This window comes from Gorilla gorilla, chromosome 7 (assembly GCF_029281585.2).
Source record: "Gorilla gorilla gorilla isolate KB3781 chromosome 7, NHGRI_mGorGor1-v2.1_pri, whole genome shotgun sequence".
Lineage (NCBI taxonomy): Eukaryota > Metazoa > Chordata > Mammalia > Primates > Hominidae > Gorilla > Gorilla gorilla.
Window position 1 is genome coordinate 101825634 of NC_073231.2, and position 72089 is coordinate 101897722.

Genomic DNA, 72089 nt, shown 5'->3' on the forward strand with positions numbered 1-72089 from the left:
GGAGGGAACAGACTTTGGGTTAAAGCATTTTCTGAAGAAAAGCAAGTTCTTCTCTCATTGAGAGATAAGATAAATGAGGACCCTCACTCTTGGCCTTTTTCCCCCTACTTATAGTTTCTCCAGATGCTTGGAGTCATATGATCTACTCTAAGCAAATTCTGACTGAGGTACAACAGGAGGGATCCAGATTCTGTGAGGCCTGAAAACAATACGGTTATTGTAAGGATTAAGAGAGACAATATATGTAATCTTTGGCTTGATGCTTTGCACAATGTAAGGACTCAATAAACAACAGTCACCTAAGGGATAGGTCATGAAGCAAGGAGTACAGTGAGGATATTCCCTCAACAGTGTGGGCCAGAGATGAGAAAGCTTACACTGGCACTGTTGTTTGGCAGCAAAGATGGAGATGGAGAAGGTGGAACAGTGCTGGAAGAAATTAAGAGGACAGGAATAGTAGGGTGTGCTTGATGATTGGATTTAGAGGATGATTTGAGAAGTGGGAAGAGAGAAGTGCCAGCCAAAAAACTGAGGAAGAACAAACAGAGCACCAAGCATCAAGTAGTGATCACTGAATGACTCAATACTGCCCAGCATGGACACACCTAGGAAATGTTAGCCAAAGAAATGTTATACTTGTCTAAGTGTATAAATGTCAAATGAAGGGGGCAATGTATAAATTTTATTTAAAAAATAAATATTTTTATTCATAGTTACAGTCTCATATGAATTAAAGTACTGAAAAATGACTTAAGTTACCCAAAAGTGTCATCATCGTGTAATAAAAATAAACTAGAAAAGAATGTTATGATGGCTAGTAAATTATTAGAGATATAGACAAAAGACAGAATTAAATCACCACTTCATATTTTTTTCAGGAAAAAAACATTTTTTCAAGTAGAGAATCTCATATGCTTACCTGTTAATAAACAACAATCCAGTTGGGAAAGGATATTTGATTGGAAGTCAGTGTACTAGTCTCAGTTCCTTAACTTACCCTATGACCGCTAGGGAATTACTTACTCAGTTTCATGCTATGTTGAAATTCTAACACTAGTTACGCTGATGCATATAGCAGAGGCAACAAGGAGTTAAGCAGATAGGTCATCAGGAAAAGAGAAGACACCTGGTATGAAATATACTCATCATTAGCACAGAATAAATCAAGATAGGCAAGTAGGCTCTGATTTCCCATGTTATGCTAATAGACACATTAATAAATCACAGCATCCTTTCCCACTGAACCCAAACATACACTTCACAGTTCAATGCTCTAAGTAGCCATTGGCAATCAAGAGTTGACATCACAGAAAAAATCTATCCATCATCTTAGTTTTTCAGTCAGTACAGGGTAGGTGATGCTTCAGTAATAAATAACTCCAAATTCTCAGTAGCTGAAAACAACAGAGATTCATCTCTTGTTTAGATTACACATCCTTTAACAGCTGGCTAGGGGCTTTGCTCCACATCATGATCATGCTCACTTCAAGGCCCTAGCTAATGGAGTACACTTATCTGGAACATTGCCAGTCAGAGAGGCAAAGGAGATGTGTGGAAACACAAACTAGCTCTGAAGGCCCCACACTTCTGCTCACCTCCCAACGATCAAAGGAAATCATACAGCACAGCCATACCTAACATCTAGTGGACAGGGAGATACAATCCCATCATTGGCCTGGAAGGAAACAGTCCGAACACTAGACCAGCCCTGATGACTGTCACACTGGGATAGACCCAGAGGAATCTGGCCCAGCTGCAAAGCCCAGCTCCAATGGTACAGTCAGATCAGTAAGCCCCACGCTTATTGGTAGTCTAGTCTATAGTTTGTTCTTAGGAGCTTAAAGTCTATTTTAGAGGAGCTTTAGAGGGAGAATAATATTCAAGAAAACAAGCAATTATAATACAGAAGAACGAAGAGCTACCATGGGGTCATCGGATGCAGTACGAGAACATACAAAGGGCACTGAACCCACACCAGAGCGATCAGAAAGGGACAACATCTAAGCAAAGACCTAGAGAATTGGTAGTAGTATGCTGAATATAATGAGGGGAAGGAAGGAGAAAGAGCAGCTCATCTGCAGGCAACAGTGTGTGCATGACCCAGGAGCAAGAGAGAACACAGCCAGCTGCAGGAATGGCCTGAGGCAGGTATGACCAAGACTGCCAGTGAGAGGGAATGGAGGGGAGGGGGACTCAATCACAAAGGGCCTTGGTAGCCATGCAGCGGACTGTGGGGAATCAGGAGGCAGGACCAGGGTTATGCAGAAGAACCCTATAACCAGACTTACATTTTAGACTTACCCAGGGTCACAAAGCAAGAAGCTAGCAGAAATTCTGCTTAAAACTAAGTCTGCACAGAGTTATTTTGTTGAGAACATTTTGTGGCAAAACTTACGGAAGAGACTGCATATGTGGTCACTTGAAAATGAAGGAAACAATGTCTTTTTCAGTTAGATGTATTTAAAAGTAACTTCCAAATATGTCTTGTTTTTCCTTGGCCTTATTTAGGAAAATATCTTTAAAAGCAGAACAACATGCCCAGTGCAAAGCATTGACTCCCTCATCAAGAACTAATGAGAGGGTCAAATTAGATCAAGACCCAAGTTGGCCATAGACACAAGCCTGTAAGATGCTTCTGGCCTTCACACACAGCAGGGGCATCTGCTGGTGGGACTTGAGAGACAGGCTCCAGTTCTCTAAAGGGCTTTCCAGAACTGGAGAATGAGGAATTCCATGTGTGCTCACATATGCATTCTGCATCTTCATCTGCCGCATGAACTGAATCCTGAAAGGAACATCTGCCTAGCAGGGAGTACAGATGGCCAGATTTCACTGAGTCAGCAAACAGAGCCCTTGCAAGGGTCGGTCCTCAGGTACAGATGGCCTCCAGGGGAGCCTCCCACCTCGGAGGAAAGCTGCTAGCATCCTGGAGTTCCTAAGCATGAGAGAGCCAGGTAGTCCAAAATATCTACATGAAGAGGATTCCACCTGTGCCATCTCAGAAGCCAGGTCTTCTTGGAAGATCTATGCTGTTTCAAAGGCTTTCCCACAACCCAGAACATCACTAAAGAAAATGAAATTCATTTCAGACTTCTGTTTCCTGAAGTTAATCATACGGTTCCATATAGTGGCTCCCTATCGGTTCTAAGCAATATGCCCTTTGAGGGTCTTTTCAATTCACTTGTGACCTGCTTTCGATCCATTTTGCGTAGGCCTCCAATTGCTAGGCATTTTCATATGAAACTCAGTATAAGACAGAGTTTCAGTCCTTTCCTTGTCTCTGTCAGAAGCAAAATGGCAAGGAGAAATGTATACTGGGTTTCTGTTCTTAAATGGTTTTCATTTTCACACTTCACAGCAGTGGGATTCTTTGTGGCAAGGATTACCCAAAAAACATGAACCCTTTTTCCTGAGGTTTGCCCAATTCCACAAACTTCAAATTTGAGAACTCTGAATTCTTACTGCATCATTATGTGCACAGAATCATGCATTTTTATAGGCTTAGATATATGCATTAGGATTTTTTTTCATCTAAGGATTTTGATTTCAAAAGTAAGCTCTGTTACAAAACTGTAGTCTTTTCTTTGAGAAAAAGATTCATATTATAGTCCATGTACAAAAAAACACTCAACAAAAATTATGCTATAATGTAGCATAAAACATATTTTCAAAATACAGACATTTACATATTTCTTTCAAAATGAAACTACTCTACACCAACTGGAAGAGATGATCTCATGAGAAATGGCAACATCAATTGTTCATACTAGCTGCAAATTTTACAAATTTGTCCTGGGTTTATAGCTACTTCCAAGGCAGTATCACTCTACAGCATCAAGAGGGCAAACTTAAATTAGAAGAAAAAATACATTCTTCATACAAATCCACTGGGATCCCGGCCAAAACACTTGCAGGTTAACATAAGAATGGGTTCGGGCAAAGAAAGAAAGAAATGTGGTTTCACTTTAAGTTAATTCAATATCAGTCTAGTTGGGCTGAATTTCTGATTAGTTTAAGGTAAATGATCTTTATTTTCTTATTTTGGGAGGACAAGCAGCTGCTTCCCTTCCTTTCTTACATTGAATTATTCATTCTTTCCCTCTTGTGCCCCTACAAAGCATGACAATCCATGCATTTTCTAACTGGCTTAGTAAAAGGTTACTTTCTGCTCAACTCTTTTACTGTTGGTCAAAGAAGTAGCTGTCACTCACGAGATAGAGGGCATTATGTTGAGCAACTCATTAAAATGGCCAAAGCCACCCAAGTCTGCAACTGGCTGACAAGGAAGCTCAATATTAAAATTTCTAAAACAACAGGCAATTCAGAACATGAGCTTTAGAGAGCTAAAAATGCAGTGATACTGTTACTGTCTTGATTGTCTGAACAACCTATTTGAGGCTGCACAGCATCCTCTACTTGGGAGAAAGGCAGAAAGTGTTGACTACTAGACTCAGCTGTCTCTTTTGGAGCCAAGGCATGAAGCAGTCTTGATTTACCACCAGATCACAAATATCCACCTCAACATATTTTTAAATGTGGGTTTTATTACTATTCAGGTGTGAAAAGGCCAACAGTTCAAGAGACAGTGGCCATTGAAAAGATAGCACATTCTTTTCAAAAGGAACTATTACGGTACATTGTGTCTTACAATTTTTTAAGTCAATCATGTATTGTGAATACTTCCCCATGGTATTAAATAATATTTTACCACATATTTTTAATAGTTTCAAAGTATTTAACAAATAAATGTGGGGTATTTATGATTCAATTTCCTATTGTTGGGCCAAGTTTGGTACTAGCATGATGCTACAATGAACATTCCCATAGCAATACCTTTGCCTGCTTTTATAATCTCCTAGAATTAGAATTGCTGGATTAAGAGTATTCATGTGCTTAACACTTTTCGTACTCATTTGTCTTAGTCCACTGAGGTTGCTATAACAAAATACCATAGACTAAGTGACTTATAAAGAATAAAAATTTGTCCCTCTCAGTTCTGGAGTCTGGAAAATCCAAAATAAAGGTGCTGGCAGATTCGGTGTATCATGAAGGCCCATTTCTTTGTTCATAGACCATGTCTTCTCGCTGTGTCCTCACATGATGAAAAGTTAGAATGCTGGTCTCTTCGGACTGTTTTAAGAGCACTAATCCCATTCATGGGTGCTCCGCCCTCACCACCTAATCATCTCCCACAGGCCTTACCCAAAACCATCACAGTGGGAATCAGGTTTCAACATATGAATTTTGGAGCATGGTGACACATGCCTGTAATCCCAGCTACTCCACAAACTGAGGTGTGAGAAATGCTTGGGCCCAGGAGTTTGAGTCCAGCCTGGACAATACAGCAAGGGCCCATCTCTAAAAAAGCAAAGTAATAATAATGTAAATAAATAAGATAAAACATATGAAATTTGGGGGGCACACAAATATTCAGTCCATAACATCATTCATTTGCTCAACAAATATTTATTGAGATAAATGGTATCCTGGGCATTCTGAACTACTCAGACCAGGCTTTGGTCCACATGCAGCTTACACTTGTGGATGAGGCAGACAATTCACAATGAAAAAGTAAATTCATGATGTGATTGCAGAGAGTTATGAGTGCTTCAGACAAAAGTAAAGTGACGGGGTCTCGATATTTTGCAGAGCATGGTTAGAGAGTCTGTCTGAGAGCATGACTTGTGAGCAGAGACCACCTCTGTGGGTGTTCCAGGCAGAGAGAAAAAAACAGGAAAAACTCAAGCTTGGCCCAATTGAGGACTTGTCAGGCCAAGGTGGCTGGAGTGGAATGGGCCAGAGGAGGAATATGGGGAAGGTCAGCAGGAGCTAGACCACAAGGTTCTAACCACAGTGGGAAGCTCTTTGCACAGGGGAGTGATATGATTGGCATTCCACACTAAGAACACCATTCTGGTTGCTGGGTGGAGAATGGATGATGGAAGCTGAGGTTCAGTTACGTGTGTGTTGCAATAGTTCAGACAAGGATAAAAGTGTTTGCCCTGGGGCAAGGAGATAGCTGGGACATTTCGGAATGTGTATTTCAAGGCAAAGACCACAGACTTGCAGATGGACCAGGTGCGAAGCATGAGGGAAAGATGGTCAATTGAAGATGCCCTCTAGAAAAGCCGTGGCGCTCAGCACCATAGACCCTCCTTCCCCACAATCTCACCAGCACTATTGTTTTCCTCTTTGCCAAATTGATAAGGAAAATATTTTTAATTGTTTTCAGTTTCTTGATTATTATTGAGGTTAGGCATGTTTTGGGTTTATGTGTTTATGTGTTTCTTTGATTGTAAAAATAATATTCTTAGCTAAAATTGGTTGTTGTTGTTGTTGTTGTTGTTTGAGATGGAGTTTCACTCTTGTCACCCAGGCTGGAGTTGCAATGGCATGCAACCTCTGCCTCCCAGGTTCAAGCGATTCTCCAGCCGCAGCCTCCCAAGTAGCTAGGATTTCAGATGCCTGCTACCATGCCCAGCTAATTTTTGTATTTTTAGTAGAGATGGGGTTTCACCATGTTGACCAGGCTGGTCTCGAACTCCTGACCTCAGGTGATCCACCTGCCTCCGCCTCCCAAAGTGCTGGGATTACAGGCATGAGCCACTGCGCCTGGCTCCACTAAAATTATTTATCTGAGAAACAGTAAAGATTGAGGTATGTCCTCCTCAATAGGATGTGAGTTTCACAAAAGCAAAGGACAAAATAACCTTGTTTGTTTTAGTCACTGCTCTATGTCTGGCACCTAAAACAGTGCCTACCACACAGCGATGATAAAAAATGCTAACACTTAGAAACCTTAATATGTGCCAGGCACTCTTCTAAGTGCTTCTCATGCAATGACTCCTATATTACAACCCATTACAGATGAAGAAACTGAGCCACAGAAAGGTTAAGTAATTTGCCTAAAGACACACAGCTGGTAGGTGGTGGCGCTGGGGTCTGACTTTAGAGTTCAACTCTTAACCACTGTGTTCTACTGCCTTTCAATAGTAAGTACCAAGAACCATTTGAGCATAAATTAATTTTCCAATCGTGAAAGGTGAATAGTAGTATCTATTTAATCTTAAGTGTTTGGAAGAGAAGCATGAGAGTACTTCAATAACTAAACAAAACTAAATAACCCAACACACTACAGAAATCCAGGATATAGTTATTAGAAAAGAGAAATTATTTAAAACACATATGGGAATAAGAAAAGGCTTAGTACATTTGAACTCTAGGATTATGCTTCAAATTCTCATCAATGAACTCTGTCTGTGGTTAAAGACCTGGAGGTGTTAAATGAGACTCTAGAATAAACATTAGTCTTCCGCTCCTTCCCTACACTTGAAAAAGCTCAAATCCGTCCCATACTCTCTGCTAATTAGTCCTCCCAAAACACTGCTGAACACACGTCCTCATCGTCTTCTCAACAGCCTCTCCCCATTATGGAACACTTTGTTTGTTGAAAGAAGCGTGGCATACAAGGAAAACAGCTCGCATTAGCTCCAGGGAGTGCTGAGTTTGAATCTCAGCTTTCCTAGTGACTAGCAGAGTGACCACGAAAGGACCATTTAGTTGACCATCCTCCATGTCTCAGCTGTAAAATAGCAATCATAGGCAATCATCAGGATTGAGTAAGATGAGGTGTGTACAGTGGTTAATTTTGTGTCTGGGCCACAAGGTACCCAGACATTTGGCTAAACATTATTCTAGGCAAGTCCATGTGGGTGTTTTTGGCTAATATTAATATCAGAATTGGTCAAAAAGTAAAGCAGATTGTACCCCGGTTTTGTGGGTGGGCCTCATCCAGTCTAAGGCCTGAATAGAACAGAAAGGCGGACCCTCTGAGTGAAAGAGAATTCTTCCTGCCCGATAACCTTCTAACTGGGACACTGCCTTTTTTTTATGACTTCAGACTCAAACTGAAACATCAACTTCAGTTCCCAACAATTCCTGGGCCTTCAAGACCCATCAGTTCCTGGGTCTTGAGCTTAACAGCCTTTGGACAGGAACTGCACCACCAGCTCTCCTGGTCTTCAAGCCTTCAGACCCAGACTGGAGACAGACCATTGGCTCTCCTCGGTCTCTAGTTTGCTGATTCAACCTCCAGATCTGAAACTTGCCAGCCTCCATGATTGTGTGAGCCAATTCCATATATATATATATATATACACACACACACACACACACGTATATATACACATACATACGTATATATGTATATATACACATACGTATATATATATATATACACATATATACATATGTGTGTGTGTGTATATATATATATAGAGAGAGAGAGAGAGAGAAAGGATAGAGATGATATAGATATTGATTCTGTTGACACTGTTTCTCGGGAGAACCCACACTTGAAACAGGATGCTATCTCTCCCCCAGTACATGCAGTAGCTACTCAGCAGATGTGCATCACAGCCAGACATTTCTGGATTTCATTTCTGCTCTGCCATTGTTAGGTGTATAATCAGGGCAAGGCAAGTTAAAGTCATCTGTGCATGCTATAATTTCCTTACCTTTAAAACAGAGGCAATACATTGTTTTTAAACCTGTTAAGATGATTAAATAAATAAGTTACGTAAATAATCCATAACATGATAAGCTCTCAGGAAGAAGCCTGGGAATGTTTTGTTCCTCTAATACATCACTTAGTCCATTCACATTCAGAGATAAAGGCTGTTGAAATATTGGCCTTTTTCTATTCAATAACTTTCATCCCACATATTTTTCCTATACATGTCAGTCATAAGTCTTAGTGTGCTTTGCTTTAGAACGGCACCTTAAATTATATTCTTTGACATAGACACATTAAATAGGCAGTGTTGTATCTCTACCTAGTAATCACTACTTCATTTCCTCCCAGCTTCACCTGTACCTGGGGCCCTCGACCATTTGTTTCACCCCAGCCGCCTCCTCAGTGGTCATCTCTACATGGAGTCCACTTCATTGCCACCACAGCAGCAAGTATTACAAAAGCACAAACCCTCTTACCAGTACATTTCTTATTGCCTTAGTGAACTGAATGTTTTCTGGGCCCTGCCAGGAACATAATCAGGTAGAGTTCGCAGGTCTTAAGTGGTCAATGCATTTCTTTTCCTTTTCATTTCTCTTTCTTTCTTTTTTTTTTTTTTTTTTTTGATGGATTTCACTCTGTCACCCAGGCTGGAGTGCAGTGGTGCCATGATGGCTCACTGCAGCCTTGACCTCCCGGACTCAAGCAATCCTCCCACCTCAGCCTCCCAAGTAGCTGGGACTACAGTCATGTGCCACCATGACTGGCTATTTTTTTTTTTTTTTTTTTTTTGTAGAGACGGAGTCTCACTATGTTGCCCAGATTGGTCTCAAACTCCTGGCTCAAGTGATCCTCCTACCTTGGCCTCTCAAAGTCCTGAAATTACAGGTGTGAGCCACCACTCCTTGCTGCTGCATTTTTTAACAGCTTTACTGAGATATAATTCACAAACCAGCAGATGTTTAATAGATATTTGTTTTAGCACATGTTATTGAATATGTTCAATATGTCATTGCTAATTGAATTAGCAAATGTTATTGAAATTATCTAAAAGAATCAATCTGCATGGCTATAATGTCTTCAAAAGAAAATAAAGCATATAATTTTTTTGCCATAATAATACAGTTGTTTAGTTCCAAAGTGGATAACACCCAGCTTAATTTTTTCAGTTAACCTAGTATTTCTATCTTGCAGGTGCCAGTCTGTAAAATAGTGGTTCTCAATCAGAATCACCAGGGATATTTGTTAAGGCACAGATGGTTAGACTCCACCCTGAGAGTTTGTCATTCAGTAGGTTTGAGGCAGGGCTCAGGAATCTACATTTATAATAGAACAGATGGACACATAAAGGAGAACAACACACACTGAGGCCTTTCAGAGGGTGGAGGGTGGGAGGAGCGGGGAGGACGAAATAATCTGTACAACAAACCCCCATGACACAAGTTTACCTACGTAACAAACCTGTACTTGTACCCCTGAACTTAAAATAAAAGTTAAGAAAAATTAACCAACAACAAAAGAGAATCTGCACGTCTAACAATTTCTCAGATGAGGCTGATGCAGCAAGTCTAGCTAGCACAGCTGAAAAAATCCCCTTGAAGAATCTCTCTATATAATGATAGGGCTTTGGCCCTCCCAAAGGGCTCTTGCTGAAATTTGTTACCTGAGAGGACTTCAGCCTTCTGCAGTGCCTCATCATGTGTCAAGAGGAAGCCTGAACGAATGCAAGTTAGGCAATTCTGGGCTTTGAGTCTTGCCTCCCTGGAGACCTCTTAAGAAGCAGCCCATTTCACTGTCTAGCTCTGAGAATTGAGGCTCTCAGCTGGCATGCCAAGCCTGACCCCTTCCTGGAGCTTTCCAGCAACGGTGGTCAGAGTTCACGGAGTTCAGCCTGCTGCTAGGAAGAGGACTGGCTTGCACTGGCTGTCCTGCATGTCTTGATTGTTGTCAGATAGGAAGCACACACCTGTTTCCGTTTAGAATGTTTACTATAGGTACCCTTCTAAATAAACCATGATCTGCCAATAGTCACACTTTTTTTCTCTAAATTCTTTGATTAGTATCAGTAAATTGCAAATCCAGGATCTTTATGGTAGCTGAAGGGATGGGGAGTGTACGGAGTCTAATTGTGAAGGTGGCATGTTGCACCTGTTATATTCCTGGTAGGAGGAACCCAGACTTTGACACGAATGCTGAGAAAGTATAACTTGGAAAGATTGCTGAAAGAGAACAACACTGGAATCAAAATATCACTTTCCCACAAGTCACTTACAGTTCGTATGTGCTTAAATTTTCTGCATCCTCAGAAACAAACAAATAAAAGAAGGAGGGAAGAGTATTAAAAGTATTTTTAAAATAAAATTTTCTAACTCAAAAGTAAAAGAACAAAGCTTTAAAAAGAAGCAAGGTCAACGTCTGCTCTGATATAAATCCCAAGGAGTTACACTTAAAGATTTGTAAATACGTATACATTCTTGGGGGCTCAATGCATATAATTATTATTAAGACCAAAAGAATACCAGAAAACAGAAAGATACGGAAGATGAAGAACAGAAATCCAAAATGCAAACTATAAAAGTACCTGAAGGGGGCTGGGCGCGGTTGCTCACGCTTGTAATCCCAGCACTTTGGGAGGCCTAGGCGGGCGGATCACGAGGTCAGGAGATAGAGACCACGGTGAAAGTCCGTCTCTACTAAAAATACAAAAAATTAGCCGGGCGTGGTGGCGGGCGCCTGTAGCCCCAGCTACTCGGAGAGGCTGAGGCAAGAAAATGGCGTGAACCCGGAAGGCGGAGCTTGCAGTGAGCGGAGATTGCGCCACCGCACTCCAGCCTGGTCGACAGAGAGACTCCGCCTCAAAAAAAAAACAAAAAACAAAAAACAAAAAAAAGTACCTGAAGGGCAAAATTAAAATTAATAATCAAGATATAATTTTTTAAGATCCAGAATTTTAAAAAAATTATTAAAAGAACTATAAATTAATTTAAAAAAATCACTGCCTCATGTTCAATAAATAAACAGAAACTAACTCTGGAAAGTAACTATTAAAATGCTTCAACTTTGAGAATAAAGATTTCACCATTTTTAGCCAAAATTAGAATGTCTTCAGGTTGCTTTACTGCTATCCCAAGATAATAGAATTAGAGCTTCAGAATTTTTAAGGAAAAAAGTCAGATCTAAGAACGATATACACAGCCAAGCTATGAGTTGTAGGAAAGACAAAAATTTTCAAATGGTCTATCTTTTAGAAAACCTCCAGAACATCTTCTCTGCAGAGATCACATGGAGTGTTAACCAGCTCACCAAACCCTGGGACGGGAGCATAAGAAGGAGTCTTTGGAGGGGAAAGCTGATGTAGAAACGCAGCCTGGTATCCAGTAAAGTCAAGTTTCCTTTATTTCTTTTAAAAATAAGCAAATGTTAGTAGAAAAAGATAGTGAGTTGATATTAACGGAATAAGGGCAAATCGAAGAAAAAAGGAGATTGATATTGCTGAAACATTTAACTAATGGGAGTAATAATTTAAATAAAAGTAGGACAAAATAAATAAAAAATAATGAAGGCCTAAGTGCCTCATATTAAGAAAATAATGAATAGAAGAAAGGGGGAGCCACAAAGCACAAAAATGTCTTATCCTCCATAGACAAGATATCACAGTAATTGTGTTTAAATGTATAGACGTAAAGTAATATTAGACTAGAAAATATGTGCCAAAAGTGATTGTGGCTAATTGTTTTTTGGGTTTTTTTTGAGACGGAGTCTTGCTCTGTCGCCAGGCTGGAGTGCAGTGGCGTGATCTCACCTCACTGAAACCTCCGCCTCCCGGGTTCAAGTGATTCCCCTGCCTCAGCCTCCGGAGTAGCTGGGACTACAGGCGAGCGCCACCACGCCCAGCTAATTTTTGTATTTTAGTAGAGATGGGGTTTCGCTATGTTGGCCAGGATGGTCTCGATCAATTGTGGCTTATTTTATAGTAATAAATTAATGACTACTCCAATTAAGGATGCTTATGGACTGTTTAAAATTAGTATAAGTAATGGCAAGTGTAGGACATTAAACTTTCAAACTATTCTAATGTGAAAAAGAAAACAGTACAGTCCATTAACATTCATAATATAAATGAAAAAACATAGTTCAACTTTAAAAAACATAAAATAGGAAGATAGAGAATTAACAAAATAAAGAACATAAAATTATGTGGAAAACTCATCAAGATATCTTATTTATTTAAATCCTTGCATGAACTTAGAGATGCACATAAAGCACAAAGAGAGTCAATAGTCTAAAGTGTAATGTGGGCAAATATTATTAATGAGCTTTTGCATGTAAGAGAAGGAGATCATTATGTTGTGATGGCAGATATAAGTTATTTATAAAAACATAACACTTTTTGGAAAAAATGATTTGAATGCACCTTAAAATCAATAATAAAAAAATACAGACAGCAAAAAAATGTTAAAAACGGAAGAATAAACAAAAAGTCATATTGTATTTGGATATTTTTATTTTTATAAATACACAAAAATCTCTAACTTTTAATTAATATTTAAACTGAAATATAATCAGCATTCAAAAGAACATCATAACCAACTACTTATTATTTCAGAAATAGAATTATGATTTAATATTTTAAGATCTAATAAAAATACCCACATCAAAAATCTGTACAATCAAATTTATTTGTTCAGCAGATGCTGTAATTAATTGATTTTATTCTCAATGGTGTACTAATTAAACTCAAAAGCAAAACAAAGAAGCCTAAGCTATCCTTTTTATTTTAAAATGTATTAGAGATTTTTTTTTTTTTTTTTTTTTTTTGAGACGGAGTTTCACCCTTGTTGCCCAGGCTGGAGTGCAGTGGCGTGACCTCGGCTCACTGCAACCTCTGCCTCCCAGGTTCAAGCGATTCTCCTGCCTTAGCCTCCCAAGTAGCTGGGACTACAGGCGCCTGCCACCAGGCCTGGCTAATTTTATGTATTTTTAGTAGAGAGGGGTTTCACGAGGTTTCATTATGCTGGCCAGGCTGCTGGTCTCGAACTCCTGACCTCTTGATCCGCCCGCCTCGGCCTCCCAAAGTGCTGGGATTACAGGCATGAGCCACCGCACCCAGCTAGAGATTTTTAATAATGCAAAATTTTAGGACAAATAAGAAAAATATGTATTAGAAAGAGACAAATTAATAACTGAAGATGACGTGATTTTGTATACCTGAAAAAAAAATCCGAAAGAATCATGTGAAAACCACCTAAAGTCATAAAATAATTTATGTAGAATAGTTGAAGTTCAAGATAAATTCTGAAAAATCAGTACCACTTCTTTGTGCTGGCAATAACTATTTAAATTATATATCATTTCTCAAAAAGATAGATCCAGATTTCATTTACAATAGGAAGGAAACAATACAACAAGTAAATTTAATGAAAGAAATTTAGAAAGTGTATTTTGAAAGTCTAAATATTACTGTATTTTTAAAATTTTAAATATATAAGGAGATTTATCATCTAGGTTTACAGTATTCTTAAAAATTAGAAAACTTAATTTTTCCACCCATATTATTTTTCAGTTGAACACAGTATCAATATAGTTATGGAATTTAGAAAACACTGATAGTTCACAAGGAAAAATCTACATGTGAGGATGACAAAATAACTGAAAAAATGAACAGTAAGGATATTTCCTTCTATTAGTTACTAAAACTTATCATAAAGAAATAATAATTCAAACAGAGAGGTGTTAAAGGAAAACAAAAACTATTCAATGAAACAAGAGTCCAGAAATAGACCCTGTTATCTATAAAAACTCAATAGTTGATAAAGTAAGCTTTCTAAAATAATCATAAAATAATTTTTAATAAATGATTTAAAATTCAGATACATATATATATATACATTTTAGAGGAAAATATATTAGCAATATGTCTTACAGCATATACCAGAATAAATTGCAAATAGAATTAAAGAGTTAAGTAGAAAATGATGAACTGAGTCCACACAAAAGTGTTAATAGAGCTCACTGCCACCACCACCACCACCACCACAACCAGGATAACGAGACTTAAAAGTTATAGACAAGATAAATGTTTATATAACAAAATGTGCTAGATTGTAAAAATGGCCACAGTTTTTTGCAGTTCTTCTCATCAACAAGTGGAGTCTATTTCTCCACTACTTGAATCTGGACTTACTTTGAAACTTTCTTTGATCAGTAGAATGCCATGGAAGTCATATTGTGCAAGTTCTAAGCTTGGGCCTCATGATGCCTTAAATGCATGCTTCTACTTTTTCTCTTGAAACCTCTGTTACTGTTGCCATGTGAGCAAGTACAGACTTGGCCTGCTGGATGGTAGGACATCACGTAGGGCAGAGACAAGCCATCCCAGCTGAACCATCTCAGACCAGACAACCCCCAGCTAACCAGGCAGCTGCCAGCAAATGTTTGAGTGAGTTTAGTCAGCCATAATTGGCCCAGCCACCCAGCTAAGCCAGCCCAAACTGCTGACCCATGAACTAAGTAAGTGTTAAGGCTCTAAGCTACTAAGTGTTGAGCTGGTCTGTTACACAACAATAAATAACATATTCTGAGTACTCAAACATAAGAGAGAAAACTATCAGTGCAGTATCCTTGAGAAACAGATGGGATTTATTATACAGAGAAAAGATCGCTCAGAATATGTGCAAGAATTCTCAGAAGAGGATTATATTAAATGATGAGAAGAACATGATAGCTCACATCCGAGGAGAAAGCTGAGATTAGGAAGAAGCATGGGGCAAATGAGTATTGAATTCATTGGGATACAGACATGACTATAGGAAGGCTAAATGACCTCTGCATATTTTCCCCCAATCCCAGAAGCTAGTTAGTATAAAAAGAATGAATGTCTCCTGTGATAGTAGTCATGTTTAGGGCAGAGGGATTGAGCAATACCTCACATGGCTAGTTTTGCCTGAAAGTAACAGAGGGTATCCAAGACCAAAAGAGATGCAAAGTATGCTCTCTGACTACAATGGAATTAAATGAGAAATCAATAACAGAAAGATAGCTGGAAGACACCAAAATAACTGAAGATTAAACAACATACTTCTATATAACACAGGGGCCAAAGAGCAAGTCCTAAGAGGAATTTGAGAATATTTGGAACTAAATAAAAATAAAAGTGCTAATCATAAAAATTTGGTGGATGCAAAAAAAAGCAATGTTTAAAGTGAAATTTGTAGCACTGAATGCATATATTATAAAAGATAAAGATCTAAAATCAATAATCTAAATGTCCACCTTATGAAACTAGAACAGGAAAAGCAAACCAAATCCAAAGTAAACAGATGAAAAGAAATAAAAATTACAGCAGAAAGCAATGGAATTTAAAATAGGAGATCAATAGAGGAAATCAATGAAACCAAAAGCTGATTCTTTGAAAGGATCAATAAAATTGATAAATCTCTAGCCAGTCTAACTAAGGAAGAAAAGAGAAAAAATTAATTAATAATATAAGAAATAAAAAAGATCCTCATTACTGATCGTACGGACGTTGAAAGGACAGTAAAGGAATATTATGAATAACTCTATGCCCCCAAATTTGATAACTTAGTTGAAATTGGTCAATTCCTTATAATACACAATCTACCAAAACTCAGACAAGGACAAATAGATAACCTGGATAGATAAACTAGATATCTACATATCTATATCTATATACATATACATATAGGAAGAGGTTAAAAAAAAAGTTTACAACCATTGACCCAGTAATTCTTCTTTGGAAAATTAATATTTTAGGAAGAAATTCAATATAATACAATATAATATAATATAAACTTATGTGGTTACTTCTATGTCCAGACAAGATGCAGCAACAAAGGATAGATTTCTTCTATCTTAAGTGAGCATACAACTGGACAAAATATATGAAAAACAATTTTCAGACATAGGACCACAGCCAGTGCAGTAATTCTGAAAAAAAACAAAACAAAAAAACAGTATGCCTTACAATTATACCATCTTACAGCCCAGAGACAGTCTCCAGGACACAGTACCAAAATGGGTACTCTGAACAGAGCTTAATGTTTTTTCTAAGCTGGGAAGAGAAAGATTGGACTTTTGGGAGGGCAAGGACAAGTTAGAATTTGTAGGACAGAATGCTGGAGAAAAGAGAGATTTTTCAAAAAGAGAGCATTCCAAAGATATAAAAGCAGGTCCACTTGAGTCTTTGACTCACCTGGTCTGTCTTTGTGTGACAGAAAACTAAATGAGGCAGGAAAATATAACCTGTAACCAGGAAAAAAACTCAATCATAGAAACATACAAAGAAATTAAAGAGATGATGGAATTAACCAGTGAGGGCCTCAAAACAGAATACATTGTTAAATGACCATAATAAAAAATAATGGAATATATAAAAAAGAGTTTCTAGAGATAAAAATTACAATATCTGGAGCTAAAAATACATTGGATAAAAAACACTACAGAATAAAAATTCAATGTGCTTGAACACATAGTAATAGAAATTATTTTTTAAATGTAAAGAGAGAAATAAACAATGAAAAAGTAAACAGAACACCGATATCCTTGGGGATGTTATCAAGTTATCTAAGATACACATAATCGAAGCCCAAAAGGGGAAAGAAACAGAAATATTTTTAAAGAACAGCTAAAATTATTCCAAATTTGATTAAAATTATAGTCTCACAGATCTAAGAAGTTAAAGAAAAACCCAAGCAAAAGAAACAAAGAAACCACACCAAGGCACATTATAATCAAATCAGTAAAAGTAAATTAAGGAGAATATCTTAAAAGCAGCTGGTAGAAAAGAAGACACAAAGATAAGAATGACAGACAACTTCTCATCAGAAACTATGCAATATAGACCACGATTAAAATGATTAACATCTTTAGATGTTAATCTGGACTCTAAAAATGATTAACATCTTTAGGGTCCAAAAAGAAAAAATAGTTAGCCTAGAATTCTTTACTCAGTGAAAATATCTTTCAAAAGTGAAGACAAAGTAAAAACTTCTCAGACAAGAAACAGCAAAGAGAATTAATCACTATCAGACCTAAACTACAAAAAATATCAAAGGAAATTCTTCAGGCAAAAACAAAAGGAAAATAATACCAGAAGGAAATATAGGACTATACAAAGAAATGAATAATTGAATACTAACAAAAGATTAATATGTGCGCATATATATATATAACCATTTTTCTCATTTTTCGTCTTCTTAATTGACTGTTACTATACTACTGAAGAAAACAATCACATACTCAAAAGTGTAGCTAACAAGCAAATATTAGATATAACATCAAAGCTTAAAACAAGCTTAATCTAAAGGAGGCAGGAAAAGAGGGGGGAGACAACAAAGAACAAAAGGATAAACAGAAAAGAAAAAGCAGGGTGGTAGATTTAAACCTAACCAATCAATGATTATCTTAAACAAATTAAGTCTAATTGACCCATTTAAAAACCATAGACTGTTAGATTGGATTAAAAAGCAAGAGCACTTTAAATTTTAAAACACAGATCAAAAGTGAAAAGATCTGTGGTCCATTTGGGGTTAATTTTTGTGTATGGTGTCAGGTAAAAGTATGTGGTTTGTTTGCTTGTTTGTTGCATGTGGATATCCAACATTGTTGAAAAGATTATCCATTCCTCCCTTTGAAGGCTTTGGAAACTTTGTTGAAAGAAATCAATCGATCATAAAGTTAAGAGTTTATTTTTGGACTCCATTCTGTTCCATTGACTTACATGTTTTTCCTTGGGCCAATGTTGTACTTTGCTGTGGCTTTCTAGCTGGTTTTGGAGTTGGATAGCATAAGTCCTCCACCTCTGTTCTTTCCAAAATTGTTTAGCTAATCTGGATCCCTTGCATTCTCATGTAAATTTTTGAATCAATTTGTCAGCTTCTTCAAAGGAATCTGCTAAGATTTTAATAAGAGTTGTGTTAAATATGTAAATCAATTTGAGGAAAATTGCTATCTTCACAGTATCAAGGCTTCCAATTCATGAACATGAAATATCTCCCCATTTATTTAAATCTTCATTGTTTTCTCAGCAATATTTTGTAGTTTTCAATTGCTAGTCATGTACTTCTTTTATTAAAGTTATTTCTAAGTATTTTATTCTCTTTGACAATATAATGAATGAAATAATATTCTTAAATTCATTTTCAGATTGTTCATTCCTCACATATAAAAACATAATTGAATTTTGTATCTTAAGCAATCTCTCTGTATTCGCTTATTAGTTCTATTGGGGGCTTTTGTTGTTGCTGCTGCTGTTATTGTTGTCAACTACATTCAAAACCACGTCATCTGCAAATAGTTTCACTGTTTTTCAAAAAAAAAACACTGGAGGAAGAGATATCATGCAAACACTAAGCTAGAGTGACTATATTGATATCAGACAAAGTAGACTTTAAGACAAAAAAAATCTTACAATGGGAAAGATGGATATTTTATAATGATAAAAACAAGACTATATGGTAACATTGAATGAGTAAACCTAATTATAGAACTTCAAAATTTATTAATTAAAATCTAATAGAGTTGAAAGTAGAAGTAGACAAGTCCTTAATTGTAGCTGGAAATTTAAACAATTTTCTCCCAGTAATTGATAAAACAGGTAGACAGAAAATCAGTAAGGATGTATAAGATGTAAAAATTGTTATCAAACAACTCAACCTAATTGATATTTATAGAACATTTCATCCAATAACAGCTTAAAACACATTTTTGAGTGTGCAGGAAATATTTACTAAAATAGATCATATTCTGTACTACAAAGCAGACATCAGTAAAGTTAAAATACTTGAAATTATAAAATGCATATTCTCTGATCACAGAGAAATAAAACAAGAAATCAATAACAGAAAGGTATATGAAAAATCCCCAAATATTTGGATCTTAATAACACACTTCTAAATAACTGATGGGTTAAAGAAGAAAGCACAAGGTAAATTATTTTGAAATGAGTCAAAATGAAAACACATCAAAGTTTGTGGGATAAAGTAAGACAGTCCTTGGAAGGGAAATTTATAATATTTAGTGCTTATCTTAGAAAAGAAAAATCTTAAATCAATGATCTCAACTTCTACCTTATGAAAGTAGAAGAAAAGCCAGTGAAATCTAAAATAAGCTAAATAAAGATAAGAACAGAAATTAATGAAATAGAAAACAGAGAAACAATAAAGAAATATTAATGTAACCAAAATCCACCTCTTTGAAAAGACTAATAATTGATAAAACTCTAGACAGATTGACCAGAAAAAGAGGGACTTATAGATATCATTCAGATATTTAAAGAAATATTGTGAACTTTATGCCAATTAACTCAACAATTGGGTAAAACAGATAGATTTATTGAATGACACTGATTACCAAAACTGACACAAAAAGAAATAAAAAATCTGAAGAGTCCTCTATAATTTAAATGATTGGATTTGTTATTTAAAAGCCTTCCCAGAATGATACCTTCAAGCCCAAATAGCTTCACTGGCAAATTCTACCACACATTTGGAACTAGTAATATCAGTTACATTAATTCTTTCAGAGAATAGAAAAGGAAAGAATATTCTCCAACTCCTTTTATGAGGCCAGCATTACCCTGATAGCAAAAAATAAAAACATTACAATGAAAGAAAATTATATACCAACATGCCTTATGAAAATAAACACAAAATTACTGAATAGGAACGGGAGTCAGTGCATGACTTAGGCTGAAACAACAGGATGCTGCCCTCCAGGACTTTGATTCTGACAAGAGTTGACATAATAAAGCAGGGATAATTAGAAGATATTTGTCCAACTACAGAGAAGTGACAGAGGCAACAAATGCCCAACCACAGTGCTGGTGAGTACTCCCGAGTCAGACTCTTCCTGGAAGAAGGCATTGGCTGCTCTCTGTGGCCACGTTTCTCTTGATCCTTGCCCATTGTCTAGTTTAGTGTTTTAACTTTTGATCAATTTTGTGGACTATCCAAAGGCCTTTCCATAAATGCACTTCTGCTAAATTTAGCAACTAAAAACCTGAACAGTAAATCAAGTTCTGCTAAAACTTTTACAACTAAGAACCTGGACTAGTATAGAAATTGGTAGCAAAGAGTGACTTACACAGGCCCCCACAGAAATGGAGGGACTTTAGGATTGGAAAACTGACCTCATTGGGATGAAGCCTGTGAAAATTTAATTAGTATTCTGGGATAATAATCTAGCATAACGGTTCATTAAATTATCACCCATGGTCATCAGAAAAGAAGAGTTCATTCAATCTAAGGCATTGTTCAAAAAATATTTTCAGGGCTCCCCCTCTCCAGTTTCTCAGCTTGATTCCCTCTGCATTGGCTTTATTATTAGAATCTATCCATGTATATTTACAGATATCTATAATCAGCTGTAGATTTACAGGCTTTGAAGTCACAATATCTGAAAGAAAGAGACCTCTCTCCTCTCTCACTACAAACATTTATGCAAATCTTTTTAAAAAAGACTCCAGTCATGGGTGGAATCTATGGCCACCTGGGCTTCACCATGGTGTCCATAGATATAGGATGCACTTACTGTCCAGCCTGTATCATGTGCCAAATCCTGTGGCAGAGAAGACAGAGTCTTTTGATTGACAGCCCCACCTTATTCATATGCAGTGGAGGAGAAATGTTCCCAAAATCAAATAATGTTGGACAAACAAAAAGCAATCATTGACTGCTACCGAGAGAAAAGGCAAAGATGAAGAAAAGACATGAAGTGATCTATGGATAAGAGTCCCCTTTGAGAAAGTTGGAGGGGATGGACTCAAGAGTCCAGGTGGAGGGACTGACTTCAGATCAGAAGGGGACGTGTCCTTTCTCTACTGTATATATGTACTAAGCTGCCTCAAATTCTTAACTAATTAAAAGTAATAGTATCTGTGACATAATTGACAGTGCAAGGCCATTGTGTCCTTAAACATAAACCAGTTTAAGCAACTAGCACTTTAGCTATTTGCACCCTTGCTGATCAACCGTTAATATGACAATATTTACATTACTAATAAAATTTCTGTTACGTTAAAATATGAACCATAGGGTACCCATTTGGCATATTTGTTTACCATTTTTAGTAGTCCTATGTGCTAGATTATAAAAAAATGAAATTTATAGGTTGAGTATAGAGGCCAAATGTATAATGGTCAAGAGTGCAGATTTGGAAACAAGCAGAACTGAGTTTGAATACTGGCTACACCACTTGTCACTTATGTGACCCTAGGAAAGTTACTTAATGTTGAAGTCATGTAAAATGTTCTGCAGAGGTCCTAGAACCCATTAAGTTCTTAGTAATATGTGTTATCTACGGTTATTTGTCATGACTGTAAAACATGAAAGCCCATTCATTTAATGTATCACCCTCAACTTCTCATCATTCAGATTCTTTTCTAATTCAGTCAGAATTAGTAAGGTTTGACTGTACACATATAAAATAATGTATAAATATTGAAATACAGGGTCACATAAGCAACTGATCATTGTGCTTTTTATTTCATCTTTTTTTTTCAAGAAAAAAATCCTCTAGATTTTCCTCACCCAGAAATTCTTCCTAGACAGCCCCTTTAAGAACTGTAGCTCTTTCAGGATTCTTCATTATACTGAAAGAATTTAACCTTATTTATGTTGTCCAGACAAAAACTTGGTAGTTCACTTTTAAGAGCATGTTTTCTAAACATCTCTGGTAAATGGAAATTTTGACTTTATGCCCGGGACACCCTGAGAGCTGCTCCTACAGAAAAAAAGCTAATAGGATAATAAATCCCAAGTCCTTTTTTCATTTTTTTTTCTCTCTGAACAAGAGTTGTTTTAGTTAAACTTGCATTCGCTTTTCTCTGAACGCTGCCCCCGCTCTCCTCGGACCATTGTGTTTAGTACAGGACTTTTGACTTAGCCATCATTACTCACACTTTACTGATTTTACTTTAAACACTGTTGGCTAAAACGACAATTTATCAAGGCTGTTTTGCCTAGCAGTTGGGGATAATTTATTTTCCCGTTGAAGGGTTTGATATTTATTAGCGCGGCAGCGGGCCGGTCAGCAGAGATCCACACTCCAGGGGACAGGCTCTGAGACCAGCTTCATGGCCTCTGCTCCGCCCTCTCCCGCTCCCACGCTCCTAAGGCAATTCCGAGCTGGTGCCTGAGGATGCTGAGGGGAGAGACAACTGTGGGGCTCTTTCTTTTGGGAAAGGGAAAGCTCAGGGTGCTCTGCTTCCCTCCGCTGGGAAGCTGGACCCACAGCTGTGAAGATGCATAGCCAGCAATCCCAGGGGGAGAGGTGAGCCCCCAAATCCTCTCCTCATCGGTAGAGTCTCCGAGATCCCTGGTGTGCAGATGAGAAATCATCACAGAAATATGTGTATCTGTACAGAGAACTCGCTCAGCTTCAGAAGCCAGACAGCATCTGGTTACAAGAGATTACTCAGGTAAGTTGGGGGCTCTTTGAGAAGTGGAGAATCCCAGACCTCTAATGCCAACGGGAAACACTGCATCTTTGTAGTGCAGTCAGAGTGCCTGGCAAAGGTAGGCTTTTAGTAATAATTTACTGTTGAGGCAAATGAATAACTGAAAGAAAGGAATTTGGGTTTACTGTGTGCCTGGCACGGTACTAGATTTACATACATCATTTTTGTTTCATCCTTCCGATAACCCCAAGGATGAGTATTGCTTTCCATTGGGCTCTGGGAATTTCTGTAAATTGCCTATATTTGACAGCGAATAAGTGGGAGAACCTGGGAACAAACCCAGATCTGTCTGAAACCATGCCCTTCTGATGCTTCATACCACTTCCCTACCGAAGGAAGGCCGTGGAAAGCTGGCCCGGACATATCAATGTGGTGCCTGGAGTTCCCTCCACTGGAGTCATTCCTTCAATTAGGGCATTATCTGTAACAGAAATATGTTATCTAAGTAATCCATTAGCAGTCAGGCCACATTAGCAGGAAGGGATTTTAAATTTTTTGCTTTTCCAGAATAGAAGGAACAGGACATGGCACAGCTAAATTTTGATGTTTCAAGTTCACACATTTGTGGTGTTGAGAGTGTAAGGAGGAACCAACTTAGAAAATGCCGTTGTGTGTGGGTCTGCCATACACAAGAGTGATAGCATATGAAAACACACACCTGCAGGAGGATGAAGGGAAGGAGAAGGTAGATGGGCTTTCATGCCCCCATCACAGCTGATGCACCAAGCTTCAGGTGCTGGGAGATCCGAGGTCTTAGAAGTTTCCAAACATTTGTGGTAGGCTCACTATGTGCTAGGCATTGTGCTGAAACTAAGGTTATAAAACTAGATCAGATAGAGTCCCCGTGCCTGAGGAGTTTATAATATTTGCCCCTGAGAAGTTGGGGAAATCTGTAGCTTGTCAGGGGAAGGAGAAACTCATGGAAACAACTTGGGAAAAAAAGAGGAAGCAGGCTAGGAAAGGAGGTGAGGGAAACTGAAGGTGGAATTCAGCTCCTCCCAGGGCTCTGTGGAGGCACCACAGCAGTGGCATCTGCCCAGGCAAAGGTAAAGCCCACCCACTTCAGAGCAGCTTTGTCTTTAGAAAGGAGGCCTCCAGGCTCAGCCAGTCCTCAGAATCTACTGGCTGGTAGAACCTTCTTATTCCCTAGGAGATCACTTGAGGGGATGAAGGATGGGTGAGGGAAAGGGATTGCACTCCCCTTCTTCCCAGCACAGAGGAATTTGATGTTGGCACTAACCCAGAGGGAACTGCCCCTTTGTCTATCAACTCTACTTTCTCCTTTGCTATCCCTACAGAGTAGCCCTTCCTGTGTGCTCTTCATTCACCCACCTCACTCCTCAGCCTGGACTGTGTAACACTGACATAAAGAAATGAGGTGGGGAACATGCCTCCACTGTAGAGTGAACTGCTCAGAAAACAAATTCACTGAGGGCTAGATTCCACTTTGAGAACTTCAGGGGAGGCTTATTTAGGACTTGCAGTGATAGGGGATTGACAGCAGCCTGAGGGACAAGCAACAGATGGTGCCTAAGTTCCACCGCGGTTGCGTCACCATGGAAAGCGGTTGCAACACCCAAATTGACCAGCAGTTCGTCAGGGCCCTGGCCCCCAGGCCTCCTGCTGTGGCCAATCAGCTTATTGTTTGAAGGACCCAGTTCATTGTTTTGTTGGGTCCACCATGAAACAAAATTCTTTCCAGAGCCTTGATTAGCCTTATTAGAGCTCATAAAACTTTTTCAGTCTGTCCAAATGTCTCCATTTTCTTCTAGATATTTGTGGTTGGGGGTATCTTTGCTGTCCGTTTTCAATTAGTAAAGAAATGCAGCAAAAAAATAAAAAGAAGAGCAAATTAGAATCTGGACGCATTGTTTCTTAATACCATGTAAAAAACTTGTGACAGAGGAAGGGGGTAAGATATAGAAAATACCTTCCTCTTTTTCACATTCCAAGACCAAGTCAACCGCTGGCTTATGGAATGCGTGTCATGCTGTTCCATGACATAATATGAGCCTTTTTATTTTTATCACAAACTGAAAATCTTGCTGATAAATGCCAATATGTATTAGGATTCTTCCTATTTCCTGGCCTGTGTGTGGTCATGGGCTGTATGCTATCCATTAATGATAGAACATTGACCTTGGCTGTACTCTAGGTTCACTGAACATTTCCTTAGGGCCCGGCAGAGCACAAGACAGTTTTGCCAAAGCTGTCTCTGCAACTCTTCTTCACCCTCTTAATTTAAAAACCCTTGTGTATTTTAACAAAAATATTATCCATCTGTTTCTGATTCATTTACACGTAACTGACCAAATCTCCTCTTCTCAAGGCTATCATGTCCCACAGGCTCTGCACTGATGTATAATACCATGTTGAACCTTTCTTCCCTGAATATTAAGAAGCCTTGATTAGCCAAGAGATTACATGCTCCACTCCCCAGGATTGAAGGGGTGTAGTGGGAGGGTCCAAATTCCAAATCCCTTGGTGCTTCAGTCCACTATGGGCTTGGCAAAATGTCTCCACTCGTCCACAGTGCTGACTTGATTGAGCTGTTATTGCTATGATGTATGAGTGTGAGTGTGTTTGTTTATGAGTGTATGTGTGTGTGCACTGACTGGTGGTGATTAAACATATTTTGTGACATTAACTCAGACTAGGGGTAGGCTTCACTTCTCTGTAGTCAGATCAACTGGCTGCCTTAGTGTGAGACTGAATTGAATTCCTCCTATGACTTCCACTGTGCTGGGTTTTATCCACCTGTCAACCAGGAGCAGAAAAATGAGAATCAAGCCTTCTCAAAAACAGGAGGAAGAACTCAAGTTCTGGGAGTTCTCCCAGCATTCTTCACTTCAGGCAGCTTTATTCTCAGTTGGGAAGAGGGTATACAGGAGACCACTAGGTCAAGTCCACTCTCAGCATGGACAAGTGAAAGAAATCGTCGCTATTACTTCAGCTGTGTTGGATACTGGCATCATGCCAATCCACCAAGAGCTTCTCCCAAACTGGAAGCCACAAAAAAAGACCTGGGCCACCTAAGGCTGCCCTCGCAGCCCAGACAAGAGTTGGCATGTCAGATGATGAATGTTTTTTCTACCTGTTCCACAAGAGCTAGATAGGGCCATCTACATCTAAACTCTATCAAACCCAAAACTTGCTTTTTAAAAAGTTCATTGAAACCTTAGTTATTCAGCATTCTGCTACTTCTGACAATATTCACCATGATGAAATCAATTGCTTCTTCCAATCCAGTTTTCTTTAATAAATCTTATTTTTATAGACTCAGATTAACCTATTTCTTCATTATTTTTATTAAGTTGTGAGCCACATAGAAAATTTAACACAAAGTTACATTTGTGGAGTGACATGAAATATTTGGGCTTACAAGTTGAGTGTGGAAAAAAATGATTTCTCAAAATCAAGCTCAACACTATCTCCTAACTTAGTAAACAGACACTGGGTTAAATAAGGAGAATAAACTTTATTCTGGAAGTACAAGAGGTCTGAGTCTACTTGAATGTTGTGGGATATGTTGCAATTGATCTGTAGTTAATAATAGTTAAAGTACTAAAGTTTGTGAATAATTCACTTTTAAATAAAACTTAGTGGTAGCTTCAAGGTAAGCCCTATAATAATGCCACTTTAAACCACCACATTCTCTGATATGCTTTATTGAGTTGGAGCGAAAGGGTTCATGTTACTTCAAGGACCCCTAGGATAGTGCATAGGGATGCAATGGGAATGCGTCCTGCATGTGAACATCATCCATCACTCATGTTATGGCAGAAACAGTTGGGAACCTCTACACTCAAGGTCTCAGTACATGTCATAGTTGGAAATGTGAGGCTCTTTCTCACTTTTTAATGTAGAGGGATTTGATTTTTAGCCATTATTATTATATAAAGCAAGCTCACACTCAGAAAAGGATATTTAAGGGTTTTACTGGCCAAAGTGGCATTCCTGTGCAGTGTGATCTTGTAGTAAGGCAGAATTAGGAAACAGTGCTGGCATTAATAAATTCTCCTTTCTCTCTCCCTCCCTGCTTCTGTGTGTGTGTGTGTGTGTGTGTGTGTGTGTGTGTGTTCATGTGTACAGTTGATTAATTGGTTGGTTGTTTAGTGTAGAAAGTGAGTTACTGGTTCTGTGAACCATTGGCACAGCTGTGTCTAAGATAAGATTAGGAAAAGCATCAGCCACTCTGCAAATGGCACTAGATGGAATGCTAATGAGGCCAACGTCATGACTTCATGTTCAATCTGTGTACTGAGACTACTTAATTTATACTATAGGCATGACCTGTGGGTTCCCTAAACCCCATCTCCATACCAGCCACCAGCCAGTATCTCCTAAATACATGCTATGGTCACAGTCTGGACCAAAAGATCAAATGTGACAATTGTTATGGATCGCTGAGAACCTCGGTGCTCCTCAAACTCCTACTTAGAATCAAAAACACTTACTGCCAAGGATATAAATAATAGCTCCCTGCAGTGGCATTTTAAAACTTTCCAGTCTCTGGATAGCTGTGTAAATCTGCCTTGCAGACTGAGGGTATACAATGCATTCAGATGAGGAAAGAGACCACACAATTTTTCCAGGCCAATGGGCAGGGCCATTTTATCTGTTTTTTCTTCCAGCATGCACTCATCACCTCTGTTCTTTACTACCATCTGACATTGATACAGAGGCTGTGCTTTTAAATTTTGACAAATCTTTACCATAATCCACTGGGCAAAAGAAACCTTGACAGCTGCCATTCCTCCTTTTACCTGCAACCATTAATAAACAAAAATACAGGGTAAGGTTGAGTATGAGTCCCAAATGTCCCAACCAGCTGTTTCAGGTAAATTTTGCCTTTTCTTTCACTTCCCCAGTCTTCCTTCTCATACCTATAGTTCACCTTAACTACTACCACTTTCTTCTCTCTCTCATGTTATTGCCAGTTCTAAAGTTTATCAGTCCAAAAGGTTTCAACTGCTAGTAGCAGAAATCCAATTCAAACTAGCTAAAATATCAAGGAATTATATTGGCTAAATAGCTGGAAGTTCAGAGGTAGAGAGGTTATTCTCATGGTCAATTCAGGCCTCCATTTCTCTGTAAGTCTCTGCTCTCTTCCATTAATTTGTTTTATCTAAATCTGACTTCCCTTCTGGCCATAAGATGGCAGCCAACAGCAAGAGGTAGGGAATCACCCGCCTTATTCACATCCTTTGAAAGAAGAAGCTGACTTCTGTTCTACTCTCCTAAGGACAAGGAAGAACTTGCCTGAAGTCTCCAGTAACCCATTCTTAGACCAGAATTGGGTCATATGCCCATTCCTGAAGCATTCACTAACAAGTGGATTAGATTCTTTAGCTGGTTTCAATTAATTGAGTCTTACCACTGAAGTTAGAGATGGGGTAACTTCCCCTAAATCCTATGAACAAAACTGAGATGTCACGGTGAAGAAAGGAGAGAATGGATGCTGGATAGGCCATTGACACTGTCCAACAGATCGGGTATGTTCCCTTTAACTATTTAGATGATACATTGGTATAACCCATGAATAAGAAATAACTAATTTTGAAGCTCCATTCCATTGCCTTTTTGGGTTGTGGAGGCTCCAGAGAGCTTTGTTTGACCTAGGGGGACCACATCTGCTCCTATGGGCTCATTCCCTTCCCATGAGGCAGCAGTTACACAATGAAGTAAAAACCAGGCCTGAAAACTTCTCTAAACTTAGCTCCCTTCCTGGAGAATTGGCCAACTCTACATTCTCATGTCACAAACCATTCAAGCCCCTGCGTGCAAACGCCTCACTCCTAGTATTTCAAAGGGCAGACCATTCCTCAGATGGGGAAGGCAACTGGGCAGGGCACAGGCACATGGCTCACATTTTCCTGCTCACGATATTTTTTCCATTGACTCACGCCACAGCTGCTTCTTGGAGGGCCATGTTTGCTGACGATGACACAGACTGTTTCCGATCTCTGAAGTACTCATCTTCAGATTGCCCAGTGTGATATAACCTCTTTGGAATCAAACTTCTGTTGCCCTAAATGCCCTTGTGATTCTAAAACAGGACCTGGGGTTGCAGAACCATACACTAGCATGTAGACATAGCAGTTTCTTCCAAGCAAAAGAAGAAAGAAACCAAGATTGTTATCACTGATCCCTCGGCATTGGCTGGTCCAGAGTTGCCCTTACCCAACTAATTCATTCCTTATGCTCATATCCTGTAAGATTCCAGAACCTCTCCACCCTTACCTCATCTACACCCAAGAACCCCTATACAAGCCCAAGTCTATCCTCACAAACTATGACCTAGAAAGCCTTCCTGCCTTGTTCACAGCCCTACCCTGACTGCCCTGATCTATTACTGTAGTCAACACCAGCCCTCCATCCTTTACTCTGCCAAAAAAAAAGTATTTCAATGCTACTATTCTTGGATTCCTGAATTTTGCTTGAGCAAATCTAGCTCCAGTTCTGTATTTCAATCTAAAATTCCATTCAGAGTACATTGGTTTGCATAATTGAAAATACCACACAGAGTGGATGTAAATGTGGCTCCATCAATTGCTAACTATGTGAACCTAAGTGCATTACTGTTACTCCTCATCATGTTGTCAACATGCATTTATTAAGGGCCAACTATGTGTCAGACAGTGTGCTAAGCTCTAAGACTAAGCTCCTTCATCTATCAAAAGGAATTAATAAAACATCTCATAGGGTTGTTGTAAGAATTAAATGAGATAATACATGTCAAATTCCTGGCACAATGAGAAATGCATGGGAAACATCCATAATTGGTGGCTTGAGTAGCTGTTATAATTACTGAGAAAGCACCTGGTCCATCTGCTTCCCCCTACAATGTGATCCCTCTGAGGGCTTCAGGAGTTCCTCAATCCCTTCTTCTGCTTTCATTTCAATCTGTCATGCTTCCCAGATATCTTACAGATATGGATTGGGCAGCTGCTTAAAATGGGTCCACTGGTGATGTCAACACAATCATGTCCCCACACACAGAGCTTGGTGCAGGCGCAGGGCTTAGCCAACCACAGGCTCAAGTCCCAAGTGCCATGTCCCCGGTTTGCCCTGGAGTGTGAGTGTGCTGTGCCTGTGTAAGAAGTGCACATGTCTTTAGCCATAAATGTTGCATGGCTGTTATAAACCATGAGGTCTGGTAATACCAGCAGCAGCTTATCAGGTTTCAAATGTACCACTTTCTTCCAGGTTTCCAGATGCTCTTTATTCATTCTGTCTCTCTCCCCGCCACCACCAACTCTCCTCTCCTTTTCCTCATTCTAAAATGCCCCATATTGTTTACTTTAATCTAACAATTTGTAATTAAGTTGAATATAACTTCAAGAGTGGGGGAAAACAGCTAGAAGTGTCTATTTAAAGGAGAAACAGGAGTGGAAATTTACCACATGCCTCACTGTGCCAGACCATTCATTGGTCACAGGCAGACTAAATGAAGGTGACTCAAGGCTCTTCAACTTAGAGGAAAGAAATGGATGAGAGGATCTGATTTAATATCATTACAAATTTACAACTCATTTTCAACATATTTCTCAGGGTATAAGATCTAGTGCCTTAACAAAAGGAAAGACCTCTATTAAGGGGGCCTGCTTACTAGAAACCACACATGGTCTCTCTACTGCAAGGGAAAATCCCTTCTCCTAAGACAAAGTCTATTTTTGCAAAAACAGCAATGGTTGAAGAGTTACTACTAAGAGAGATAATCTAGGTAAGTGGCTCTTTCTTTCTTGACTTATCTCTTCCTTTGTAAAATGGAAATTAAAACACAGCACCACCTCTGTTCTTTAAAGGACCTCAAGGGGGCTACTGATACTATCTTCCCCTCTAGCCCATCCTGGTGTTTAAGAGACTGTGCTTCCTAAGAAAAGTCTTAAGATGATGTCTGTGTTAAGGCAACACGACCCTTGGAAGGAATATCATAGAGAAGTCATCCCACTGGGAAGTTATTCATCCCATTAAGTGATTGCTACTCCATGGCAAAGGGCCAATGAGTGATGAAATCAGACACAGGGCAAGGAAGCCAGGAGCCCGAGCACCTCTGCCTGGAATGGTGATGTCACACTCAGAGTGCCAGCAGACAGAGTTGTGAAGAGCATTATAAGATGCTAGGGGAAGAGCAGCAGACAGGGGAGTTGTGTTAAAAGGATGGGAGGACACGATTTGCAGAATTCCATTGGGCTTTTCTGATTCTTATGACACATGAAAGCCACCCAGGAAGAACTTAAGCCACCAAGTTTGTGGCACTTTGTTACTACAGCCCTGGAAAACTAACACAGATTTTGGTACTGGAAGTGGGGTGGCTTAAAACGACAGAAAAATATTGCCTCACAGTTCTGGAGAATGGAAGTCTGAAATTAAGGTGTCTGGAGGGCCATCCTCTCTCTGAAACATGCATCCTCTTTCTAGCTTCTCATGGCGGCCATCAATCCTTGGCATTTCTTGCAGCTACATCACTCTAATCTCAGCCTCTGTCATCACATAACATTCTCTTTGTGTGTCTTTGTCCAAATTTCTCTCTTCCTGTAAGGGTACAAGTCACATTGATTACAGCCCACCCTAATAGCCTCATCTTAGCTTGATTACATCTTCAAAGATCCAAATCCTATTTTCAAATAAGGTTATATTCATAGGTCCTGAAAGTTAGGACTTCAACAAATGTTGTTGGTTTTTTGGCAGGGGGACACAATGCAACCTCCAATCAACCCCCCAGTAGACCATGTCATAGGTCCTCAGTTGACTACAGTTAGTAAGTGGCCATTGAGAGTGTACTTGATTGAACTTCCAAAGACTAATCTGTGAGTGTAAATGCCACATCAGGCAATGAAAATTGATGCTGGACATGGAAGGCCTCCAGGAGTTGGGCAAGTTCCTCTCGATTTACTAACAGCTTTCCAGGCTCTCATGGAAGTTTGGGGAGCTGTAAGAGAAACCAGGGACCTTTGGCTGCTAGTGACATGAAAGTTGTGAAAGTGGTGCAAGGTATCAAATGGTTTCATAGGATGCTGAATACTTTATTCCCAGCAGGCAGTTTGATCTTCTCTGGAACTCAAAACACTGAATTTCCCAAGACACTAGAGAGAAATAATCACAACTTTCTGATATACAAATCATTCTGGCAATAAATTTTCCAAAGAGCAAAGGATCCAGGATTCCTTTTTGCTGAAGCAAATCTAAGTGATGACACAGAGAAGCACCAGGACATTTGTGTGTCTGTCATGGAAGAGGATTACGTTTCTACATCTTCTGGTTCAAGGTTTTCAGGTGCAATCATTGCTCTCAGTTTGACTATTTCCTCTCCACATACAGGGGGCTATTCAGAGACTCCTTTGGCATCTGGCAACATGGGTTTCATGACCACAAAGTAAAAACGAAATAATGCACATACCAAAACATAAACACATTGTAAAGTGCACTCAGCCTCAGATTCCAAACTCAGCGACCCTGCATGATTTAACAAAGGGGGAAGCCAGACTCCTGTCCCGTGGGGGGAGAAACAAGGCCTCCAAACTGACAGCTGCTATCATTCCAAAACAAGTCATTGTTTATAAATGAATATCCTTTGTGATAAATTATTGAATTACATGAAGATTCTATGATTGCCTGCTGCTGCCAGATTTGGTTTTGGTCTCAAAAGCCAGCATGGAACGTACTAGAGACAGACAGCAAAATTAAAAACTGCTGTCCTTTCTCACAAAATTCTCCAAATTCTCAGTCTCCCCCAAACTTGTAATATGAGTTCTAGATTTGGACACCCACAAGACCCTTCAGAACACTTATAATATATATGGTTTTAGATTAGAGACACTTTGGGTCATTCTGAGAAAAACATAGGCACGAATCACAGCCCATGATTTACTTTATGATAGGTAGTACTCAAAATCGAAAAGTAAAGAGAGCCATGGCTTTTCATAAATATTCACTATGTAGCAGGCATTGTCCTGGCTGCTTTACACAGTTACCTCATTTAATCCTCATAGTATCCCTAAGAGTTCATTATTAGACCCATTTAGCAGGTGAAAACAACTGATGCATGCAAAGGTTACGTGATTCGCCTAAGTTCACACAGCAGTAAATTGAGAATGCCAATTGAGAATGGCAGCTGGCATTTGATTCCAAAACTCATACTCTTTCCTCGATAGCACACTTGCTCCCACCACAGCTTAACAGATAACTACATCTGGTACTAGTATTCAAAGAAAAATACTGTGCCATTTTCTAAACTCTTACACTGACTCTTTACATACTATTTTTCAAATAGGCTTATTTTAGAAAAAAAAAACACTGAAGATGAAAAAATTATCGTTTTTGATTTGTCTTTTCCTTTGGAATAGATTTTTCCTCCTCCTCCTCCTTCTCCTGCTCCTCCTCCTCCTCTTTTTCTTCTTCCAAATTAACTGGAAAATGAGTTAATTCCAGTGAAATTAGCAGAAATAAGAAACAACAGCACTGGCTTTTAATCTCAATTTTGCTCCTCATTCACTTGGTATAAATCTAAATCTCAGCTGCTCTCTTACACAAAGGGGATGACAAAAACCGTGTTGCCTATTTCACAGGTTGTTGCAATAATTAAGTGATATAATATCAGGAAAAGCATTTTGTAACCCATTAACCTCGAATTCTGTATATAATTATTATACCCTAGAATGCTCTCTGATAGTTCAATGAGAAAGAAAAAAAATTTAGGACAATAGTCCAGTGTTAGCCAGTGGTCTGTGGATAAGCAGAATCTCTAATAAAAACAACAATGACAACAACTGATTTTAAGCGTTTGCCAATTCCCATGGTGTAAATACTCCCAATAAGAAGTTGGTAGCTTTGGCAGTACTATAAGCCAAACAAACTTCTTTTCTTTATGTTAGAGTAAATTACCCACCCTCAGATATTCCTTTATAGCAACACAAAACAGACTAAGACATCAACCCGACAAATCTTGCTATTTGCTGCTTTGAACCCTGTCTGAAGAGTGAGTGACTGTCTCATATAAAGCTGGTATGTTGCCCAGGGAAAAAGAAATGTGCTCCAGGGAAATGTCATTACTGCAGTCAGACACTGGGTGCCAAGAACCAGAACTCAATCCACCCACTCTTTCCTTGTTCACAGTGTAACAGTTAACATTTCATTTGGCTACATATAATACAGACACAGTGGCTTAAACAAGATTATTTTTCTCTCTTATAAGAGAAAATGGGAAATGGGTCAACCGGAACCAACCTACATCAAGGACCCAGGCTTCTTTCAGTTGCCCTTTCCACTGTCCTCATGGTCCAAAATGTTTGCTGGCACTTCATCCATACCATATGAGCTCTAGGTACTAGAATGGAAAAAGAAATGAAAATAAAAGCACATTATCTTACTTTTAAGGATGCTTCCTAGAAGTCCCACACAGTACGTTGCTTATATCTTGCCGGCTAGAAACTAATCAGGGGCCATACCTAGCAACACAAGAGGCTTGAAAATATAGCCTTTTATCTTAGGGCAATGTGTCTAGCTTTCTTAGTCCATTTTTGTGTTGCTATAGAGGAATACCTCCTGAGACGGGGTAATTTACAAAGAAAAGAGGTTTATTTGGCACATAGTTCTGATGTCTGGAAAAGTTCAGGATTGGGCATCTGCATCTGGTGAGGGCCACAGGCTCCTTCCACTCATGGCAGAAGGTGAAGGGGGGCTGGCCTGTGCAGAGATCAAATGGAGAGAGAGAAAGTAGGGGGTGGGGGAAGGTACCAGACTTCTTTTAGCAACCAGTTCTCCCAGGAACTAGTAGAGTGAGAAATCACTTACCCCATCTCCAGGGAGGGCACTAATCTATTCATGGGGGATCCATCCCTATGACCAAACACCTCCCATTAGGCCCCACCTCTGACACTGGGGATCAAATTTCAACATGAGGTTTGAGGGACAAACCTTCAAACTACAAAACTAGCTATCGGGCTCTTTTATGAAGGAGGAAGGGAGAATAGATATTGCGATAAGCAACTAGCTGTCTCTGGTATACGTTTGCTCTTGTTTATACACTAAGTCATCAGACGGTAAAGAAAGGAAGGAAAGAAATGCTTTTTTTTCTTCTACCTGAAGCTCTGTGGTCTCTTCTCCCCATTCTTCTACTGTGTGTCACATGAGAAGTTAACAGTCTACAGATAATTTAAATTGCATGTATACTGAGGGCAAAATAAAGAGGAACTACATTTCTGGGATGTGTGTGCAAAACATATGATAACGTCCTGATCACCATGATCTGGAAGATAGCAATAATGATAGATGATCATTATTAATATTATGGTAGGTAGAAGTAGATGGAAGTTCTTTTCTCTCTAGATGCACTTGTCTAAATGCAGCTATATCAGTTACCCACTTTGATAAAAGTAAGATATAGGCTGGGCGCAGTGGCTCACACCTGTAATCCCAGCACTTTGGGAGGCGGAGGTGGGTGGATCACGAGGTCAGGAGATTGAGACCATCCTGGCTAACACTGTGAAACCCCGTCTCTACTAAAAATACAAAAAATTAGCCGGGCGTGGTGGCGGGCGCCTGTAGTCCCAGCTGCTGGGGAGGCTGAGGCAGGAGAATGGTGTGAATCCAGGGGGCGGAGCTTGCAGTGAGCCAAGATCGCGCCACTGCACTCCAGCCTGGGTGCCAGAGCAAGATTCCATCTCAAAAAAAAAAAAAAAAAGAAGTAAGATATATATCTGACTATAGCTGATACTGACAAAAATGGGGGAGAATCCTCCTACTTTCCAAAATCACCCATCTAGACTTTTTGTGGCATGGAAGTTGGAAATCTGTTTATCATATGAATTCTATTCAGAAAGTCTTGTTTAAGCATGCAAATGCCTGCCTCCAGCCCTATGCCTATATCCTCCATCTCTTCTTCCTATTAGAGCTAGTAAGTAGCTACCCAGTCATCAAGAACATTGGTCCCCACTTCTCAAAGGAAGAAGTCTCAGCCAGCTAAGCAAGGCTCTTCATCTCCATTTTTTCCAAAGTAGCATGTGTACAGAACCAGAGACACATTAATCCATAGGGAATTTTTCCAGTGACAAATGCAAGAGCCGCACAAACATGCAAACATACATAAAAACATGGACAGGTACCCTGCTGAGACTAAAAGTATTTGTACATTGTCAAACCACATCCAGGGATGAGTTATATCCTGGTAACTCTATTCCATTTTATACCACAAAAAAGTGCCATTGGACATATTGGGATAAGCAACTAGCTGTCTCTGGTATATGTTTGCTCTTGTTTATATGCTAAGATCACTTCATACAGCCTGGCAGGGCTATGAGTCCTGAGGCAATATCAGCCTCGGGCCATTCACATCTCTTCCCAGACTGAGCATTTCTCACTCTAATCACTGTTGCTCCGTGAAACACTAGCTGGGATGACCCTGTCTGTCAGATCCTTCTGGATGGAGTATTGGAATTTTTTTTGATATTTCTCCTTCAAGTTATTTAGGTACATCACCTCTTGATGTGTTTGAGTCTAAGAAAAACCTATAAGCTTTCCCTGAGAGGGACAGTGGGCTACAAGGAAGCAGGCTGGATTCCTGTTGGAGGATCAAGGAGTACATGGTGTGGATTTTCCAGACAAGGCTGCATAATATGGGCAGCGGAGAGTTTCAGTTCTCACTCAGATAAAGAAGTGAAGTGGAGAAGTTGAGTATAGCTTTTAGCCTTAACTGATCAATAGATAAGAACCTTACCACCATAAAGAAGGGATTTTGCTTACATTACACACAGAGAGTATCTTTAGACCAGGAAGTAAATACTGCTCAGTTAATATCAAAGAGAGAAAATACAGTGTGTGCCACATAATGGCATTCTGGTCAACAATTGACCCCATATATGACAATGGTCCTTTAGATTAGAATTGAGCTGAAAAATTCTTATTGCCTAGTGACATTGTATCTATTATAACATTGTAGCACAATGCATTACTCACACAAATTTATGGTGAGAAAAATAAATCACCATGGATATATTCCTGAAAACAGTGATACCTTCTCAAGGAGAGCCTCAGGAAGGTCCTTCAGAAGGGATTCCACAGGAAGGCACTGTTGTCACAGGAGATGACAACTCCAGGCGTGTTACTCTCCCTGAAGACTTTCCAGTGGGACAAGATGTGGAGGTGGAAGACAACGATACCGATGATCCTGACCCTTTTTTTGCTAAGGTGTGTATTTATGTCTTGGTTTTTAACAAAAAAGTATTAAAAGCAAGAAAAATGTTAAAAACTTTAAAAATAGAAAAAAGCTTATAGAGTATGGATATAAAGAAAGGAAATATTTTGTACAGCTGTACAACGTGATGTGTTTGTGTTTGTTTGCTTGTTTGTTTGTTTGTTTGTTTGAGACCGGGTCTCAATCTGTTGCCCAGGCTGGAGTGCAGTGGTGTGATCTCGGCTCACTGCAACCTCTGCCTCCCGGGTTCAAGTGATTCTCATGCCTCAGCCTCCTGAGTAGCTGGGGCTACAGGTGTGAGCCACCATGCCTAACTAATTTTTGTATTTTTAGTAGAGACGGGTTTTCACCATGTTGGTCAGTCTGGTCTCAAACTCCTGACCTCAGGTGATCCACCTGCCTCAGCCTGCCAAATTGCTGGGATAACAGGTGTGAGCCACGTGCCCAGCAATGTTTGTGTTTTAAGCAGTTATTACAAAGGGTTAAAAAGTTAAAAAAGTAAAAAGTTTATAAAGTTAAAAAGTCACGGTAAGCTAAGGTTGATTTATTATTGAAGAAAGAAAAACATGTTTTCCTAAATTGAGTGTAGCCTGAGTGTAGCCTAAGTGTACTGTGTTTATAAAATCCATAGTAGTGTACAGTAAAGTCCTAGGCCTTCACATTCACTCACCACTCACTCACTGACTCACCCAGAGCAACTTCCAGTCCTGCAAGCTTTGTTCATGGTAAGTGCCCTGTACAGGTGTACCATTTTATATCTTTTATACCATAATTTTACTGTACCTTTTCTATATTTAGATATGTTTCGATACACAAATACTTACCACTGTTTTACAATTGCTTACAATATTCAGTACAGTAACATGCTGTACAGGTTTGTAGCCTTGGAGCAATAGACTATATCATATAGCCTAGGTATGTAGTGGGCTACACCATGTAGGTTTGGGTAGTACCCACTATGATGTTCACACAACAGAATTATGTAATGATATATTTCTTAGAACATATCCCCGTCATTAAGCAACTCATAACTGTGTGGGTAATCTCCGCTGGTCCAATTCTGCCCCCCTCCAAAAAAAAATGTAGCAGAAACCACAACATTATACACACCATACTAGAAGCACAGCCCCAGATATGTGTTCCCACTTCAAATTTTCCACATAGGTTGGCTAAAACCAGGTCCTGGAATGTTAATTAGGACCTGATCACAACTAATGGACCAGAAATTATGAAATGCTTCATGTTACCAGTCATTTAAACTAGATAGTTAAGAATCCAGTTATGGTTAGGTTCAAACTGAGGCTTAAATCTAATATATTTATTGCAAGTAACACTGAACACTCAAGTACCCTTGTTTTGAATCTAAACGACACCACGTATTGTATCCATTTCCTGCATCTTTGAACCATGCAGCAGCCAAATCTGTCATCTTTCTTTCTCATTTGGAAGTATTCAAAGTGACATCTCCTACTATGTCACCATACCTGAGAGAAAACGGGAGTTCGGTTCCCATGCACTGTTTTACATTAGACGAATTTAGTCTGAGAATGTAACGCAAAGCTGGTAACCCCACTGCCTGGGTTATGAGTAGGGTGGTACCAGGGTCAGAGTTGCTCCCATTTTTTCATTTTTGGCCTGTTTGCTTCACAAAAACATTTTCCTTGCCTTAGTCTATCATTATGCCACTTTTTATTCTTTTTCCTAGAAATATCCACCAGGAATGTGCACTATATGTGGAAATACAAACACAAACTGGAGCTGAGAAGGGCCCGGGTCCCCTGACATCAAGGTTTTTATAAAGAAAAATACACAAAAGCAGCCACGCCTCACTCTGGCTTCCTAGTAACCCCAGAAAAAAATTCCAGAAATGTGTTTTAATTCTTTAGCCTGAGTGACAAAAAGGTTAAAATGTTTCCCAAAGTCCACTTAAGAATAATTCCGACCTTGGGAAAATGGATTTTGTTAGCCCCAAAGCTTATTAAGATTAATGGCAAGAGGGGCTCGTTATTCTGCCAGAAAAATCTACTTACAAATCTAAGAGGGGGATTTTATTCTGTCCATTTCTAAAAGCAGGGGACTTAGAGTGCCTGACAAGTACCCCCTAGGAAGAGGGTGTGCTATATACAGACAGCAGGGGTGCATGACTGGGATGCTCACTTGGAGAGGTATTGGCTAGGCCAGGAAAAGGGGTTCTTATATGGGACTTCCTATATAGAGAGGTCACCCTGCTCTCACTTCTGAAACCCACCACCCTGGCCACACAACTAGGTTTTATGGAGCCCAGAAAGATATTCAGAAACTGGAGCCTTATTCAGCGTGTAAAAAGCTCTCATGCCTGTTGGCCTTGTTGCTGCTCCACAACAGGGGACTGTGGCTTATTCAAGTGCTCAGCCATCACAATGACCCCACCACCTCTTTCACGACGACCCCACCACCTCTTGGCCCTGCTGCCCCCGCTTCAGACACTGCTGACCAACTGACTCTTCCCATGCCTTGAATGGAAACTCACAGGCAGGATCCTGGCAATTTGCTTATGCACCACGAAGTGCCAGGTATCTCTGTGGGGTGGCACCCGTGGGCTAGCTGCTTTTCAGGTGCAAGATGGATGGCAGAATTTTGGCGAAGTGCTCAGCCCTGGTTATCTTGGCAAGGCAGAGCACAGAGGCCTGTTGCTGAGAGACCGGAATTCCCAGACTCAGAGATGACTAGACAAGGACTCTGGCTTTGATTATCAGCTCATGGAATTGGTGGAAGGCAAATAGACAGGAAGCCTTCAGGTTTTTAAGGAATTTGGTTCAGTCCGAGAAACCCAAGCCTGGCTGACAACAGCCTGTGATTCTTCAATCCCTGAGGTAATTTCCAGGCCCCTCAAATTTGCACCAAAAAGTAGTGGGCTCCAAAGAAGTACAGATCCCAAAAAGGGCATATGTGCCAATATCTATCTCAGATGGGCTAAGAGGACAATGGACAAGGGAGACGTTTCCAGACAGCACATCTAGGATTTGTCAGATTGGCTAACCAAGGAACTCACTGCATTACCAAGGCAAGAATACTTCACTGTTCCTGTCAAGCAGGGAAAAATACATACACTCAATCAGAGACCACTGTGTACTGTTTTCTCATTGTCTATTTCTTCCAATAAAAGTTTTCCTTGAGGCTATCCTCCACCATTTTATATTTACTGGGTTATCATAGAAAGGAAAACAGGCTTAGCTATTGCAACAAAGAGACCTAAAACTACAGCGGCTCAAAGAAGACAGAAAGAAATTTATTTCTTGAGTGCTAGAGCGGCACTGTCTAATAGAAATATAAGGCAAGTCTCATTTGTAATTTAAAATTCTCTAGTAGCCACACTGGAAAAAACAAGCAGTGAAATTAATTTTTGATAATATATTTCTTTTAACTAATATATCCAAAATATTTTCATTTCAGCATGTAATTGATATAAAATACTATTGATATATTTTGCATTCTTTTTTGGGAGGGACTAAATTATAGCCCATGTCAATTCAGACTAGCCCCATTTCGGGAGCTCTAATGCCACATGTAGCTGATGGCTACCATATTGGGCAGTGCAGAGTAGAGATCAGAGAGAGTCCCTAAACAGTTCTTTCCAGGGTTAGCCAGGAACTCACAATGCTTCGATTTCATTATTCCACTTTCCTTAGAGCAGGATTTCTCAAGCTCAGCAATATTGACTTTTGAGGCCTGATAAAGCTGTGCTGTTGGGACTACCTAGTGCATAGTAGGATGTTTAGAGTGAGCCTGTTCCATACCTGCTAGATGGCAGTAGCAGTACCTTCCTGTCCCTCCACATTGTGACAATCAAAAATACTGCCAAATGTTGGAAGGTATAGGGCCAAAAATCACCCCAACAGTGGTTCTCAAACTTCTGTGTGTATGCCCTGGAGAGCTTATTAAGACAGAAGTTTCTGGGCCCCACTGCCATAATTCCTGACTCACCAGTTCTGGAGTAGGACCTGAAAATATGCCTTTCCAGTGAGCTCCCTGGACTGCTGGTCCAGGACCCTCTTCAAGAACCACTGGCCTGGGTTGTTATGCTCTTTAGCCCACCTTGCTCACCACCACATGGCATTCTCATTCCCAGGAAGGGGAACAGACAAGAGAGGACAAATGATATGTTTTAAGGCTATAAAGGAGAAGTGGCACGTTTGACTTTTGTTCATATTCCTTTGTTGTGAATTTGGATTCATGGCCACATCTAATGTCAAGAAGTCTAGGAAATGTGGTGTCTAGCTGGGTGGCCATGTGCTTGGTTGAAAATCAGGAGTTCTATTACTAAAGGGAGGATTGGGAGATTAGATAATGAGGGGAAAATTGCAGGTTTTTCCACAGGAGTGGGTAACATTATTTAGCTATATCAGACTATGAAAAACTCCATCCAGAAACTGACCTAGAAGAAGACACATCAGCTGCAAATCCAGAATCTGGAACTCAAAATGAGAGCTGCTTGTGATTCCAGTAGGCATGAACTTTTGAAGATATACATAAGGAAAGAAAGGAGTGTGAGACATGGGAAGAAGACAGAGGAGTGGATTTGTCAGTGGAATGTCTTCCCCCCATTCCTTCCCCCATTCCTAATAAGACAAGAAACTCCCCAGATTCATGATTTTTGCAATTTTAACTCCACTTCTCCAGCTCCAGAGATTAGCCCTGATTGGTCTAAGCCAATCAAGGAATCAGATTTCCCTAGTCACACTGATAGGTTCAGGGATGAACCCATGACTTAAACTAGTCCAACCAGAGGGAAGATCATAATTACCATTTGATGTTTGGGGCAGCAGAAACTATTTTTCTCCTTGGATATTAATGAGGAAACTAATCCTGGAGCAGCTGGCAGCCATGTGACACGAAAGAAGCCAACCCAAGATTAAGCCAAAATATGAAACTGGGCAAAACCAAGAGTATTCCAGGAAAACAGGCATACAGCCCTGGTGATATGCAGAACCTCTGGACCAAACCATGCCTGATGCTGCACCTCTGGAATTTTCAACTAAATGAGCTAAGAAATTTCTTATATTGTTTCAATACATTTGGTTTAAGCTTCTGTCACTTGTAACCAAAAGTATTCCCAGTAACAGTTGAGCTGAATATGTTTCTTCTTGATACCTAAAAATTCCTCATAAAGGCAAGGCAGGTTTATCTCCTGAACACCTAGCATAAGCATCTCATTGTGTGAGCCCTTGGCATACACTAGCTCATGTCAGTCTCACAATAACCCTGGAGGTAACTATAAATCAGGAAATTGAGGCTCAAAAAGATTAGCCAATGTTCCCAATGTCACTCTGAGAATAAGTGGCTGGCCTGATAATTGAGCTCGTCTGACTCTAAGTCCAGTGCTCTTTCTACATCTTTGGCCTCATACGTTATTTTTTGAAACATGTATATAAATAACAAAGGTTTATATGTTTACTCAAATTCCACGTGGAAAACCATTCTGACTTTTGAAAATCTGATTCATTGATCAAAAACACATGTAGAATATTAGTTAGAAGGTGGTGTAGACTGTAGTAGGGTTTTATAGGCATCTTGGGCAGGTCCTTCAGAGTAATTGGGATGTGGAATGTGGAAGTCATTTTTATGGGAGAGTTGGGACGTGGCCTCCTGTAGGCAGCCTCAGGCAAAAGAGTGAGTATATCAAGAACAAAAATCACATTGAACCTGGTGATAAGGTTCATGAGGATGTTAATTAAAAGAAATCTCATATTTCAAGGCTGTATTGGTGATATAATTTCAAGCAATGGCATATGACTAACACACAACAGAACCTATAAGGTTTTGCCCCAAGATGTCAGTATTCTTTTGAAAATGGTACATATGGTTTATAAATTGTCCATAGAATTCTTCTCTAGTTCACCTACATTATTACAATGCTTGCTCTGCTTCTCCTCAAATACTCTGCTTCAGCCACAAGAAGTAGAAAGATGACTATATTACATTTTGCTTGATGATGATAAAGTTTGGCTAACTGCACTATTTTAGCCAAATCAAAGGCCCTTTTTGGTGTGTTATTCAAAATAATTACAGGCATACCTTGTTTTATTGTGCTTCACTTTACTGTGCTTCACAGATACTACATTTTTTTTACAAATTGAAAGTTTGTGGCAACCAGGCCTTCAGCAAGTCTGTCAGCACCATTTTTCCCAACAGCATGCACTCAGTTTGTGTGTCTATGTCACATTTGAGTAATTCTTACAATATTTCAAACTTTTTCATTATTATTATATCTGTTATGACGACCTGTGATCGGTGATCTTTGATGTTACTATTTTAATTGTTTGGGGGTGCCACAAACCCTACCCATATAAGATGATGAACTTAACCAATCTGTGGTGTGTGTGTTCTCACTGCTTCACTGACCAGGTGTTCCTTGGTCTCTCTCCCTCTTCTTGGGCCTCTCTATTCCCTGAGACACGATAGTATTGAAATTAAGCCAATTAATAACTCTACAATGACCTCTAAGTGTTCAAGTGAAAGGAAGAGTCACTTTAAAGGTCTCTCACTTTAAATCAAAAGCTACAAAAAGATTAAACTTAGTGAGGAAGGCATGTAGAAAGCTGAGACAGGCTGAAAGCTAGCCCTCTTGTGCCAAACAGTTAGAGCCAAGTTGTGAATGCAAAGGAAAAATTCTTGAAGGAAATTAAAAGTGCTACTCCAGAGAATACACAAATGATAAGGTGAAACAGCTTTATTGCTGATATGGAGAAAGTTTGAGTGGTCTGGATAGAAGATTAAAGCAGCCACAACATTCCCTTAAGTCAAAGCCTAATCTAGCATAAGGCCTAAGTCTCTTCAATTCTATGAAGGCCGACAGAGGTAAGGAAGCTGCAGAAGAAAAGTGTAAGCTAGCCAAATTTGGTTCATGAGGTTTACGAAAAGAAGCCATCTCCATAATACAAAAATACAAGGTGAAGCAGCAAGTGCTGATGAAGAGGCTGCAGCAAGTTATCCAGAAGATCTTGCTAAGATCATTGATAAAGGTAACTATTCTAAATAATAGATTTTCAACATAGGCAAAACAGCCCTCTATTGGAAGAAGGTGTGAACTAGGACTTTTCATGGCTAGAGAGGAGAATTCAATGCCTGGCTTCAAAGCTTCCAAGGACAGGCTGACTTTCTTGTTAGGGGCTAATGCTGGTGACTTTAAGTTGAAGCCAATGCTCTTTGGACCATTCCAAAAATCTTAGGTCTCCTAAGAATGATGCTAAATTTACTCTGCCTGTGCTCTATAAATGAAAGAACAAAACCTGGATCACAACACATCTGTTTACAGTATGGTTTGCTGAATATTTTAAGCTTACTCTTGAGACCTACTTCTCAGAAAAAAAGATTCCCTTCAAATGTTTATTGACAATTCACATAGTCACCCAAGAGCTCTCATGGAGATTAATGTTGTAGACGGAGATTAATGACGTGCAAGGAGGTTAATATTGTTTTCATGCTCGCTACACATGTCCATTCTGCAACCCATGGATCAAGGAGTAATTTTGATTTTCAAATGTTACTATTTAAAAAATGCGTTCTATAAGGCTATAGCAGCTATAGAGTCATTCCTCTGATGGATCTCAGCAAAGTACATTAAAAGCCTCTAGAAAGGATTTACCATTTTACATGCCATTAAGAACATTCATAATTCATGGAAGGAGGTCAAAATATTCTCATTAACAGAAGCTTGGAAGAAGTTGATTCCAACCCTCACGGATGACTTTGAGGGATTCAAGATTTCAGTAGAGGAAATCATTTCAGACGTGGTGGAGAAAGCAAAAGAACTAAAATTAGAAGTAGAACTTGAAGATGTGTTCAGATTTCTGCAATCTCGTGAGAAAACTTGAAGGGATGAGAGTTGCTTCTTATGAATGAGCAAAGAAAGTGTCTTCTTGAGATGGACTCTACTCCTGGTGAAGATGCCGTGAGCATTGTTGAAATGACAACAAAGGATTTAAACTAAGTTGATGAAGTAGTGGCAGAGTTTGAGAGGATTTATTCCAATATTGAAGGAAGCTGTACTGTGGGTAAAATGGCACCAAACAGCATCACATACTAGAGAGAAATATTTCAATCATCGAAGAGTCAATTGATGTGACCAACTTCATTGTTATTGTATTTTAAGAAACAAGGCTAGGCACGGTGGCTCATGCCTGTTATCCCAGCACTTTGGGAGGCCGAGGCGGGCAGATCACTTGAGGTCAAGAGTTCGAGACCAGCATGGCCAACATGGTGAAACCCCATCTCTACTGAAATTACAAAAATCAGCTGGGTATAATGGCGTGCACCTGTAATCGCAGCTACTTGGGAGGACAAGGCAGGAGAATCACTTGCACCTGGGAGGCGGAGGTTACAGTGAGCCAAGATCTCACCACTGCAATCCAGCCTGGGCGACAGAGCAAGCGTCTGTCTCAAAAAAAAAGAGAGACTGTCACAGCCACTCCGCCCTTCAGCAACCACCACCCACAGTCAGCAGCCATGAACATCAAGGCAAGATCCTCCAACCAACAAAAAGATTATTACTCAATGAAGGCTCACATGATTGTTAGCGTTTTTAAGCAATAAGGTACTTTTCAATTAAGGTATGTACATTGTTGTTTTAAGTATAATGCTATTGTAAACTTAATAGACTATAGTACAGTGTAAACATAATTTTATATGCACCGAGAAATCCAAAAATTCAGCGGGGTGTGATGGCTCACGACTTAATCCCAGCACTTTGGGAGGCCAAAGCAGGAGGATCACTTGAGGGCAGTAGTTTGAGACCAGCCTAGGCAACATAGCAAGACCATATCTCGACCCCCCCGCTGCCAACATTTTTTCAATTAGCCAGGTGTGGTGGCATTCACCTGTAGTCCCAGCTACTCGGGAGGCTGAGGGAGGAGGATCTCTTGAGCCCAGGAGTTTGAAGCTGCAGTGAGCTATGATTGCGCCCCTATACTCCAAATTGGGCAACAGAATGAGACCTTGTTTCAAAATAAAATAAAATAAAATAATCTAAAAAGAAACAAAAAAATTCATGTGACTCACTTTGTTGTAACACTCACTTTATTGTGATCTAGAACCAAACCACAATATATGCAAGGTATGTCTGTATTCTCTTGGCGGGATGAGAAATAAGAAGTTCATTTTTATATCCACAGTAACTCATACACTGGGATTGCTCTTGAAATTTATCCTTTAAATTGAAATAAATACCTGCTCTATCTCCTAAAAAGCAGAAAGAAACACATGCGCTTACCCTCACTCCATATTTTTCCAACTATCGGTCCCATTTTCCTTCAGAAAGTTTATGTCAAAAATGTTCTCAAAGCCCCCAAATTCAGCTTGAGAAAATACAGCTTCACCAATGTCAGTCTAATGATAAAAGTAGTTGAGAACTCAGCTTGGTCCAGAAGCCCATTTGCAAGAAGCTGCTTTTACCACCTAAACATGAATGTAATTATGTCTATAAATAAATAAACACTAAAATGTCAATAAAAGAGGTTTGCTGGGATCCTCTAATATCAGGTACTAGCTATCAAGTATATTTAATGCCCTTACCATTTAATTTGTATTCTTAATTTGTCTCTTATGAAGTAAAAAGTATTTTTTAAAAAATCTTCACCCAGATTTTAACATTCTGTTTAAAAAGTTTCCTATGTAATTATGTTATTTTCCTCCATGGAAGGGATTATTGAAAATTTAGATGTTCACTAGACCCAGTTCCCCTTCATGGGCACTCAGCTAAACCACATTTTCCATCTCCCTTGCATCAAAGTGATGCCACATGGCCAATCTTCACCACAGGTATATGAGTCCGAGTAGTGTGCCCCTACTAGATGGAGGCAACTGGGGTCAGACAGTCCTTCTCCGCACACTCTTTTTTCATTTGTTGGCCAATCAGATGCAGAATACCCAGCAGAGGACTCTGAGGCCTAAGTGGTCAAAGGGGCCACTAAAAACAAAAAGATCCGGGTCCCTGGATGACAACGTGGAGCAAAACACCCCACCCACTCCAACCCCAGCTGATCCACATTGGACTGGGACATAAACAAGAAGTGTACCTTTGTCAGATTAAGTCACTGAAATCTGGGCACTGTTTGTTACAGTATTACCTAAATTGACCGATTTGTTGCCCTGTGAAATAGTGGTTAAATATTGTCTAGTGTCTTTGGAAGACCAAAAACTTGCACAGCACCAAGTAACTGAGCAAATCCATGGCTCTAATAGTCTGAACCCTTGTTCAGACTGACAAGTCTGACACTTAGCCCTTGAGTTCATCCTGCTTTGCATTAGCTCCTCATCTCAACTGCAAGCACCAGGGAAACAAAGTTCTTATTTTACCTTCAATTTTATACTGCCTACTGCAACTAGTACATTTTGAATAGTTAATCATAGTGATTAATTAATGAAATGTTTTAAGAGCCTGCTTATTTTTGGTTAGAAAGGATCTGGGATGGAGAAATGAAAGTAGCATTTGTTGAAACTCTATTGAATGCTTGGTGCCTTATAAGTTCTAACCCAGATGTCTCTGGATATTGTCACCTTAAGCCTCGCATGCCACACCAGGGGAAGTCCAAAGCCTTCTCTGTAAATTTCTAGGGAAACTAACCCTCCCATGATCATCTGTAGCTCCGATTTCCATGCCCTGCTGCATCTATTCAGTTTGTGGATCATCCTTCTATCTCATACATCCTCCATCTGGCCCACCTCCTGACAACTCAAGCATGAAGTTCAACCTCTCCAGTTTCTACCACACACATGCATATATATGTATAGACACACATGCTTACTCTCTCACTCTCTTTCTCTCTCTCTCTCAAATGCTATTCATGTGTGTGATACACTTGACCAAAGATTTAGCCAAAGGAGAGATGGTTGCATCCTAGCAAATCATCTAATTTAAATATTATCCTTCCTATTCTTCAAGGCTCTGTGGCTCTGGCCATCAGACATTTTTCGGGGGTCCTTCTTACAACTTCACCTTCAGGTCACCTCAGTAACTTCTCTCACACACTTTCCTCTTATCTTCCTTCTCATCCCTTTCCTTCCAGGTAACCCCAATGCACCCCCAATTCATATTCTTTTCACTCCATTATAGAAAGGGTCCAGCTTACCCTGGATCCTACTGCCTAAGGTTCCAGGCACACACTTGCATATATTAACAGAGACCCAGCTGACCCAAAAAAACTTCCCTTCAATGAAAGGCAGGCTTCCTAGAAAGTCACTGTGGCTTAATTTTTTTTCTTCCTCCATTACACACACAGATGCATACAATAATAAAACCATTTGCTTCCACATTGCTAAATCCAATGGTCAATTCTCAGATCTCATCCTACTTGACTTCTCAATAGCATTTGACTCTAGTGGGTCACTCCCTCCCCTCTGAACACTTTCTTCATTGGACTTCCAGGATAACATACCCACCTGGTTTTCCTCCTACCTTCCTGGCTGCCAGACTTCTTTGCTGGCATCCCCTACCATCCCAACCTCTACTAAATGTCGGTTTTTGGATCTAATCTGTTTCTAAATCTACATTTACCAAAATTAGACAAGATGTTACTCCATCCAGTCTCACAGCTTTAAATATCATCCCTTTGCAGACAATTCCCAAACATATATCTTCATTACAGATCCCTCTCCTAAACTTTGGATTTATTTATCTAACTGCCATTGTATGTCTTTACTTGGCATCTTAAATTTAGGAAGTCCAGAAACAAAGTCCTGATTTCCACTCCATGTGACAGACTGACTTCTCCCCAAACCTTCCACCTCTCAGTAAACGGCAACTCTATTCTTCCTGTTGTTCATTCACCTTTGAGTCCTCTTTCTTTAATACCCCACATCCACGCCAGTAGCAAATCAGCTTTACCTTGAAAATACGTAAAGAACCCAACCATTCCTCTCCACTTTCACTAATACCACCCTGGCTCAAACACTAGACTTTCTTATCTAACTGGCCTCCCTAGTTCTTCCCTGATTAAGATTAATCATTCTATTCTGAACACAGCAGCCACAGTGGTCCTGTTAAAATGCATGTCACTTATCTATCTAAAACTCTCCTCAACTCAGAGTAAAGGTCCTTATAGTGACCCATAAAACTCTACATGATCTTATCACTGTCACCAAACCTCATTGATTACTACCCTCCACCCCTACCCCTTCTCTCCAGCCAGCTAGACTAATCTACTCTATTTCTCAAACATGCCACGCATATTCCTGCTTCAGGGCCTTGGCTCTTACCTTCCATCTGCCTAAAATGTTCTCACACATTCTTCATTTCTTCCTGTCAATATCATTTTCTTCATGTAAATATCAATTGCATACTTCCTACCCTCATTTCTGCTGCATTTTTTCTCACACTTATTACCATCTAACATATATTTTACTTACTTGCTTTGTTTATTTTCTGTCTTTCCTACCAAAATATGGGCATCTACTTTTATTGATGTTGTTCACTGCTGTATTTCCAGTGGTTACAACAGTGCCTGGCATGAAGAAGGTACTCCATAAATATTTGAATGAATATCAACAACAGCTCTGGAAGCGATTTTTGTCCCATGCTTCATATGAGGAAACAGGTCAGAGAGATGACAATAATTTGTTCAGTTCGTAAGTGAAGTTGGGATTCAAATTCCATTCCAGCACAACTCTAAACACTATATTAGTATCATAACACAATATTATCTTCCAGAGGGACTCAGCACTTCACAACCACAAGAGATCTCTGCTACACTTCCGAAGTCTGTGAAACCAACCGAAATCAACTAAACACTAGCAATTGTCAAATAAATTGCATACATTATCTCGTTCATTCAGTCAACAAATATTGATAATCTACTGTGTGACAGGATATGTGCCAGCACTAAGAATTCAAAGATAACAAAAACAGACAAGGTTCCAATCTTCCCAAACATGAACCAAAAACCACACAAATCAATGGAAAATTGCACCTATGATAAGTGCAATGAGGAAGATGTGTACAAAGATCAGCCTATCTACAAGTCAGGGAAGGCTTTTCTGGAGTAGGAACATGTAAGCTGAGTTCTAAAAGGTAAGTAGGAGGGAAAAGAGGGACGTTCCAGACAGAGGGAGCAGCACAGGCAAAGGCCCCGTGGTGAGAGGGTGCGTGGTGAATGGGAGGGATGGAAAGAAGGCCACTGTGTCTGGAGCCAAGGGCTTTGGTGATTCATGCTGCAGGGGAAGGCTGAAAGGTAGAGGCTGGACTTCACAGGGAGTTGCGGCCCAGTTAAGATAAAGTGCCCTTTATCCCAGAGCAATGGGAGCCACTGAGAGCTTTAATTTCTATCAAGGCTTAACCAATTTTTCTTAAGCATCCATCATTTGTCAAACAAAACTTCCAAATCCCTTAGGAAGATACTACTAGCCCATTTCCTGGAAGAGGAAATTGATTCTTTTAAGAGTTAAGTGACAAGCCCAAGGTCACATGGTTGGCAAGTGGCAGAACCAGAATCTAGAAGCAGACTAGATCAACTTTGAAGCCAATGTTCTCTCATCTGGTAAATGAGAAAAGGACAGAAATGTTGAGAAACCAGCATTTGCCCCTCACCAGGGGCAAGATGAGGGCAAAAATTCCCAATCATCTTCAACATATTTGCAAGAACCTGTGTTCCACCCTTCTCTATCCACCTGCCCTGAGGAAGGAGGCCTGTTCCTCAGCTCTCTGGGCCCTCAAGGCTGCTCTTCCAATTCATCTGGGCCCAGGCCAAAAAGCAGGTGCCAAAAGACATTAACAGTCATTGGTGTGATTGAAAAGTGACTGAAAAGTAGAGGGTCAAAGAATACCAATAGGTCATATAGTCCCAAGAATTATAGGAATAGAGTAACTCAGCTCTACATTTCACTTGGCTTTTTTAAAAAGGTAGTATTAATTATTATTATTGTTATTTTATTATTTTGGCAAAAGCTAGAGACAGTTGGAAAAGGACTGGATTAGAGGCAGAAAGGCCTGGTTTCTTTTTTTTGTTTGTTTTTTTAATGAAAACTTCCCAAGGACCCCTTTTCCTCTCTATCTGCTTAAAATAATTTCTTTTTTTATTTTTATTTTATTTTATTTTATTATAATTTAAGTTCTAGGGTACATGTGTACAACGTGCAGGTTTGTTACATATGTATACATGTGCCATGTTGGTGAGTTGCACCCATTAACTTGTCATTTACATTAGGTATATCTCCTAATGCTATCCCTCCCCCGTCCCCCAACCCCATGACAGGCCCCAGTGTGTGATGTTCCCCATCCTGTATCCAAGTGTTCTCATTGTTCAATTCCCACCTATAAGTGAGAACATGCGGTGTTTGGTTTTCTGTCCTTGCAATAGTTTGCTGAGAATGATGGTTTCTAGCTTCATCCATGTCCCTACAAAGGACATGAACTCATCATTTTTTATGGCTGCATAATACTCCATGGTGTATATGGGCCACATTTTCTTAATCCAGTCTATCATTGATGGACTGGATTTGGGTTGGTTCCAAGTTTTTGCTATTGTGAATAGTGCCACAATAAATATACGTGTGCATGTGTCTTTATAGTAGCATCATCTATAATCCTTTGGGTATATGACCAGTAATGGGATGGCTGGGTCAAATAGTATTTCTAGTTCTAGATCCTTGAGGAATCGCCACACTGTCTTCCACAATGGTTGAACTAGTTTATAGTCCCACCAACAGTGTAAAAGTGTTCCTATTTCTCCACATCCTCTCCAGCACCTGTTGTTTCCTGACTTAACTGGTGTGAGATAGTATCTCACTGTGGTTTTGATTTGCATTTCTCTGATGACCAGTGATGATGAGCATTTTTTTGTGTGTCTCTTGGCTGCATAAATGTCTTCTTTTGAGATGTGTCTATTCATGTCCTTTGCCCACTTTTTGGTGGGGTTGTTTGATTTTTTCTTGAAAATTTGTTTAAGTTCTTTGTAGACTCTGGATATTAGCCCTTTATCAGGTGGGTATATTGCAAGAATTTTCTCCCATTCTGTAGGTTGCATGTTCACTCTGATGGTAGTTTCTTTTGCTGTGCAGAAGCTCTTTAGTTTAATTAGATCCCATTTGTCAATTTTGGCTTTTGTCGCCGTTGCTTTTGGTGTTTTAGACATAAAGTCCTTGCCCATGCCTATGTCCTAAATGGTAATGCCTAGGTTTTCTTCTAGGGTTTTTATGGTTTTAGTTCTAACATTTAAGTCTTTAATCCATCTTGAATTAATTTTTGTATAAAGGTAAGGAAGGGTTCCAGTTTCAGCTTTCTACATAAGGCTAGCCAGTTTTCCCAACACCATTTATTAAATAGGGAATCCTTTCCCCATTTCTAGTTTTTGTCAGGTTTGTCAAAGATCAGATGGTTGTAGATGTGCGGTATTATTTCTCAGGGCTCTGTTCTGTTGCATTGGTCTATATCTCTGTTTTGGTACCAGTACCATGCTGTTTTTATTACTGTAGCTTTATAATATAGTTTGAAGTCAGGTAGCGTGATGCCTCCAGCTTTATTCTTTTGGCTTAGGATTGTCTTGGCAATGCGGGCTCTTTTTTGGTTCCATATGAACTTTAAAGTAGTTTTTTCCAATTCTGTGAAGAAAGTCATTGGTAGCTTGATGGGGATGGCATTGAATCCATAAATTACCTTGGGCAGTATGGCCATTTTCACAATATTGATTCTTCCTATCCATGAGCGTGGAATGTTCCTCCATTTGTTTGTGTCCTCTTTTATTTCATTGAGCAGTGGTTTGTAGTTCTCCTTGAAGAGGTCCTTCACATCCCTTGTAAGTTGGATTCCTAGGTATTTTATTCTCTTTGAAGCAATTGTGAATGGGAGTTCACTCATGATTTGGCTCTCTGTTTGTCTGTTATTGGTGTATAAGAATGCTTGTGATTTTTGCACATTGATTTTGTATCCTGAGACTTTGCTGAAGTTGCTTATCAGCTTAAGGAGATTTTGGGCTGAGACAATGGGGTTTTCTAAATATACAATCATGTCATCTGCAAACAGGGACAATTTGACTTCCTCTTTTCCTGATTGAATACCCTTTATTTCTTTCTCCTGTCTGATTGCCCTGGCCAGAACTTCCAACACTATGTTGAATAGGAGTGGTGAGAGAGGGCATCCCTGTCTTGTGCCAGTATTCAAAGGGAATGCTTCCAGTTTTTGCCCATTCAGTATGATATTGGCTGTGGGTTTGTCATAAATAGCTCTTATTATTTTCAGATACATCCCATCAATACCTAATTTGTTGAGAATTTTTAGCATGAAGGGCTGTTGAATTTTGTCGAAGGCCTTTTCTGCATCTATTGAGATCATGTGGTTTTTGTCTTTGGTTCTGTTTATATGATAGATTACGTTTATTGATTTGCATATGTTGAACCAGAGAAAGGCCTGGTTTCAAGTCTTAGCTCTGCCATTTGAAAAGCCGAGCCTCAGTTTACATAACTAAAGAAGACTTTAGAGGGTTGCTGGGAATGTTAAAATAGATAATGCACGACAAAGTGCTGTAAAGAACATTTAAGATGTGAGATCACTCTTGTGGATAGACATTCAACTTTCACAGTATTACGGGACACATCTACTGTTGTATGTTTTAGAAACATCATTATTTTCTTGGTTTCCCTGGTTCCTCCTCCAGCAAGCTGACTCTTGAATTTTGGGGGCCACAGAAGCCTGTCTTAGTGTCCTTTTCTCCCTCTGCCACGGAGACTCTCTGTAGGTGATCATCTCTGGCCCCATGGTCTAAGCAACCCTAGAAATTAAAGTATAATAAACAAACAAACAAACAAACAAACAAATGAAAAAACCTCTCACAGAAGCTCCAGAGCCATTTCCCAACTGAGTATTTAACATGATGTCCTGCAGGCCTCTCAAACATAGTTCAGAATGGAACTCGCTGTCTTTCCTCCATCCCTTCAACATCACACACACTACCTTGGTGAATGACACCATAAACCATTCTCTCTCTCTCATCCTCACTGTAAACTTTGAGTCATAATAATTTAAGTGACATTTATTAACAACTTAATAGTTATTGGGCACCGTGCTAAGCATTTTATATGCATTTTCTGATTTAAGCATTAGAAGAACCACTGGAGGTTTACAGTGCATTCATTAGCAGCCTTAGTTCATAGAGAGGAAAAATGAAGTTTAGGGCCATGTTAGATGTCCTGCATGGGGCTCAAAGCTGTGTTACTTCGGAGCCTTGCTATGCTGTGTAGCCTCATATTCAACTCTTCCTGTTTCCTCATCTGCCCCATCCCACTGGTCACCAAAACCACTGAAATTGTACCTCAGAAATAAATACTTCTCAATTCCAGCCAGTGCCTCCTTTCTATTTCTACTGCCAATTACTTAGTCTTGACCATCAGTATCTATTACTTTTATTTATTTTACTTAACAGTTATCTATAACACATGTACTATGTGCTAGGCACTATTTTAAGCACTTTACAAATATTAACTCATACAATTCTCCTAACAATCCCACGAGATTTATTATACCCAATTTATAGATGGAGAAATAAGTAATCTTCCCAAGATCACATAGCTAAGAAATTATGGAGTTGGGGTTTGAACCCAAGCAATGTGGCTCCAGCTGTAATCTTTTCTTTTTTTTAATTATGCTTTAAGTTCTGGGATACACATGCAGTTATGCAGCCAACAAACATATGAAAAAAAAGCTCATCATCACTGGTCATTTGAGAAATGCAAATCAAAACCACGATGAGATACCATCTCATGCCAGTTAGAATGGCGATCATTAAAAAGTCAGGAAACAACAGATGCTGGAGAGGATGTGGAGAAATAGGAACATCTGTACACTGTTGGTGGGAGTGTAAATTACTTCAACCATTGTGGAAGACAGTGTGGCGATTCCTCAAGGATCCAGCTGTAATCTAAACCATAAATTACATCATGATATCCCTCCATATAACCACAGCGGGGTCTTTGGTGGTTTCCCTGCCACCTGCTCTCTACTCAGTCTCAAGAAATTCTCCAGAATTTGTTTCACAAAAGTATAACTCTGATCCTTTCTCCGACATATAACCTCCCTGGCTTTCTCTTGTTAGAGCCCATAGTCAACACAGGCTTTTGTGATCTGGATGCAAAGTAACATCTGGTCCCGCCTCCCATGATGCACTACACCAATCACTCCAAAATCATGAGTCTTCCCCAGGCCTGTCCTCAATCCATGAGCTTGCATCTGTTTCTCCCTCTATATGAAATGCCCATCCCCTCTGAAATAAAAGTCCATGCATTCCTCAAGACTCAATGTCATCTCCTCTTAAGGAGCCTCATTCTTTTCCTTTAGTACTTACTGCATTACATTCCAAAGAATTTTAACTGCCTTTTCTGCACACCTTTCTTTCCCCCTCCTCCCTGCCTCAAATGGGGGTGCTAAACCCTATTTGACATCTATCGTGTGCATTATTTCAGGCCTTTCAATGACTCTTGAGACATAGTAGGTTCACAGTCCATATTTGCTGGATGACATGTAGAGTCTATATAATTTATCCAGAATCTTAAAGGAGAATATTGAAATATTAGTGCTCTGAAATTCCAATTTGAAAAGAAGGTAAGTAGTTTAAAATAAGTAGGAAAAGATTAAAAGTGTGCATTGTGCATTTCTTTCTATGAATAAAATCAGAGTTGAGTGCAGGCATACACAATTTGAGAAAATAATCAGGGCCATTCTTCAGGGGAGTTTTCTTTTTGCTTAACAATCACTACATAACCTCAGCAGGCTGCGTGGTACCCAGAGCACACACATGACTCCCCCAACTTCCCAGAGCTGACATTTCTTGGGAGAGTGGGACATCCGTATGGAATTCATGCTCACAAATATTCCACAAACATTAACTGGAGTCTTTTCACGGTTGGTTAGCTCTTCTGTTTTGTTTTTCCTTTTTTTGTCATTTTGTTGTTGTTTACTTCTTTTCCCTTTGTTATTGTTGTTTAATTTTTTCTCTTATTTGTTATCTTTGTTGTTTACTTCTTTTGCCTTTGTTGTTGTTTACTTCTTTTCCCTTTGTTATTGTTGTTTAATTTTTTCTTATTTGTTATCTTTGTTGTTTACTTCTTTTGCCTTTGTTGTTGTTGTTTACCTCGTCTTGTCTCTAGTTTGTCCAATAACAATAATGGCAAACATTTACTGAGCATTTCCTATGAACCTGGCACTGTACTAAGACTTCTGATAAAATCAATATGTGGATTTTTCTCTTGTGAGCATCAGAGTGAAATAAAATGTCTGGATCTGTAGGTCAAACTGGCAGTAAACATGTTTGAACATATATTCTTTGAAAAGAATCATTCTTACTGGTGCTTCTATTATGTCAGCTAGAATTCCAAATGTGAGACTACAGTGTCAGGAGAAAGGCAGGCCTGATTTTGAAAGATGCTGCTAGGTAGACTTCACTCCCACCAGCAAGACATGAGGGTATCTGTTTGCCTTATCTCAACCACAATGGGTGTTGGCAAACTTTTTCATTTTTGTTAATCTGCTGGATTTTTTAAAAGTAGTAAATTGTTTCCATTTGCATATCCACAACTCTAGAGAGTTGAACATCTATTCATTTATGTTTCGACATTTTCAGTTTGGATTCTGTGAATTATTTGTTTATAAATTTTGCCAATTTACTACTAGATTTTCCTTTCTGATCAATTTGCAAATGTTCTTTAACTTTAGAGCTCATAATGCCTTCCCAGGAGGGACTGAAAATAATTAAGTGTGCATCAATAGAGAAATAGTGTCAACTAAATTATGACACTGCTGTGCTATGGAATGTTGTATTTTTAAAAACTGAGCTAAATCTATTTGTGTTGATTTGGAGGGATCTATGGAACCAACAGTCAGTGAAAACAAGCAAGTTGTAGGTAATTTCTTTATCATGATACCATTTTATTTACAGAAATTAGAAAATAAACCCTATTAGGTGCATGTATGTGTTGTGTATGCATATGCATATGTATATGTTTATATAAATATAAATTTTATAGATATGTTTGTAAGAACACAGGGAAAATTGTGAAAGGGTACACACCAAACTGTCTCTTCAGAGAGTAAGATTAGAGTAAGAGGAGAAAGCAGATACTTCTCCCTTATATGCCACTCTATACGATGACTTACTTCGATGAGCAGTATTAGTGATATTTTTTGAAATCTAATAAAAGCAGTGAATTTTAAAAATAAACTATGACAATCTTTTCCCAAACCCCCTTATATAAAGGTGTACAGTCCCAAATGTTTTTCTAAAAATGCCAGGAACTAGAAAATGTATAGGTCATTTTACCTTACCTTACCTTACCTTCAAACAATGGTTCAGTTCCCTTAAATCACAGTTTAGAGAATGTTGTCATTTTCTTCTGTGTTATTAATGACATGCATGTAAAATAAATGTCTCTCCCCTATCCAAATCTAAGGACATATTTATAAGGCTGAAAATCTCAAAATGGGAGCCAGAGGAGAATGAAGGGGAGAGTCTTCAATGGGTGTGCCCTGCCGCTCCCCAGCAGGCCTGGTCCCTGTTCCCACGGTGGCTGCCTCAGCTACACTGGGGGTGTAAAATGCTCTCCAGAGCCCAGAGAAAGTTTCCCAGGTGAAATGTATGCCAATTGCCCAACAGTTCTCTGATTACAGAAGTCCTTCCCTGAGAGCTTTTCATTCCTTTTATGTAAGTCTTTTCTTCCCCTCTTAAAAAAAGAAAATACCTCTAGGAAAGGCCATCTACCAAGACTGATGCGCAATTTGCACCTCATTGAGAATGAGTTTATCTGCTTCTTTCTCTAAAACAGGATTTAATAAGAGGCAAAGGCTTACGAGGCAGCCGCATTGGAGCAGAGCATAAGGACTGGAGGAAGACATTAGAAGCCAAAGGCATGGAAATAAAAACTTTGCTTAAATCACTCTTTTGCCTGAGGTTAAGCAATTTTCCCTGACACTAGCCTATTGTGGTAGGAGTGGAGTGGCAGGATGTGTGAGGCAAGAGAAGATCCACGTGATGCAAGCACACTGAGACCTATAGGGTTGGGCCCTGAGTGGATGACTGTTCAAATCACCAAAGGCCTTCCTGCCCTTCAGTGATTCTTCCCCATCTTTTAGCACCATCGTACATCCTTCATGGAAAGAGATCAGGTATGTAAAAATAAGCAAATATAATCCAGGCTCAGCCAAGTTACTTAACATATCTCGGTAACAATTCTTTTCAACAGTAACACAAGCATAAAAATACTTACCTTTCAGAACTTTGGGGAGCATTAAATGAGATAATGCATGCCTGGCACAATGCCTGGCCTTCAGTAGAAGTCAGTACCCTTCCTGCTGACCAGAGAAAAGTCAGAGCAATCCAAAAAAAGGTCAAGGCTCAGCACAGCTACCCTCCTTCTCTTATTTCGTTGAGCAGTGGTTTGTAGTTCTCCTTGAAGAGGTCCTTCACAGCCCTTGTAAGTTGGATTCCTAAGTATTTTATTCTCTTTGAAGCAATTTTGAGTGGGAGTTCACTCATGATTTGGTACTCTGTTTGTCTGTTATTGGTGTATAAGAATGCTTGTGATTTTTGCACATTGATTTTGTATCCTGAGACTTTGCTGAAGTTGCTTATCAGCTTAAGGAGATCTAGGGCTGAGACGATGGGGTTTTCTAAATATACAATCATGTCATCTGCAAACAGGGACAATTTGACTTCCTTTTTTCCTGATTGAATACCCTTTATTTCTTTCTCCTGCCTGATTGCCCTTGCTAGAACTTTCAACTCTATGTTGAATAGGAGTGGTGAGAGAGGGCATCCCTGTCTTGGGCCAGTTTTCAAAGGGAATGCTTCCAGTTTTTGCCCATTCAGTATGATATTGGCTGTGGGTTTGTCATAATAGCTCTTATTATTTTGAAATACAGCCCATCAATACCTGGCTTATTTAGAGTTTTTAGCATGAACGGCTGTTGAATTTTGTTGAAGGCCTTTTCTGCATCTATTGAGATAATCATGTGGTTTTTGTCTTTGGTTCTGTTTATATGATGGATTACATTTATTGATTTGCATATATTGAACCAGCCTTGCATCCCAGGGATGAAGCCTACTTGATCGTGGTGGATAAGCTTTTTGATGTGCTGCTGGATTTGGTTTGCCAGTATTTTATTGAGGATTTCTGCATCAATGTTCATCAGGGATATTGGTCTAAAATTCTCTTTTTTCATTGTGTCTCTACCAGGCTTTGGTATCAGGATGATGCTGGCCTCATTAAATGAGTTAGGGAGGATTTTCTCTTTTTATATTGATTGGAATACTTTCAGAAGGAATGGTACCAGCTCCTCTTTGTACCTCTGGTAGAATTCGGCTGTGAATCCGTCTGGTCCTGGACTTTTTTTTGGTTGGTAGGCTATTAACTATTGCCCCAATTTCAGAGCCTGTTATTGGTCTATTCAGGGATTCAACTTCTTCCTGGTTTAGTCTTGGGAGGGTGTATGTGTCCAGGAATTTATCTATTTCTTCTAGATTTTCTAATATATTTGCATAGAGGTATTTATAATATGCTCTGATGGTAGTTTGTATTTCTGTGGGATCGTTGGTGATATCCCCTTTATCATTTTTTATTGCATCCATTTGATTCTTCTCTCTTTTCTTCTTTATTAGTCTTGCTAGCAGTCTATCAATTTTGTTGCTCTTTTCAAAAAGCCAGCTCCTGTATTCATTGATTTTTGGAAGGGTTTTTTGTGTCTCTATCTCCTTCAGTTCTGCTCTGATCTTAGTTATTTCTTGCCTCCTGCTAGCTTTTGAATGTGTTTGCTCTTGCTTTTCTAGTTCTTTTAATTGTGATGTTAGGGTGTCAATTTTAGATCTTTCCTGCTTTCTCTGGTGGGCATTTAGTGCTATAAATTTCCCTCTACACACTGCCTTAAATGTGTCCCAGAGGTTCTGGTATGTTGTGCCTTTGTTCTCATTGGTTTCCAAGAACATCTTTATTTCTGCCTTCATTTCATTATGTACCCAGTAGTCATTCAGAAGCAGGTTGTTCAGTTTCCATTTAATTGTGCAGTTTTCAGTGAATTTCTTAGTCCTGAGTTCTAATTTGATTGCACTGAGGTCTGAGAAACAGTTTGCTGTGATTTCTGTTCTTTTATATTTACTGAGGAGTGCTTTACTTCCAACTATGTGGTCAATTTTGGAATAAGTGTGATGTGGTACTGAGAAGGATGTATATTCTATTGATTTGGGGTGGAGAGTTCTATAGATGTCTATTAGGTCTGCTTGGTGCTGAGCTGAGTTCAAGTCCTGGATATCCTTGTTAACTTTCTGTCTCGTTGATCTGTCTAATGTCGACAGCGGGGTGTTAAAGTCTCCCATTATTATTGTGTGGGAGTCTAAGTCTCTCTGTAGGTCTCTAAGAACTTGCTTTATGAATCTGGGTGGTCCTGTATTGGGTGCATATATATTTAGGATAGTTAGCTCTTCTTGTTGAATTGATCCCTTTACCATTATGTAATGGCCTTCTTTGTCTCTTTTGATCTTTGTTGGCTTAAAGTCTGTTTTATCAGAGACTAGGATTGCAACCCCTGCTTTCTTTTGCTTTCCATTTGCTTGGTAGATGTTCCTCCATCCCTTTATTTTGAGCTTATGTGTGTCTTTGCATGTCAGATGGGTCTCTTGAATACAGCACACGGATGGATCTTGACTCTTTACCCAATTTGCCAGTCTGTGTCTTTTAATTGGGGCATTTAGCCCATTTACATTTAAGGTTAATGTTGTTATGTATAAATTTGATACTGTCATTATGATGTTAGCTGGTTATTTTGCCCATTAATGGATGCTGTTTCTTCATAGCATCAATGGTTTTTACCATTTGGCATGTTTTTGCAGTGGCTAGTGCCAGTTGTTCCTGTCCATGTTTAGTGTTTGTGTCAGGAGCTCTTGTAAGGCAGGCCTGGTGGTGACAAAATCTCTCAGCATTTGCTTGTCTGTAAAGGATTTTATTTCTCCTTCACTTATGAAGCTTAGTTTGGCTGGATATTAAATTCTGGGTTGAAGATTCTTTTCTTTAACAATATTGAATATTGGCCTCCACTCTCTTCTGGCTTGTAGAGTTTCTGCCAAGAGATCTTCTGTCAGTCTGATGGGCTTCCCTTTGTGGGTAACGCAACCTTTCTCTCTGGCTGCCCTTAACATTTTTTCCTTCATTTCAACTTCGGTAAATCTGACCATTATATGTCTTGGAGTTGCTCTTCTTGAGGAGTATCTTTGTGGTGTTCTCTGTATTTCCTGAATTTGAATGTTGGCCTGACTTGCTAGGCTGGGGAAATTCTCCTGGATATCATGAAGAGTGTTTTCCAGCTTGGTTCCATTCTCCCCATCACTTTCAGGTACACCAATCAAACATAGATTTGGTCTTTTCACATAGCCCCATATTTCTTGGAGGCTTTGATCGTTTCGTTTTACTTTTTTCTCTAAACTTCTCTTCTCACTTCATTTCATTCATTTGATCTTCAATTACTGATACCCTTTCTTCTGCTTGATCGAATCGGCTACTGAAGCTTGTGCATGCATCGCGTAGTTCTCATGCCATGGTTTTCAGCTCCATAAGGTCATTTAAGGTCTTCTCTACACTGTTTATTGTAGTTAGCCATTAGTCTAATCTTTTTTCAAGGTTTTTAGCTTCTTTGCGATGGGTTCGAACATCCTCCTTCAGCTTGAAGAAGTTTGTTATTACCAACCTTCTGAAGCCTACTTCTGTCAACTTGTCAAAGTCATTCTCCATCCAGCTTTGTTCCGTTGCTGGCTAGGAGCTGCGATCCTTTAGTGGAGAAGAGGCATTCTGATTTGTAGAATTTTCAGCTTTTCTGCTTTGGTTTCTCCCCATCTTTGTGGTTTTATCTACCTTTGGTCTTTGATGATGGTGACCTACAGATGGGGTTTTGGTCTGGATGTCCTTTTTGTTGATGCTGATGCTATTCCTTTCTGTTTGTTAGTTTTCCTTCTAACGGTCAGGTCCCTCAGCTACAGGTCTGTTGGAGTTTGCTGGAGGTCCACTCCAGACCCTATTTGCCTGGGTATCACCAGTTGAGGGTGCAGAACAGCAAATATTGCTGCCTGATCCTTCCTCTGGAAGCATTGTCTCAGAGGGGCACCTGGCTGTATGAGGTGTCAGTCGGCCCCTACTGGAAGATGTCTCCCAGTTAGGCTACACGGGGGTCAGGGACCCACTTGAGGAGGCAGTCTGTCTGTTCTCAGAGCTCAAAAACCATGCTGGGAGAATGACTGCTGTCTTCAGGGCTGTCGGACAGGGACATTTAATCTGCAGAAGTTTCTGCTGCCTTTTGTTCAGCTATGCCCTGTCCGCAGAGGTGGAGTCTAGACAGGCAAGCAGGCCTTGTTGAACTGTGGTGTGCTTCACCCAGTTTGAGCTTCCAGGCTGCTTTGTTTACCTACTCAAGCCTCAGCAAGTGGATGCCCCTCCCCCAGCCAGGCTTCCACCTTGCAACTCAGTCTCGGACTGCTGCACTCACAGTGAGCAAGGCTCCGTGGGCATGGGACCCACTGAGCCAGGTGCAGGATATAATCTCCTGGTGTGCTGTTTGCTAAGACTATTGGAAAAGCACAGTATTTGGGTGGCAGAGTCCTGATTTTCAGCTACAGTCTGTCATGGCTTCCCTTGGCTAGGAAAGGGAAATCCCCCCACCCCTTGTGCTTCCCAGGTAAGGCGATGCCCCACCCTGCTTTGACTCACCCACTGTGGGCTGCACCCTCTGTCCAACAAGTCCCAGTGAGATGAACCAGGTACCTCAGTTGGAAATGCAGAAATCATCCGTCTTTTGCATCGATCATGCTGGGAGCTGCAGACCAGAGCTGTTTCTATTCGGCCATCTTGGAACCCTACCCCCTAAAGATCACAATACTTACCACATGTATTAGAGTATCATGATGGCCAACCCCTAAGATCACCCCCAGTGATTCCCATCTCCTCAAATTCACAACCTTCTGTGGTCTCTTTCCACACTGTACCAAGGCTGAGTTGTGTAACCAATAGAGTAGAGAAGAAGTGATGGTATGTCACTTCTGAGACTAGCTTAAAAGACACAGCTTCAATCTCCCTCTTTCTCTTTCCCTCTTGGGTAACTCATTCTAGGGAAACCAGATGCCACTGTGTGAGCAATACCATGGAGAGACCCACAGGCTGAAGAATCAAAGCCTCCTGCCAGCAGCCATGCAAATGAGCTTGAAAGTGGGTCCGCCAGCCCAGCCAAGCCTTGAGATGACTGCAGCCCCAGCCAGCATCTTGACTGCAACCTCATGAAAAACTCTGAGCTGCAATTACCAGCCCAGGCACTCCTGAATTCCTGACCCTCAGAAACTGTCTTAGATAACAAGCATCTGTTTGTTTAAGGTGCTAAGTTTTGGTGCAATATGTTACTTAGCAAAAAGATTGATTGACTGATTGATTATTTAAATTTACACATATAATCTATACAGTAACATACATATTATTTTACATATTCATTTTCTGTCTTCCCCACTGAAAGATCTAACACATTCACTCTTGTATTATCAGTGCTTAGAACTCTGCCTAACACACAGCAGGCACTCAATAGATATTTGCAGAAGAAACAATTAAAATGTGTTACTGTTTTTAGTAACACATTTTAACATCAATAAAACATTTATCACTGTACAGCCTAAAAATACCTGCATTGTCTCAGTGAATCCTATGTCTAACAGTAAACTAGATGTGCCTTCCATTTCATAATGGAAAACCAGCAGTTCCAAGACCTCTGGTGATTTGTTTATAGCCACCCTACCACTGTATTATAGAGCTAGTGTTCCAAACCCCAGCTTCTGATTTCAACCCTGGGAATTTTTCTCCTACACACATTGACTCTTATCAGTCATCCACAGAACATGAGCTCTGTCATTCCAACATTCATGTTTCTGCACAAAGCATCCAGCATGTTTGTGTTCTGGGGCAGCTACCTCTTGTCCATCCATCTTGTGGCTTGACTTATCAGGCTCACTTGACCCAATGTCAACACTGGATAGAAAAATTCCTGTGTGGGAGCACAGCATTGTTAATTTCTCTTTTAAATGGTAATGTAATACCATTTAATACCCAATACATTACATGGGTTTTCTTTCCTCTACCAAAACTATAAAAGGAAGCAAAAACATGCTTAACAGTCCCCAGGACTCGATTTTAAATATACTACCAAGCTCAAACTCTCCAAAGACTTCTAAATGTGGATCATTTCTTCAATCCCTACACAAACATTTTTTTGAATGATAGCAAGTTCTGAAGTATCTGCGGTGTTTCACCACTGAGCAGATTATCTTAGAATCCTCCTTTCTCCTGCCCAATTAAGTCCCAGTTTGGTACAGGTGAGGAAGAGCATGTGTTTAGTTGAAATCAAGACAAAGTAATCCAGAAAAGGCTTCACAACTAAGTTAGAACGTGTTTCTTTGTGCCATTCTTAAACCAAATATAATCTGATTTCAAGGGATGAAAAAGATATCAGATGCATATGTTAAATTAATTTGCCTTAAAAATCGAGTTTTTGAAATGTTTTTGGTATCACATTCACTGATAATTGCCATTATCATTTCTCATGTTTCTGTAAGAAAATCCTGACCCAAGATAGAATTATTAAATTTTAATCAAATTAGGATCCCAGATTTGTTTCAAAGGCATTCTTGGGTTTGCTGACTCTGATTTACATATAAAATGGAGATAATAAGATCCCCATCTCATAGATTTGTTGTTGTGAGGATTAAATAAGTGGTTAGAAGAGTGCCTGGCACGTAGTGATCATTATGTAACTGTTGGTTATTAACATTGTAGTTGTTACCATTTTATTGTTATTATTTTATCATTATTATTAAATTGCTCATGTCATTATGCTCTAATAGCATAAATATTTAAAAGTTTATTTTCTGAGCCAGGCGAGGTGGCTCACGCCTATGGTTCCAACTACTCAGGAGGCTGAGGTGGGAGGATTGCTTGAGCCCAGGAGTTTGAGGTTGCAGTGAACTATGATCGCAGCACTGCACTCCAGCCTGGGTGACGGGATGAGACCCTTTCTCTAAAAAAAAAATAAATATAAATATAAATGTGTTTTCTGCCTGTGGGGTCTGCAAGACATATAAACACATGTACCTCCTCCCAGTTGTTTTCTCCTTTGAGGCTACTTAAATAAGTCATTCCTATACCTTCAATCATTCATGCCCTAAACAAAAACATTATTTAAGAAAGATCTTGGAGAATGTCCCACATACTATTTCTAGTTGCAACACTGCCTTCCTATGTCATTTTGCTCAAATAAGTTCTAATCTGCCGCCAGAAAATTTTATGATCCCTGGCAGTGGAGTAAGAAGTTGCCAGTGATTACAGGACTGAATAACTATCAAATAATTTAGGTTTTTGTTTGAGAGGCACTGGGTATGAGACTTTGTATTATTCTTATTCTGTGTCCTGAGGTTAAAAAGGAGTAAGGGAGATAAGCATTCTTTGCCCAGATGTCTCCAATCAGGATTAGGTTCCCCGAGTCATTTCCAAGATAAAATCTAGATTGCCTTATCTCACACACCTTGAGCTAAGAGGGAATACCTGTAAAACAATAGAAATTTTGGAGCTAGTTCCCTAAAATGTTCCTTTACATGATAAAATTTTTCCTCACCATCAGTATTTTTCTTCCCATGATTTTCAACTAGGAAAGCAACAATTTCACTTGTTCCAGGTAGATTAGATTTGATAGATAGATACACTGATAAAGTCTCATTAAAGGAACATTAGTACTACATAATACAGTAAATTCACTTCATCCTTAATAGAAATCAAGCAATTTTCTTTGCCTAACAAAAGGAAGCTTTTTTAGAAGTTTTGTATATGTTCGTCCACATATGACAGTATGTCTATATACTTCCAACAGAAATGATTTAACATAACCATAATGAAGACAGTTCCAAAAGAGAAGCAAAATGCCTTTTTTTTTTTTGTATCTTACCAGAGCAGTATTTTACCTCAAATAGTCTATCTCCAGAAGCTTCATTTTTTAACTCTAAGCGACACTGTGTGCCATCCTGGTAGACTCCAAATACTATCTCTTTGTTAATGACTTAAAATTTTCTGCTCTAACTCGGCCTCTTTCTTGAGCCCCTAACTACCTACAGGGCATTTGTACTTGGTCATCTAATAGAATAGCTCAAACTTAACTAATCAATCACTCTTGCCTCAATGTTTACACAACACTTTGGATAGACTTCAGCATGGTCCCTATCATATGCTACAATGTAATGATCTACGTATATGTATCAATCTCATTTTCTAGAACATGAGAACCCAGAATGCAGAGATCTTTTGAAAATCTATGTTTTTAGTTTTAGCATATGACAGGCATTTGACAAATGTATGTTGAACAAATATCTGTTGTAGCAACTACATTTATGACTCATGTTAACAAGAACATAGGACTAACAAGCAGACAGAATGGAGTCAGGCTGGCCGACTGGGTGAGGATAGGAAAGAGGAATAAATAGTCACAAAAGGTCAGGGGATAGAAGAGTCATGATTACAGGTCTCCAACCTACCTTTACCACATACCTGATACTTGGGGTTGAAATCACAGGAAGCTCCAAACTGTCATCACTGCCTAGGCCTCTTTTATGACGGTTCTCTTGGCGATAGATTTTTGCCAGAGTGTGAAAGAATTTCATGTTCAAAGCCTCAGAGAAAGCTGATAGTTCTTCCTTTTTCAATAGGCCAAACATCAAGCACCTAACACAGAGTATTAAAAAATAAATAAATAAAATAAACTTATTTAATTTAATTTAATTTAAAAAGCAACGAACAGAAAGTGGTTTAGATTCATAAAAACTGCACCAAGATGGTTTGACCCCTTGGAGCCAAAACGCTGAAGTCAAAAACATCCTAGCATGTTGAGGCAACCAAAGATGTTATCTCCCAAAGCTGTAAAATTTGACTCTCCCACAGCTATAAGGTGTTTCTGCAGAACTTCACAGCAAAAGGATTCATTTTGGTTGAGAAAAGGTCCATTCCAAACATAAAAGAATCTCCCGTATTTAGAAGGGCAGATAGGTTCTCAAACATGGGTTTGTAAAAGGTGCTATATAAAAACTAACTATATAATTTATTTTCCAACCTGAGACACTTTTGAAATGGAACACAAATAATACACTGAGACAACAGCATAAGTCAGAACTTTCCTAGGCACACCAGGGCAGGAGGTGATTCAAGCTGCAGGGGAAAGGAATGAGGGATTTAGGAATGTGTGTACAACTCTGTCCTCATACAATCCCATGGTGAATAAACACAGAAAGTCCTCAACAAATTGGACCCTACTAACTCAGAGTTTGTGCTAGATGCAGACACTTTAGATGATTTTCATACTTCATTTGATTACTTCATCCACCAAGAGTTTGGAATATCTGGGGACAGGGGCATGATGGATTTTGACCAGTCTATATAAATCCTTTCTATCCATTCTATTCATTCAGTCTTTCAGCAAACTTTTGTTGAGCATCAAGTACAATTTGGGAACTAATTAGAGCTCTGGGCAGGGCAATTACAAAAATGAATGACACATACCTTCCCTCAAAGTGTAGGCATGCTAATAGATGACATACATGAAACCAAATAATTGCAGTGCAATATATTTAAATGCCAAAAGCACATATTTCCCAAGAGAGCATACATGACTAGTTAAAATTCTTGAGGCTGCTGGCATCCCTCATTACACAATGGCATCGTATTTTGTGATGTGAAACCCAGGTAAATTGTCATTCTTCCTTGCCTCACTTTTCTTACTGAGGTCTATTTGTATCTTAGTTCACAACATGTACTTAAGATTTATAAAATTACATCTATTTAAATATCTTCCATAATTCAGGTTGTTAAACTAAAAAAGAACTCTCTTCTTTCCTCTCTTTCTTCTAGCTTTAAATTACATGGTTCTGTGATTTTCCTTTGCCTTTTATTCCACATGAGTAAAGGTTTGCTTTGCAGGAATGCTTATTAAGAAAGGATGGCCATCTCAGCCAAATTGCAAAATACACCACACAGTTTTAAGTGGGAAGGCAGATGAATGAACAATCTGAAATTTCCCTTCACTTCAATACTACTGAAATGCCTCAGCTGTGAGGTGACATTGCCATGAACTTCTCTTTTTAAGAATTTAGAATTCCATTCTGTAGACCAGATCGATTCCCTTCTGAAAGTTGTTACATGGGCTCCTATTTTCCTTACTGGTTTTAGAAGTAATCAACACCTCCGTTTTTTGCATTTACTCAGTCATTTAAGCAATTGCAAGACATATCACATACATTGGCTCATTTATCTAGCTTTATTTCCTTTCAAATCAAGAAAGCTTTCCAAGTGGGTCTGTTTATTTGAGAAAGGTAGACAGTGAAATTAGTTCATGCATTGATGTATCTGATGTATTATTTCTCCCATTTTGCACGTGGTAAAGTAAAATTTGATGGACGTCTGTGAAACCATCTGCCAAGCAACCCTTCCATGTTTGCCTGAGATCTAACCCCTTGCTCCCTTCTCCCTTAAGCCTAGCCCCCATGGCTACTCTGGGAGTCACGTAGTCTTCCCTGACCCTAGCCCTGGCCATTATTGGTGATTCCAGAGTAGACACTCACCTACTCAACCAATCATATCATCCTGCTCTCTGTTCAGCCATAAGCCTCACCAAAGCCAAATGGTTTGGGGTAGAATGTCCAGTCTTGGGCCAATTAAGTCCTTCAGGATGATTGAAAAGTGCTAAAATAGTTATTCCTCTCTCACAAAAGAAGTCATAACATGAAAAATTGATATAGATTTATACTCAGAGCACTTGAGAATTCCACATCCTTGCTCCAATTATTCATTGTATTATTGAAAAGATTATTTATCTTATTTTTTTGCTCTTCTTTTTTGCAAAAGATGATTTTTATTGTTATTTTAATTTGCACTTCCTGAATTTGCACCCTAAGGAGGGTTTCACTTCATGTTTATTGGCCATTTGATTTTCTTTTTCTATGAATTCTTTGCTCATATCTTTTGTACATTTTATGTTGGGATGTTGGTCTTTTCCCTATTGACTCATAGAAGTTCTTAATAGTTTACAAATATTAGCCTTTTACAGCTTCACATGTTAATTTTCTCCAGTTAAAAATAGAGACTTTTGGCCAGTGTGATGTCTCACACCTGTCATCCCAGCACTTTGGGAGGCTGAGGTGGGTGGATTGCTTCAGGTCAGAAGTTCAAGACTAGCCTGACAAACATGGTGAAATCCCATCTCTAATAAAAATACGAAAATTAGCCAGGTGTGGTGGCAGGTGCCTGTAATCCCAGCTACTTGGGAGGCTGAGGCAGGAGAATCACTTGAACCCAGGAGGCGGAGGTTGCAGTGAGCCAAGATTATGCCACTGCACTCCAGTCTGAGTAACAGAGCAACACTCTGTCTCAAAAAAAAAAAGAGAGAGAGACGTTTATAGTTACAATTTAGCTAAATATTATTTAGAAGAGACACAATTAAGCCAAGTAACAGAGAAAGGTTTAAAATATAAAGATATAAATGTGTGCCAAAAAAATGCTAATGATAACAAAACAGATTTGACAAAATAAAACTCATTCAATCTGTACAGATGAAAATACATTGAGGCTGAATGTGATGGCTCATGCCTGTAATCTGGTACTTTGGGAAGATGAAGTAGGAGGACAGCTTTAGCCCACGAGTTTGAGACCAACCTGGACAAAACAGTGAGATCCTATATCTACAAAAAAGAAAAAAAGAGAGATCAGAACAAGGATCACCGAGGAAAGAAAGAAAAAAAAATAAGAGAAAAAAGATACACTGGGAAAAAATCAAAAATAAAAATAAGTAAATAAAGTTCATTAAAAATAGAATTTGAAACAATAAAAATAAACAGGCAAAAAGATTATTTTGGTTTTTAATAAAAGTAATCCACAGAGAAAATGTAAGGGTAAAATGTTGATGGCATGCACTTAATGGTATAGTTTTGAAAAATAAATAACATAAATTAAGGAAATGCAAAACATAATCCACAGGGAGATTTTAAAACACTGTCTCTGAAATTAACAAACCATTCAGAGGTTCTGAATACAAACTATTGTGCTGGTTCTAATGGATACCTATAAAGTTTTACACACAACAAAGGAAGAAAATATTTTTCAAACACCCATGACGTAGTTATTGAAAAAAATCATCAAGCCAAAAGACAAAGTCTTATTAAATTTTATAAACAACAATGTATATTGAGTGCAGATTCTCTGCATAGTAAAATGAAAATAACAGTAATGTCAAAACAATGAATAAAATAATATCTATGCTTTTGGAAATTTTAAAACTCTTTTTCAAATAATTGTTGGATGAAAAAAGAAATCAAAATGGAAACTACAGATTACTTATAAATGTATGACAGAGAACAATGCATTATATAATCTTTGAGCTGCAGCTCAAGTGCTTTTTATACACTAAATGTACTCATTAAAAAAGAAAGACAAAAAATAAACATAAAATTCTAAGCATTCAAAGTTTTGACAATGCTTTAGACAAATTTCTCCAAAGTATGCATAAATTAAGCTGAGAGAAAAAAATAATAAAGAGAAAGAAAAATAATACATAAAAGGAAAATCAAAGCTTTCCTTAAAAGGCCAAAGTAGGAGATCAATTTTTGTAAGCAAAAAATAAAAAAGATTCAAACGTCATTAGAAATGAAAAGACATCCACTATACATATATAAATTTAAAAATATAAATTAAAAAGATGATTTTTCTAGGAAGATATAAATTATCAAAATTAAATAAAAGAAAAGTTAGGAAACTTGAATAAATCAATCTCCACAGAAGGGAAAATTTAGTCAACAGATCCTAAACTTTATACCAAGCCTGAGAGATTTTTATGCACAAATTTTACAAAATATCTAATGAAGAGACTCTATTATATAAATTCTTCCAAAGCATAGAAAATAAAAGGTAGAAATCTCCTGAATTTATTTGATAAGACAAGTATCCTGCTATAAAAACCAAACAATTATTATACAAAACAGAAAACTATATTCTCCTTTATGAGCAAAAATACTAAATAAAACAGTATCAACTCAAAATCAGCAGTGAATAAAAAACATTATGCATCACAACCAATGAGAGTTTATTCCAGGAACACAAGGATTACTACACATTCATTTAAATCTGAATTCATAGAGAACTAAGGAGAAAAATGACATATACATTGAAGTATTAGTATGCATCGAGCACCCTTCTAGGCAATGAGGATGCAGTCATGAACAAAACAGAAGAAATCCCTGCCCTTATGGAGCTTACATTTTAGTGTGGGAAGATAGACAACACACAAATAAACAAAATGTACAATATGTCAGATGCTCATAGGAGATGTAGAGAAAAACTAAACAGGAAAAGAGGAGAGGAAGAAGTAGGTGTTGTGAAAATTTAGTGGAGTGGTGAGGGAAGAATTTATAGAAAAGCTGACATTTTAGCAGAAACTTTAAATTGATGAGAGAGTAAGTGAGAGTAAGGGTAAAAGAACATGAGTCAAAGAGATAGTGAGGAAGGCTGACCATATAGAGTCTTAGATGACACTGTCAGAATTCTGGCTTTTGCTCTCAGTTAGCTGGGAAATGGAGGAATTTGAGCAAAGATATAATCTGAGTTACAAATTTAAAGAATCTTTCTGGTTCCTATGTTGAGGATAGATGACCAAGGCAGAATTAAGAAGACCAGACAGGAGGCTAATGCAATAATCCACCAAGAGGTGATGATTGATTGAATCAACATGGAAGTGGTAGAAGTGATGGAGGTAGTGAAATGATTCTGTGGGTCTTTGGAAAGTACAGCCAACAGGATTTTCATTTGTATGATAAAATTTGAGAGCAAGTCTAGTGTCATGAATGATGCCCATGACTTTT